The sequence below is a fragment of the Dendrobates tinctorius genome, unplaced genomic scaffold (genome assembly GCF_039654945.1).
Source record: "Dendrobates tinctorius isolate UK_male_01 unplaced genomic scaffold, ASM3965494v1 ptg000245l, whole genome shotgun sequence".
Lineage (NCBI taxonomy): Eukaryota > Metazoa > Chordata > Amphibia > Anura > Dendrobatidae > Dendrobates > Dendrobates tinctorius.
Window position 1 is genome coordinate 4,605,319 of NW_027361912.1, and position 72,089 is coordinate 4,677,407.

Genomic DNA, 72,089 nt, shown 5'->3' on the forward strand with positions numbered 1-72,089 from the left:
CCAGTGGATTGACTCACCCGACTATTGAAGGCAAATTCAGCCAACGGCAGTGCATCGCACCAGTCACTCTGTCTAGCAGAGGTTAGACACCTGAGGATCTGTTCCAGGGACTGGTTAGTGCGCTCCGTCTGCCCATTGCTCTCAGGATGGTATGCAGACGAAAAGGACAGAGACATACCTAATTTTTTGCAGAAAGCACGCCAAAACTTAGCCACAAACTGCACACCACGATCAGACACCACATTCAGGGGTACCCCATGCAACCGGATCACATGCTGCACAAACAACCTGGACAACGTCTCAGCTGACGGTAGTGCGGACAGGGGTACGAAATGAGCCTGCTTAGAAAACCTGTCCACCACTACCCATACCACTGTATTACCCTTAGATGGAGGGAGATTGGTAACAAAATCCATGGATAAGTGAGTCCATGGCCTTTCGGGCACTGCCAAGGGTATCAGCTCCCCTGCCGGCCGGCTATGAGAGCTTTTAGAACGAGCGCAGACCCCACAACCAGCAATGAATTTTTTTATGTCCGAACCAAGGGTAGGCCACCAAAAGATCCTAGCCACCGCCAGACGTGTGGCTGAAATACCAGGGTGAGCACTCAGCTTGGATTCATGGAACTCCTGCAAGAGTTTCAGGCGAAGTTGCTCTGGGACAAACAACTTCCCCTCCGGCTTGGCCGCCAAGGCCTGCGACTGGGCCCCCTGAATCTCCCGTTCCAATTCAGATGAGACCTCTGCTATCACAACCCCAGGGTGAAGAATGGAGGACGGTGGCTCAGGGGGCGACACCGGCTGAAAACTGCGTGATAAGGCGTCAGCCTTGACATTCTTAGACCCTGGACGAAATGTAATTGTAAACTGAAAACGGGAAAAAAAAAAAAGTGACCAACGGGCTTGTCTGGGCGTTAGTCTTTTAGCAGACTCAATGTACGACAAATTTTTGTGATCTGTGATCACCGTAACCGGGTGACTGGCCCCCTCCAAAAAGAGCCTCCATTCTTCAAACGCCAATTTGACCGCAAGAAGCTCTCTATTGCCTACGTCGTAATTTCTTTTCTCAGCAGAGAACTTCTTGGAAAAGAAAGCACATGGCCTGAGGTTGGTTAGAGTGGCAGGCCCTTGGGACAACACCGCCCCCACCCCCACCTCAGAGGCGTCCACTTCCACGACGAATGGTTTGGACGGATCTGGCTGCACTAACACAGGAGCAGACATAAAACATTTTTTCAGCGTCGCAAAGGCCTCTTTTGCAAGCGAGGACCAATTTCTCACATCCGCACCTTTGCATGTTAGATCCGTGAGAGGTTTGACCACTTACGAAAACCCCCGGATAAATTTGCGGTAATAATTGGCGAACCCCAAGAAGCGCTGAAGACCCTTAAGATCTCGGGGTTGCACCCAATCCGCAATGGCCTGCACCTTCTTGGGGTCCATGCGAAAACCCTCACCGGATACAATTAACCCCAAAAAGGACAACTCTTGTACACAGAATACACATTTTTCCAATTTGGCATACAAATGATTTTCCCTTAGTCTTTGGAGCACAGTTCGTACATGTTCCAAATGAGAATACTTGTCGGGGGAATATATCAAAATATCATCTAAGTAGATAACGACAAAACGACCAATGAGATCCGAGAATACCACGTTGATGAAATTCTGAAATATGGCAGGGGCGTTGGTAAGACCAAACGGCATGACTAAATTTTCAAATAGTCCCTCGGTCGTGAGGAACGCGGTTTTCCATTCATCCCCCTCTCGGACCCTTATCAAATTATATGCCCCCCGAAGGTCCAGTTTAGAAAACCACTTTGCCCCTGATAGTTGGTTACATAAATCGGGAATCAACGGAAGGGGGTACGTATTCCGTACAGTAATTTGATTAAGCTCCCGGAAGTCGAGACAGGGACGTAACCCGCCATCTTTTTTCTTTACAAAAAAGAAACCTGCCGCCACAGGTGAGACTGAAGGACGTATGTATCCTTTGCGCTGACTTTCAGTAATGTACTCCTTCATAGCTAAGCGCTCAGGACCAGACAAATTAAACAGACGGGCTTTGGGTAATTTAGCCCCCGGGACCACCTCAATAGCGCAGTCAAAGGGTCTATGTGGCGGTAACGTCTTGGCCTCGCTTTCAGAGAATACATCTTCGAAGTCCTTCAGGCATTCCGGAATACCTTCCAGCTCGACAGATGATACAGACACAGATTTAACAGGTTCAACCAGCAGTGCGGATTTATCATATAACTCAAAATCATTAAACCCCCATTGTACAATCTCCCCCGTTTTCCAGTTAATAACTGGGTTATGGTGTTGTAACCAGGGCATGCCCAACACCAACCCTGCAGGTAGATTGTCCAGCACAAAACAACTTATGTTTTCCACATGAGTAGCGCCCACTCCGAGCGAAAACACATCAGACATAAAGCGAATTCCCTCCTTAGTGAGGGGAGATGAGTCAATGGCCATCACCTTGATCGGAACCTTGAGCCTAACTGTCCCTATCTTGCAGTGTGTGACCAATTGGGAGTCAATAAGATTAATAGATGATCCGCAGTCCACGAAGGCTGTAGAGGAAAAAGAACTACCACCCACAAACAGTTCCACAGGCAGTACTACTTTAAAAAACGAGGAAAATGGTACCTGAGGGTCTGAGCAGCCTCCCCGTTGACTACCCAGACCTAGTCGTTTCCCGCCGACCGGGTTTGAAGACGGGCAATTCGGACACTCCCTTTTCCAATGTCCCGTTTTACCGCAGTAAAAGCATAACTGCTTGTCCTTCCGGCGTTTCCTCTCCGTATCCTTCAGGGAGAGGGCGCCTACATCCATGGGCTCAGGGGCAGTCTCTTTTCCACTGGGGAATAATGGAGTATCCACCTGCATCACCCCTCTGGCCCGCAGTCCATCCGGACGGCTTGGGTCATGGCATCCTCGAGAGAGTTAGGTGGGGGATGTAACGCCAAGGCATCCTGCAGCCGCTCGGACAAGCCTCTGTGAAAGAGTCCTCGGAGTGCGGCGTCGCTCCAAGAGACCTCTGCCGCCCAGCGGCGGAACTCAGAACAAAACCACTCAGCTGAGTGTTTCCCCTGACAGACACTCATCAACATGTCCTCTGCCAATCGCACTCGGTCAGGTTCATCATAAATGTGCCCGAGGGCCTCAAAGAATGCGTTCACTGACATACGTTCAGGAGCAGAGGAAGACAGAGAGAAAGCCCATGCTTGCGGAGCCCCCCGAAGTAGAGAAATAATGACCCCCACCCTCTGGAACTCATCCCCAGAGGAGCGGGGCCTTAGAGAAAAAAAAAGCTTGCATCCTTCTCTGAAAGACCTGAACTCCTTTTTATCCCCTGAGAAAAGGTCTGGTAATTTGACCGGAGATTCAGGGGACGCTAATGACACATCCCTACCCCCAGAACCAGAAGCCCCTGCATCGACAGCCCCCTGCACAGTAACCACCAACTGTTGCTGGGTCTGGGCCATCGTGCGTTGTTCCACATTGAGCTTATGGAACATTTGGGTCAGGTGCTTGACCTGATCAGCCAAGGCTTGTATGGGATCCATGAGGATAACACACACTTTTTTTTTTTTTCTTCAGAAAAAAAAAAACAAAACTGAAAGGGTCAGTTATAATGTCAGAGACACCGCACTACACTTGCTCGTAGAGCCAGTGCGCGTGTCCTGAGTACAGAAGCAGTGCTAAGAGTTACCTGGGGAGCAGGGCAGCAGAGGTGACAAAGCGTGCTTCAACTAATAGTGTCAGAGAAGCCAGAGAACTCAGATTATAGCAAAGCAGAAGTCATGCACAGTACAGACCACCGAGGTACAGGAGGGATAAACAGATGGGAGGTCAGACAAAGCCAAAGGTCATACACAAGATATCAGTACAGTACCAGGGAGGAGACAGAGCGGATAATCAGGGCCAAGCAGAGATCAAAACCAAACAGACATAGGAGGTACCAGGCAGAATCCAAAGCGATATCCAGGGAACAGACCGAGTCATACACAGAGAATCAAGCAACCAGAACACAGCACTAACACACTCAGGGGTCACCACACAATGCCAAGGGCAAGAGTATAACTGACAGGGATGGGAGCGTCCTGAGGCTATAAGAAGCCTCCCCCAGAACCAGGGAGAGGCCACAATCATAGCCCCAGGTGTGCAGGTAAGTCTGCATCGGGATCACAACCTTTAACCCCAGAAATGCCAGTCATCAGCACTGGTTCCAAACATTAACCCCACATGTGCGAGTCAAACCCGCACTGAGATCATGACAATACTCTTTTAAAAAGCCTGTGTGTGTACTCTGCACCGGTCTCCATGGGACTACTCAGAAAAAAGTCTATGTGGGGGTACTCTGCACATTTCTCTGTGGGGGGTACCCTGCCAAAAAACCTGTGTGTGTACTCTGCACCTGTCTCTGTGGGCGTACTCTGAGGAAAAGCCTGTGTGTATACTCTGCACTTGTCTCTCTGGGAGTACTCTGCCAAAAAAATTAGTGTGTGTGCTCTGCACTTGTCTTTGTGGGAGTACTGTGAAAAAAGCCTTTGTGGAGGTACTCTGCATTCATATCTGTGGGAGTTCTCTGCCAAAAAGCCTGTGTTTATACTCTGTACACATCTGTGGGAATACTTTGCCAAAAATCCTGTGTGTGCAGTCTGCCTTCTTATCTGTGGGAGTACTCTACCAAAAAGCTTCTATGTGGGTTTTCTGCATGCGTTTCTGTGGAAATACTCTGCCAAAAATGCTATGTGTATATGTGTACTCTGCACCCGTCTCTGTGGGAGTGCTCTGAAAAAAGCCTTGATGGAGGTACTCTGCAAAACTGACTCTGTGGGGGAGTACACAGCAAAACCGCCTCTGTGGGTGTACTCTGCAGAACCGCCTGGTTGTTTTTTTTGTTTGTTTGTTTATATCTTAATTTGGAGAGGCACCAAAACATTGGGAAGGGCAAACAGAACGAACAAACTGCAAAGAGAATAGCAATGGCTGGGTGCGGCTAGTATATTTTTCATTTCAGCGAAAGATACAAACAAGTCTTGTGGGATCCATATCTGGTTCATTTTAATGAATGTGAGCTTGCTCACGCTGGTTGTAGACCTGTGGATGCACCTGTCTTTGATCACACCTCCTGCCATGCTAATCACATGTTCCGACAGTACACTTTCTGCAGGGCAGGCCAGCACCTCCAAGACATGAAAGGCAAGCTCAGACCATGTGTCCAATTTGGGGACCCAGAAGTTAAATGAACTTATCACTCAGTATATGGAGACGTGTAGACGCATAGTCTTCCACCATGTTGTTGAAACTATCATGCTCCTGGATTCAATGCCTTGAGCTTATGTTCTGTGTTTGGCTTCTCTTTCTATCGAGCCACAGGAGATACACGCTTTCTGCAGCACCTCTGACATCTCTGGGTTATTTTTCAGGAAGCTCTGTACCAACAAATCCAGCACAAGTGCCAGGCAAGGGATGTGCGTCAAAAGGGCTAGGCCCAGAGCTGCTACAAGATTTCGCCCACTATTACGCACCAACAGACCATGCTTGGGGTATAGTGGCACCAACCACTCATTGGTCTGTTGTTTAATCCCTGTCCACAGCTCCTGTGCGGCGTGGGATTTTTCCCCCAAACACATGAGTTTCAGCCTGCTGTCGTTTCCCACTGACTGTGCTGACGCTGGTACTGCAGGTGTTATGCTGACCAGATGAGGTGTCAGTGAAGGAAGCGGACTAGGGGAAGGAGATAACATGGACTGAGAAACATCCCAAAAGCATCCAGTAATCCTCAGTGGTGGTAAGACATGCACCAAAATGCTTTCTGCATCAGGCCCTCCCACCACAACATTTATCCAGTGCGCAGATAGAAAGATATAATGTCCCTGCCGATGATTACTGATGTTTCTTTTGGAGTAATGGCTTCTTCCTGGCAGAGTGGCCTTTCAGCCATGTTGATACAGTACTCGTTTCACTATGGATATTGACACAATCTTACCAGCTTCCGTCATCATCTTCACAAGGTCTTTTGCTTTTGACCTTGGGTTGATATGCATATGTCAGACCAAAGCACATTCATCTCAGGGACACAGAACCCATCTGCTTCCTGAGCAATATGATGTCTGGACATTCGCATCTTGTTTGTACTTGCTTATAATTGTTTGTACAGATGAACAAGGCCCCTTTAGGTACCTTGAAATCGTACCCAAGGATGAGCCAGACTTGTGCAAGTCCACAATTCTCTTCCTGATATCTTGGCTGATTTCGTTAGACTTTCTAGTGATGTGTCGTTTGCGAACAATCTGATACAAAGAGCCGGCTCCCTGCTGTGAACGATGGGAGCCTGCAACGCAGTGAGAGCCACTAAAATCCCCGAATGGCTCTCACAGGGTGTAAAATCCCTGTGGTCAGCAGACATAACTCCACCCACCCAAACAAATCTCCACCCATTCAGCAATTTAATTGGTCCCTAGAAAGTTGGTGAGGTTTACGCGGTAGGTGGGCGGGGTTTTGGACACCTGAACACGGATGCAATAGGGATCATTTAGGATCCAAAAAGAGACAGCACTTTTTGGTGAGCGGAATTGTGAGAGCCAGATCACCAAAAAGAGCTGGACTGCCCATCACTAAGACTTTCCCATGATGCTACACAAAGGAGCAGTGTGTTTCAGGGGTGCATTAAAATACATCCACAGGTTTGTCTCTAATTAACTCAGATGTTGCCAAGAAAACTATCAGAAGCTTCCAAACACATGATCTCATCATATGGGCAGTCCAGAATTGCTTAAAGGCATAGTAATCTTAGTGTATGTAAACTTTTGATTTTGCAGTAAGTATAAAAATGCCTTAAACATTCTTTCTCTCTCTCTCTCGCTCATTATTCTGGCAATTGACAAATATTAATAATTATGGTAATCCTAATTGACCTAAAACGGGAAAGGTTTATTCTGATTTCATGTCAGATATTGAGAAAATATGCATATGTGTCTTTTTATATAGTGTATGTAAACTTCTGATTTCAACTGTAGATACAGGAGCAGGTTGTGCGTTATGGGAACGCCTAATATTGGTTTATGTGGTTTACATGCCTGATTTGTAGAGTGATCCACATAATCTGAATTGACTCAGAAGAGGCGCAGAGTGGTGCTGGTTCCCAGAGAATGCGGCAGTAGATTAGGGGAATATATTAACACATTTACACTATAGCACACACATGTATACATGGTTTAGGGAAAAAGGCATTTATGGGAGGGCTTCCTAATTCTCATGCAAAGGTAAGTTACCTCTAAAGCAGCCTAAAATCTGTAGTTCTGGATTTGTACAGTAGCACAGAAGCCAATATCATAGCAATACATCTACCTCTAGTAATGGAAACAGTTGAAAAGGTTTCTTAGATTTAGCCCAAAGAGGGACTATTGGGTGCCAAGAAATTGTGTAAGATAGATATACACATTACTGAGATTATAGCTAAAGGTGCAGGTTATGCATTAATGCTCAGTTCTATAACACAAGAGGTATACATACAAAGAAAAGTTCTTGTCTAAAAAAACTATTTAAAAAAATAGCACATCTGGAACAGGGATGACTGGCCTCAACAACTAGGCTTTGGGGTATCCCAATAGGAAAAAGGTACCATGTTCTGTGTGGTAATGGCAGGTGCGAGGGATGAAGTGATGAGACATGAGACAGATTGAACTTTAGGTAATAACTTTTATAGATAGATGCCCGTGGAGCTATCCTAAGCAACCAAACAAAATAACAAAAATTGTCCTCGCAGGGACCAAATACAAGCAAACACTAATTATGAGAACACGACTACTCTGGCAAAGGCCGGTCACTATAGGGCCTCGGCATGGCTGACTATGGGTCCTTAATTATGATGTGTCACTTATCCGTCCTGACGTCCCTCGGTGTCCTGTACGGTGGTGCTTCGGCATCGCAGCCGCTGGGCCCAGCCACTGAGGATCTGGTGTAGTCTTCGGGCGTGAGGGAGGGGTACAACAGGCCCTAGAAGAGTTCTTTGGCGGAGTGTCCACCAGCAGAGGCAGCGGGATACCGCCGGGGAGTGGGAGAGTGGAGGCCACAGCCCCTGGACAGGGGCGGGCAGCAGCGGCACTGAGTGGTGGTTGGTTGGCCACCGGCGAAGCCAGCAGCTGCACTAGGGGACCCGCGGCGGACGACGGCCCGGGCCCTGCCGTGGACTGGAGCGGGGCAGTGTGGCTGCAGGCGGCACTGGACAAGCTGCAGCCACGGTCGGGAGTGGAGCGACTACAGCCGCGGGCAGCAGCGGGCAGGCTACAGCTGCAAGCTGGTGTGAGGCGGCGACAGCCGCGGGTGGCTGTGGGTAGGCCGCAGCCGCGAGCTGGAGTGAGGCGGCGACGGCCGCTGGAGGCTGTGAGCAGGCCGAGGCTGCAGGCTAGATCAAGGCGTCAGCAGCTGCGGCTTGGTGTGAAGCGGCGGCCTTCTGTTGGTAAGCTCGGTGCCGTCTCCCTGCGGTCCACCGAGGGCCTCCCTCCTGTCTCTGTCCTTCTCTCTGCTTGCTGCTCGTCATTCTGGCTCCCTGGCACTCCCACGGTCTCCTGCAACTTCTCTCCCGTTCTGCTGACTCACTCTGACTGGTGCTCCCTCCCCCTTTTATAGAGGCTCCTCCCCTAACCGTCCTGGAAGTCTCAGCGGTCCGTACCTTAACTCTGCTCCCCGGAAACTGACCTTCTAGGAACCTAGATGACTGTCCCCCTGGTTCCGGCCCGGACACTCGGCGGGGGTCCCTCCTCCTACACTCCCCCATCCTGTATGCTCGCCAGTCCTCGGGCAAGGGCTTTGGTAGGCTCGGGTTGGCCATTTTAGACAATAGTTCTTGTTGCCATACGAACTGGTCCTGTTCGTAACGTTCGGGGGGTTTGCCAGCTGTTGACCGCTCGGAGCGTCTCAGTTCGACTGCGGTGGAGCTTTCTGGGGTGGTGGAAGGTGATGGGCAGGTTGATTCTGGCTGGCTAACTGGTCCTACTGAGATGTTATTTTTTGGAGGACCTGCTGGCACTGCGGGTAAGTTTTCCTCATCATCCAGGTCCCAGACTGTTGATAGTGGTTCGGGGGCCTGAGGAGTAGGCGCAGGTTGCATGGGGTCGATGGAGGTACAAGGCCGCAACATATTACGGTGCACAGTGCGAGTGGGGAGTGTCCCGTCTTTTTCAGATTGTATCTCGTACACAGGCCCGTCGGAGCTTATTCGGTGCAATATTCGGTAAGGGCTTTCTTCCCACCGAGGTTCTAACTTGTTCTGGGGACGCTGGTCTAGTACGAGTACGCGATCCCCAGTCTGGAGGTTAGTGGGCGGAGGTAGAGTCCCCCCTGGGTGTTCCAGGTCCCGGAGTTTTGTATGGACGATTTGATGGAGAGTTTGTAGCCAATGTCGATGGTTTCGGACCCATGATGACACCCCGGTCCAGGGTTGAGGTTCCTCCAGGTTCAGTTCTACCTCCGTGTTCTCTTTGCCTTCTCGACCAAAGAGCAGTTAGTAGGGGGTATAGCCGGTAACCCGGTGCTCCCGGTTGTTATAAACCCATACTAGTTCAGAGACATACTCAGACCAGCGGGTCTTCCGGTCACTCTCCAGGGTTCGTAACATTTGAATTAGTGTCCGATTGAATTGTTCGCAGGCTCCGTTGCCCTGCGGGTGGTATGGCGTGGTCCGGGATTTGCTGATACCATAGAGACGATGCAGTTCCTCCATGACTTTTCCCAGGAAGCACGCCCCCTGGTCTGAATGTATCCATTGAGGGCAGCCGTACACTTGGATAAAGTTTTTACAGATTGCATAGGCTGCCGACTCCGCAGTTTGATCTCGGGTGGGGGTTACCACGGCAAATTTGGTGAAATGATCCACCATGATGAGACAATGCTCATACCCTTGGGAGTGGGAACAATGGTCAAATAGTCCACTTTCAAGAGCTCGAGGGGTGCTGACGTCACTAACGTTTGTACCGGGGCCCGTTGTGCGGGTGGTTTAGCTAGCTCGCAGAGGCGGCAGGACCGACAAGTTTCTTCCACAACAGCATGCAAGCGCGGATGGTAAAATATCTGCTGCAACCATTATAAGGTCTTTTGAGCCCCGAAATGAGCCCCTTTTTCGCGAGCTTCACGAGCCAGTTCACGGAGTTGGGCCCCGGGCACGACTACCTGCCACGTTGTTGCCGACATCGCCCCTAATACTGTCTTACGGTATAACAATCAATTCTTGACAACTAGTTTCTCCCATTGGCGTAACATCAGCAACATATCCTGAGTCAAGGTCTGTCTTTGAGAGTCGCTTGGTAGCCTGCCGGTGGTCACACATCAGCGTAGGAGCCCGATTTCTTCATCTTCTTGCTGCTTCTGTATCCATCTGTCACATGATTGATCCAGCATACCCCTTGGGGGCCTTAGATGGAATGCCTCCTGTGTGGTAGCTGCGAGCACAATGGCGGTGAAGGCAAACGGCATCTCTTCTCCTTCTAATTCGTCGTCTCGATTTTTCCCTGGAGTGGTATGTCAGATCCTGGAGAGGGCGTCAGCGTGTACTTTTTCTGCCCCATCGCTGCTCCAGAGCCCCCAGTTTGGCATTTTCCAGGTGGGCCAGCGGGTTGTTGTTGGTCCATACCACCACTTCGGAGCCTGCCAAGTACTCTGCGATCCGCTCCATCATGGCCCATACTACCGTGAGGAGCTCGAGCTTAAAGGAGCTGTAATTTTCAGGGTTACTTTCGGAGTCATGAAGTGATCTGCTACCATAGGCGATTACTCTCTCCCGGCCATCTTGAACTTGTGACAATACAGCCCCTAACGTGTGGAGGCTCCCGTTGGTGTGCAGTATGAACGGTTGCAAGAAATCTGCATAAGCTAACACCGGGGCACCCGAGAGTGCAGCCTTAAGGTCTTGGAAGGCTTCCTCATGCGGTTTTTGCCACTGGATTTTCCGTCCATTCGCCCCAGCAGGAACCCCCTTTAGCAGGTCCTGCAGGGCTCGGGCTCGGCATGCAAAATTCTTTACGAAACAACGGTAGTATCCGGCCAACCCCAGCAAGGCCCGCATGTCTTTTACCGTCTCGGGGGTAGGCCATCCCTGCATGGCAGCAACCTTTTCCAGGGACAATCTAACACCCTCGGCAGAGACGATATGCCCCAGATATTCGATCTGAGTGCAAAACAGGTGGCATTTCTGGGGTTTTACCTTTAACCCGTACTTCTGCAGCCGGCCGAGCATCTGCCCCAACCGCCGCAGGTGGTCCTCAAACATGGCGACATAGATGATGATATCGTCCAGATATATCAGCGTGGCCTCGAAGTTGAGATCTCCCAGACACCGTTCCATCAGCCGCTGAAAGGTCCCCGGGGCGTTGGCTAGCATCCGATTGAACTCAAACAGTCCCATAGGAAGGATGAACGCCGCCTTGGCCCTGTCTTCCTCCGACATCAGCAGCTGCCAGTACCCACTGGCCAGATCTAAAGTCGAGAAGTACGTCGCCTTCCCCAAGGCAAACAGGGACTCTTCTCTGCGGGGCAGCAAGTACGAGTCTTTGATGGTGCAGCTGTTCAGTTTCCGATGGTCCACACAGAACCGTAGGGTGCCATCCTTTTTGTGAACCAACAGGATGGGAGCTGCCCAGGGGCTCTGGCTTTCTCGTATGACTCCCTTCTGCAGCATTTGGCCCAGTAAAGTTTTCACCTCCTGGTATAGCTGTGGAGGTTTCGTTGCTGATATCGTTCCCGGATGGGAGCCGTTCCTGCCGTGGGAATTCTATGCGTGATGGCTGTGGTGCATCCAAAATCATCTTCGAGGCTAGCGAATACCTCGTGGTACTGTCCCAGTAGTATCTCTATCTGGAGAAGTTGGGCTGGAGTCAGGCCGGAGAGTTCGGCCCACATACTTTCCAGGATGTTTCGACCCTTTTCCTGGGTCGAGGACTTGGCAGTCTACAGAGTTCGAATAGTCACTGCCCAAGGGTCCTCGGGTTGCACCTTGAATTGGACCGCAGGGCCTGGCAGCTCCTCTTCCAAGGGCCTCACCAGCTTGGCCATTTCAGCCCGGGGCTTTAAGACAATGTTTTCGTCTTCTAAGTTGACGCAGTGCAGCAGGACGGTCCCTCTCCGCATAGTGGTCAAGGAGCGGGCTACCATTATGCCAGGGTGCAGGCGTACCGAGTAGCATGGCTCCACCTGCATCTCTACGCCCACCAGAGGCACCGAGGCCCAGATAGGAAGGGCCACTTCTGTCTGCCCTGGGGGCAGCCCAAGCGGGGGAGCTACTGACACGATGACTTTGCCCAGTGCCTCGCCCTCCTGGCAGTCATAGAGAAGACGCGCCTCCTGCACCAACTGCTGGAAGACCTGCCCTTTGGGCATGCGGGAATCCCACTGGTGCAGGGTCTCTTGCGTGGGGTCATTGAGGAGTACATTGCCAAACTCCCGCAGTATATTCATACCCAGGATGACCGGATGTTTGCTATTGGTTTCCCCTTGGGTCAGAATCACAACCGGACGGCCTAGGGATTTGCCACACAGCGTCATCTGCATCCAAACCACGCCAGCGACAAGGACTGGTAGTTGATTGGCGTCTACCAGTCTTATCATGGACCCCCACTGGGGTCTCGCTGCCTTGGGAAAATGCTGCCGAAAGTAAGTTGTAGGCATGGTCGTTACTTGCGACTCCGTGTCCATAAGGCACCGTACGGCATGGCCCTCAACCTCTGCCCATACCACTGGACACTGTGCGACCAGATCTTCAGAATTTCCACCAACCCATGTGGCAGGCTGCAGCTGCAAGCTGGTGTGAGGCGGCGACGGCCGTGGGTGGCTGCGGGTAGGCCGCAGCTGCGAGCTGGAGTGAGGCGGCGACGGCCACTGAAGGCTGCGAGCAGGCCGCGGCTGCAGGCTGAAGCAAGGCGGCAGCGGCCGCGGGTTGGTGTGAAGCTGCAGCCTTCTGTCGGTAAGCTCGGCGCCGTCTCCCTGCGGTCCATCGAGGGCCTCCCTTCTGTCTCTGTCCTCCTCTCTGGTTGCTGCTCGTCGTTCTGGCTCCTGGGCACTCCCACAGTCTCCTGCTCCTTCTCTCCTGTTCTTCTGACTCACTCTGACTGGCGCTCCCTCCCCCTTTAATAGAGGCTCCTCCCCCAACCGTCCTGGATGTCTCAGCGGTCCGTCCCCTAACTCTGCTCCTCGGAAACCGACCTTCTAGGAACCTAGATGACGGTCCCCCTGGTTCTGGCCCGGACACTCGGCGGGGGTCCCTCCTCCTACACCTGTATTAGGTGGATTTATTCAAAGCATCCAAAATGTCAACATCTCGATCCAAAAAGAACCACTCCCTCTAAATCTATGTATATGAGCATGTACTACAGTATCAGTGTGTTAATATACTCACCTACCACTGGAGTAGCTACCAATAAAGTAATGGTGATCTCCCTTTATGACTAGATTTAGTCTCAAGTTCTCTATTTTTTACTGGAAGAGAAAAGCACAGCTGCAGTGCTATTTTTTTCCTTTAAAGTCAACTGGCTTTCTCAGAAAACCCGTTTTTCCTGCATATATAGGGCTAATCTGCAGATATATAGCGTTACAGTGCTGCCTGGCCGACTTACTGAAAGCATGACGACCAGGAAAAAATTTCGAAAAAATTTCAGTCAAGGGATGGTGCAGGAAGCAGATACAGTCCCCACTCACAGCGCCACTCACTATACTATAAGCTGTGGCTTAAGCGTGTCTGAGCAGCTCATTCTGCACTGATGCGCCGCAGAGACAGCTGTCAATCAAAGTGCTACAGCGTGCATACAGTATAGTTAGCGCTGACTGTAGCCACTTTGTGCACACTCCTGCAACTGCAAGACAGTGGCTCCTGGGAGGTAATAAGTTTATTTTCTCCCAGTATTCACACTTTCAATAAGCTGGCAGCATTGTAACACTACTTACATGCATATGAACCATGTACTGTATTTGCCAGTTAAATAGCATTTTTCCTTTAAAAAGATAGGGTTAGGCTTAGGGCTAGGTTAACCCTAACCTATTAGATACATTATTGTCAGTGGGGTCCATCAGGCACCATTTGAGTTCATCGTGGGATGAATTTTTTCCTTACTTCTTTCTATTTTTCTATTCCTTTAACAGAATGGGTCTTCAACTATTTAGAGAGATTACATCATTATAACAATCTGATGTAACACAGTTTATTTATTAACTTTGTTAACCCTGGTTTATTGTCCCCCCAGTACACTGGAATTTTATTTTATACTTAATCTGGACTAAATTAAAAAAAAAAAGTTCCCAAAGCTTCATTTTCTAAGGAAAATAAAAGGTTAATTGAAATTGAATATTGAACTGTGGAGACACGGGGATCAGTGGTTGCTCTCATCCGTTGGCCTGGCCTTTTTTAGAAGGACGGCATGGACCAGGGCTCATTCCACTGAACGCTCGTTCCCCTTTACTGTGGGGAGAACACTACTCAGACAACACAGGGTGAGGGTAAAACAGTGTGGCAATACTTTATTGAAACCTTGGGGTTCGTAATGGAGAGGCGTCTATCAGACACCCCCATTACTAACCCAGTAATCAAATCTAAAAGCACACACATAAAAATAGTTTACATGAAAAACATTCCCCCGACACGTTCCCTGGTTCACTAATTTATTAAAAAAAAAGGCATGCAGGTCCACCGTAGTCCACCAAATCTGAAGTAGTCCACAAATAGATACCTGAAAAACATAACAAGACAATATCCCTCGTTCACCAATTTATTCCAAAACAATGTCTCAACGCAGGTCCGACATAGGCCAGAATTCCTCAAATCCGACCCCGGTGTTTACAAGGTTTGTCAATAGTCTGCGCGTAGAAATCACTGCCCCTTTTATCTCAGGAGTTAATATTAAAAAGCTTACCTTTGGTTAAGGGCTCGCTCACACTTGGGTATAAAAAATCAGACCCAGCCTCAACCCGAAAAGTAGAACGAGTGAAATCCATATGGTATCCATGCAGTGCAATGCGAGTGTGCAATTTTTTTTTCTTGCATTGCATCCGTACCCTATCTATATGCAATGCAATATTAAACCTGCATCTGTGGCGCCCCTGAGGCTCAGTCGCCACAGAGGTACTGCACCTCCTCCTGAGGTATGGTACCCCACCATCCAGGTAACGTGGAAACTCCTGACCAAGCTCCAACACCTGCACCCCACACCACAAAGTAGTGTAGCAAAGCACCTTCGGCGGCTCCCTGATTGGACTATAGCAAAGCACCCATTGGTGGCTCCCTGCTTGGAACACGAAACGTGCTGGGAGGTGGGTGGAGTTAGTTTACATTACAAGGAGCGGGAAGAGTTTAGGAGTCAGTAGTCAGTTGGTTAGAGAGCTGGAGTGAAGAAGATCCCCGAAGAGAGGGATAGATGGATGGAAGTGCTGCAGCAGATCCCAGTGACCTGGGTCTGCTGGCACGGGAAAGGAAGAGAGAGAGCAACGTAGACTGAAAGCCTCATTCTCCATAGAAGGAAAGATTAGCACCGAACGTGAGGAGTAAAAGAGAACAGAGGATGTGGGTTAGAAGAGAACCCTTCCTAGAAGTTCTAAGCGCAAGGCCGGGGCCCAGTCCCCGAGGTTGTATGGATACTAATGGTCCTGCAGCAGACATCGGAGGAATAGAAGTAGTGATCACTTTATTCCCACACAAGACTTGGGGGCACAACAGCAACTGGATAGTGAGCCGGGACTTAGTAGCACGGAGACCCCGAAGCAGGCTACAGCTCTCTGCCGTACAAGTAAAGTTCATAGGAACATCGGACAGAAGGAACTCCAGAGTAACTCAGTACTAGGAGTACTTCACTCAAAGGCGCTATAAGGAGACATTCAGAAAGACACATGTTGGCGGAGTGTTGGAAAGGAGTTGTCACGCCGTGCTCACCTGGGGCGGGACCTCAGTCCCGACGTCATCTCTTCCGGAGCTGCGGTCACTCCGGGGGTCCCGTAGGGTGCGCACGCGCAGCTCTCGTTCCCGGGCCTCCTCCTACATGTCACGTTTGCGCTTGCGCGCTCCTGTCAGTGCTGTATAGGGCTCGGTCCTCTCTATGGTAATGGAGGACCTGACCCGGAACCTGTAGTGGTCATGTGCTTTCTGGCTAGGTCCTGACCCGGAACCAGTAGTAGTCATGTGCTATATCAGACGACCTCCCCCTAGGGGAGGTGCCTGATTATTGTTGTGCTTCCTGGCTTGGTCTGCCGTGTCCCTGCCTGGCTGTGCGCTGTACTCAGGTCCTCTGCCTTGCACTCTGTTGTGCCTCTTGGCACACGCTCTGAATCTGCACTCTGCTTTGTACTTGGTTGTGCCTCCTGGCACACGCTCTGACCCTGTGTTCTGTCTCATACTCGGTTGTGCCTCCTGGCACATGCTCTGACACTGTACTCTGTCTCATACTCGGTCGTGCCTCCTGGCACACACTCTGATTCCGTGCTCTGTCTTATACTCAGTGGTGCCTCCGGGCACACACTCTGATCCTGTACTCAGTCTCTTACTCTGTTACACCTCCTGGCACACCTGCTGCCTGACTCAGTGCTCTGACGTGCTCCTTGCACGTTTCCTGCTTCACTCACACCCGGACGAACGAAGTCTCTGTATACCACGTGTTCCCGTGTCCACACTTTACACGTTCCTGCAGACACTCTCACCCACTCGTGTCTCCTGTGAGCCGGCCGCCTGGTGCCAGCAGTCGTGGTGCCTCACCCCCTGGGGCTTGCCCCTGACACTCCCTGTATAGGGGGTGGTCTTCACTAGGTCAGCTCGCCCTGGGAGGGTTGGTGTCACGACCCAGAGGGTCCACTCCAGGAGTCGTCACAGTATAATCAGGCCATTGACCCCGCTGGTGCCACAACCTCCATCCAAAAGGAACTGGTGTTCCTACGGGAGAGTCAGACCAGGATTATGGTCTTTTTGAAATCCATGGAGTCTCGTTTGTCGGCCATACAATCCGTTTCTGCCCAGTCCTCGGCCCCGCACCCGATGCCGCACCTCGGCAAGCCACCCCGATATAGCGGGGACCCTAAGTTTTGTCGAGGATTTCTGAACCAATGCCGGTTACATTTTGAGCTTTTGCCGCAGCACTATCCCACTGAGCGCGCCCAAATTGCCTTTATTGTTTCACACTTAGAGGGGGAGGCATTAGCATGGGTGAACCCCCTCTGGGAGCGCAATGACCCACTCGTCTCTCGGCTTTCCACCTTTTTGGACACCTTCCGCAAGGTGTTCGACGAGCCGGGTCGGCTGGCCTCTATCACCGAGTCCCTCTTTAACCTCCATCAGGGTACGCTACCGGTAGGACAGTATGCCATCCGTTTTCGTACCTTGGCCTCCGAACTCGGTTGGAACAACGAGGCTCTCGTAGGGATCTTTTGGCGTGGCCTGTCCAGTCGGATCAAAGACGTACTGGCAGGTCGGGATACTCCCACCTCTTTAGAGGATCTGATCTCACTGGCGACACGCATCGACCTGCGGTTTCAGGAACGTGCCTGTGAATTAGCCAGAGAGAGGAGCTCCTCTCACCTCCTCCGTTCCTGCTCCAAGAAGCCGGGAAACTTCTCCGCCTAGGGTTGATAGGAGAGGCCTCCCTAGGTGTACGTGATTCCTCTCCTCCCCTGCTCATGTCCGTATTATTGAATCTCGGTGCCAAGCGTTATTCTGAGGAGGCTTTCCTGGATTCTGGCGCGGAGGGGAATTTTATCACACTCGAGGCGGTTAAAAAATACCGGATTCCTGTCAGATCCCTGGAGACTCCTCGGTCGATTGTTTCGGTCAATGGTACGTCCGTGCTGGAGTCCGTTACCCAGGCCACCGAAGAGATCGAGCTGCAGATCGGAGCCCTGCACCTGGAGAAGATCTCCTTCCTCGTCTTGTCCACCATGTCTCACGCACTTCTTCTAGGCCTCCCTTGGCTACGGACTCATGAGCCAACCCTGGACTGGCGGTCGGGCGAGATACTCCGGTGGGGACCGTTCTGTCAGGAGAAGTGCCTGTTGCCCGTCCGTCTGATGAACTCTGCCGGTCCATCCCCGGCACCTACAGGTCTGCCGTCGGCTTACTGGTCCTTTGCAGATGTTTTCGACAAGAAGGAGGCCGAGACTCTGCCCCCCCATCGGCCATATGACTGTCCGATTGACCTCATTCCTGGTTCTACGCCACCCAGGGGTAGGATATACCCGCTATCCCCTGCTGAGACCCAAGCTATGTCTGACTATATCCAGGAGAACCTTGCTAGAGGTTTCATCCGTAAGTCCTCCTCGCCCGCGGGAGCAGGATTTTTCTTTGTAAAAAAGAAGGACGGCTCCCTCCGTCCTTGCATAGACTACCGAGGCCTGAACAATATCACGGTCAAGAACAAGTACCCATTGCCATTGATCCCGGAGCTCTTTGACCGACTTAGAGGAGCTCGAATTTTCACCAAACTGGATCTTCGTGGGGCCTACAACTTGATCCGCATTCGTTCCGGGGATGAGTGGAAGACCGCCTTTAACACCAGAGACGGTCACTACGAGTACTTGGTCATGCCCTTCGGCCTCTGCAATGCCCCAGCGGTTTTCCAGGAGTTCGTGAATGACGTCTTCCGGGATATGCTGTACTCCTGCGTGGTAGTCTATCTGGAAGACATCCTCGTTTTTTCTCCAGACCTCTCCGCCCACAGAAAGAACGTGCGTCAAGTCCTCCAGCGCCTGAGGGAGAACCGCCTTTATGCCAAGCTCGAGAAATGTGCCTTCGAGCAAACGTCCCTGCCATTCTTGGGGTACATTATCTCAGAATCAGGTCTATGCATGGATCCGGCAAAAGTGTCCGCCGTCCTCGATTGGCCACAGCCCCATGGGGTGAAGGCAATCCAACGCTTCCTTGGTTTTGCGAACTACTACCGACAGTTCGTTCCTCATTTTTCCTCGTTGATTCGCCCCATCTCGTCCCTTATCTGCAAGGGAGCTAACCCAAAGGCTTGGCCCTCTGAGGCTGAAGAGGCCTTCCAGTCGTTGAAACAAGCCTTCGCCGCTGCTCCGGCGCTTCACCGACCTGAGGTTAGTAGACCTTTCACTCTCGAGGTAGACGCATCCTCTACTGTGGCTGGCGCAGTCCTTCTGCAGAAATCCTCTTCTGGACGTTTTGTCACCTGTGGCTTCTTTTCTAAAGTATTTTCCTCCACTGAGCAGAACTACTCCATTGGCGACAAAGAGCTATTGGCCATTAAGTTGGCCTTGGAGGAGTGGAGGTACTTACTGGAGGGTGCCATACATCCATTCAAGATCTTCACAGACCATAAGAACCTGGCGTACATCCAGTCCGCACAGAGGCTCAATCCTCGGCAAGCCAGGTGGTCCCTATTCTTCGCCCGCTTTGACTTTGAGCTACATTTTCGGCCCGGCGATAAGAACGTTAGAGCGGATGCGTTGTCAAGATCATTCCTGTCGTCTGATGCAGAGGAAGATCCCTCTCATATCATTGATTTATCCAAAGTAATTACTGTGGCTCCTGTCAAGTTAACCACGTTACCTCCGGGAAGAACCTTTGTGGCTGAGAATAACCGAAAACGAGTGCTAAATTGGGGACATTCGTCCAAGATTGCCGGCCACGTTGGTGTCAAAAAGACTTTGGACTTAATCTCTCGCCATTATTGGTGGCCTTCACTCTCCCAGGATGTTAAAGACTTTGCAGCATCTTGCCCGTCCTGTGCCCAGAACAAGATACCCAGACAACCACCCTCCGGTCTTCTGTTCCCGCTTCCCATTCCGTCGGCTCCATGGCAGCACATAGCCATGGATTTCATTACTGATCTGCCTTGTTCTTCCGGTTGTACTGTGGTCTTGGTGGTTGTAGACCGATTTTCAAAGATGGCTCACTTCATTCCTCTTCCCGGACTACCCTCTGCTCCTGACTTGGCGAAGATCTTCATTTCCCATATCTTCAGGATTCACGGCTTCCCCCAGCACATCGTGTCGGATAGAGGAGTCCAATTCACCTCCCGGTTCTGGAGAGCTCTATGCGGACTCATGAAAGTGTCATTGGATTTCTCTTCCGCCTATCACCCCCAAACCAATGGGCAGGTGGAACGTACCAACCAGATCCTTACATCCTATCTCCGGCATTTTTCTAATGCTCATCAGAATGACTGGGTCGGTCTACTTCCTTGGGCTGAGTTCGCCTACAATAATCACTCCAGTGAATCGTCTACCAAGTCTCCTTTCTTCATCGTCTTTGGACAGCATCTCAATGTGCCTCTACCGGTACTTCCTGTCTCGGGGGTACCTGCTGCCGATTCTCAGTCTGTGGAGTTCTCCAGGGTATGGCAGGAGACCAAAACCGCTCTCGAGAAAGCACGGGACAGAATGAAATTACACGCTGACAAGAGGCGCCTGGACGTTCCTCCATTTCTCCCTGGTGACAAGGTGTGGCTCTCCACCAAATACGTCCGCCTTAAGGTACCATCTTACAAACTGGGTCCCCGTTACATTGGTCCTTTTGAGGTCCTCAGGCGGATTAATGATGTTGCTTACAAATTGAAGCTGCCTCCTTCACTCCGTATTCCCAATTCCTTCCATGTGTCTCTCCTAAAACCTGTGGTTCTTAACCGATTTCATCCTTCTCCAGGCCACACACCCCAGCCTGTTGGCTTGGGGGATGAGTTTGAGGTGAATGACATTTTGGCCATGAAGAAGGTAAGAGGGAGAACCATGTTCCTGGTCGATTGGAAGGGTTTTGGCCCCGAGGAGAGGTCATGGGAACCCAGGGAGAATATCCACGCACCCCAGATTTTGTCTAAGTTCCTCTCCAGTTTTAGAAAGAGGGGGCATAAAGGGGGGGGTACTGTCACGCCGTGCTCACCTGGGGGCGGAACCTCAGTCCCGACGTCATCTCTTCCGGAGCTGCGGTCACTCCGGGGGTCCCGTAGGGTGCGCACGCGCAGCTCTCGTTCCCGGGCCTCCTCCTACATGTCACGTTTGCGCTTGCGCGCTCCTGTCAGTGCTGTATAGGGCTCGGTCCTCTCTATGGTAATGGAGGACCTGACCCGGAACCTGTAGTGGTCATGTGCTTTCTGGCTAGGTCCTGACCCGGAACCAGTAGTAGTCATGTGCTATATCAGACGACCTCCCCCTAGGGGAGGTGCCTGATTATTGTTGTGCTTCCTGGCTTGGTCTGCCGTGTCCCTGCCTGGCTGTGCGCTGTACTCAGGTCCTCTGCCTTGCACTCTGTTGTGCCTCTTGGCACACGCTCTGAATCTGCACTCTGCTTTGTACTTGGTTGTGCCTCCTGGCACACGCTCTGACCCTGTGTTCTGTCTCATACTCGGTTGTGCCTCCTGGCACATGCTCTGACACTGTACTCTGTCTCATACTCGGTCGTGCCTCCTGGCACACACTCTGATTCCGTGCTCTGTCTTATACTCAGTGGTGCCTCCGGGCACACACTCTGATCCTGTACTCAGTCTCTTACTCTGTTACACCTCCTGGCACACCTGCTGCCTGACTCAGTGCTCTGACGTGCTCCTTGCACGTTTCCTGCTTCACTCACACCCGGACGAACGAAGTCTCTGTATACCACGTGTTCCCGTGTCCACACTTTACACGTTCCTGCAGACACTCTCACCCACTCGTGTCTCCTGTGAGCCGGCCGCCTGGTGCCAGCAGTCATGGTGCCTCACCCCCTGGGGCTTGCCCCTGACACTCCCTGTATAGGGGGTGGTCTTCACTAGGTCAGCTCGCCCTGGGAGGGTTGGTGTCACGACCCAGAGGGTCCACTCCAGGAGTCATCACAGGAGTATTCCATTTGGCCTGGAGGTTGACTGAGTCCCTGACCCGGAGGACACGGCGCGGAGGCAGGCACCTGTTTGTACACAGACTGTGAGTAAAGCTTTGGAACTACATGCCCTGGTGTCCTCCACTTATTCCTGCACCAACCTGCCCAGCACTGCTGCATCCCTTGCGCCAGACACTACACCATCTACGTGTCACTTCACTTACACTGCCCTGTGACTACAGCCCTGCCTGTGGAGGGCTATAACATCACTGCTGCACCACACCATCTGTCCCAGAGGATCCGTCTGCAGCGTCTGCTTACATCTCCATTGCCGAACACCACAGGTGGCGTCACGAATCACTTATAAACTTTCACCACCACAAGCACACTGAAACAGCCCCCTTTTATAATGTGCGCCCAGGGCCATGGGCCGGGTCACAGCTGCCATGACATCTCCCATTGAAGCTCATCGGGCCCGGTACCGAGTACCCCACAGCCCTGGGTGTGAGGGCGTCCAACATCTATATCCAGGATTGTGGGAAGACGGAGCGTGGATTAATGTATGAGCTGGAGGAATAGGATGTGATGGTGGTAAGAGGGTTTTGGGAGGGGAACAAACCATTAGATGAGGCCCACAATATGGCCCACCTCTGCCATAATATTGCAACTCATGAGGCTGATGGCTGTCCCAACGGTGATAAAAGAGGCCAACAGTGCGCCCATGACTGAAAGGGGCAGGTACACTTCTCCCACCAAATGATGGGACACTCTGATGTGCTGACTGGTCATCTGGTGTATTGTGTGGGAACTGGTGGTGGTGCTGCTGGATTACCTGCTTCCAGTCACTGCAGCTGAGGCAGAGGCATGCGAATGTGGTTCTGGTCAGAAAGCTACCACTTTTCCAGGAATTTTTAAACCACTTAAGGGTCATTCGGTACAGTAGAAGCAGGCACCACAATTTTGAGGACAGACCTAGCTCGCAGCTTGACTGTCCTGGGAATGTCCCACTTAAAACTTGCCCGGCTGCAGCCAAATTCCACATCTCCATCTTCTGTATCCATGTACAAGGGGAGTGATGTAGTGGTAAATGGGGTCACCTTGAAGGTGTGCCCAAAGGCAGCGTAGATGCACTGCTCTGGACTTTGGAATTCTTCTTGTGGCTGGTCACCTTCTCCCGGTGGTGTAGTTCCTTTTTGTGAACACTTTTGACCTGGCTTCTGAGTTTGGGCTCCCTCTGGTGGTTGCTGATGGTAATGGAGCTGATCTGGGTGACAGAAGTCAATCACCTGAGGATGATGATTGGAGGTCAGGTGTTACAGACTGGAGAGATTTAAGTGAGCAACCTTCTGTTAGTTGTTACCGGCGATTTGCTTTGCTTCCTGAGCATTTTGGAAGTCTGCTTGCCTCCTGCTCTATCCTGCATCTTCCAGATAAGTTTTTGTCTTCTTGAATCCTTTTTGCATTTTGATTCATTTTGCTTTTCTCTGATTTTTGCTTTGCTGGTGTGAGTTTAGCCTGGTTCCCTGCTGGGACCTGTTTCATATGCCACAGCTTATGTCAGTCTTTCCCCTGTTATATCAGTATCTTTGTTTTGCGTCCAGTTTACTCCAGAGTTATAATTTAGTTGAGGAGAGGTCGTGTGGCCTTAGTATTTTTGCATATCAGACGTGTTGGATTTTTCTTAGGGTTTTTTGCGTGATTGCAGACAGTATCCTTTCTTGTCCTGTTCTATCTAGACAGTTTGGGCCCCATCATTTGCTTACTACATTTTCTGACTGTGTTTTGTGCCTCATCTTGTCTCACCGGCAATATATGTTTGGGGGCTATCTATTCCTTTGGGGTTCTACTCCGGGGCAGTTTAGCTTTCTCATTTCTCTCTTTAGGCTAAGTTAATTCTTTGGCTGTGCCGAGGCGTCTAGGGTATCGTAGGTACGTCTCACGGCTAATTCTAGTTGTGTCGTCAGTTTAGGGGTTTGCAATCTGCAGAGCTACCAACCTCTCTGTTTATCTGGTTACCTAGCCTATTCACCTGCTATCCTCCTCGGTTACCTAATCATAACAGTTCCTGCCTCCTCTTGCTCCTTCCCAGCCAGAGCCAACACCTCGAATTCCAAGCATGTGTCCCTTCTTGTGCTTAGTGATCTGAAGGGGAGAAAATGAATCACTATAAAAAGATTGTTAGCACGTTGCAACAAATCAATAAGTACATAGCAACTAAAAGAGCTTAAGGACGCTGATAAATATCTGGGTCTGGAAATTGAAGATGATTTTTGACTACTGTCTCTTGTTTTTTGCACAGACAAAGTTTGTGGTCCACTGGGTAAAAATGGGAAATCACTGGACATGTCCCCTTTATTTATTTATCTAAGTTATAAGTGCAACTTTGAACTGTCTTGTTGTTTTGCTTTTTATGTCTATTTTATTTGGCCGATTTATATGTTTGGCAGAATGTTTTCAATGCACAATACCATGAATAAAAGCCGTACTTATTGAGTGCTTCTTAAACTTCTGGTGCTTGGTCCTCATAATTTGGGAACAGTCTGGCTCTTTTGCGTTCTGTGCATTAAAAAATCAGAGACTATATGGATTGTCCGTGTGGAGTCCGTTTTTATTCTTACACCAATAGACTTGCATTGGCGAGTCTCATTTGATACACATGGCCAAATATTGATCGATCTCGATGTCCAATGTATCCCAGAGATAAGACATGTTTGTCAGCGTCTTTCTCATAGAGAACACAGGAGAACTCAGCTGAGCAAGCACTCCCATGTATGGGAGATCTGGACGAATTTGCTGCCATAATTCAGATGACATCCATGTAATGTGTATAGCAGCCTTCGTTTTCATCTTGGAACTCTGCCAGGCAGGTCGTTTTTGTCCAATCTCTTCTTATGGTGGAGTCATGAACACTGACCTTAACAGATGCAAGTGAGGCATGTAGCTATTTGATGTTGTTGTGGGGTCTTTTGTGACCTCTTGAATGAGTTATTGCTGCACATCTGGGGTAATTTTGGTTGGCTTGACACTCCTGGGATGATTCACCATTGTTCCATGTTTTCGCCATGTGTGGATAATGGCACCCACTGTGGTTTACTATAGTCTGAAAGCTTTAGAAATGGCTTTATAACCTTAACCAGACTAATAGATCTAAATTATTTTGTTTGGATCATGTCAGGATGTCTAGCTTTTGAGGAAATTTTTGTCTACTGAACTTTGCAAAGCAGGTCCTATTTAAGTGATTTCTTGATTGAGAACAGGTGTGGCAGTAATCAGGTCTTGGTGTGGCTAGGGAAATTAATCTATGCTTCCCAAAGATATGATAAACCACAGGACTTGATAAGTACAGGCAGGCATGACAGTAATACTGGAAAACATGGCAGGTGTAGACAGGTATGGCTGGCATGCAGACTGACACGGCAGGTGCAGGCAGGTACAGTCATATGTTAAAGTTTGGGCACCCCTATTAATGTTAACCTTTTTGCTTTATAACAATTTTGGTTTTTGCAACAGCTATTTCAGGTTCATATATCTAATAACTGATGGACTCAGTTATATTTCTGGATTCAAATGAGGTTTATTGTACTAACAGAAAATGTGCAATCTGCATTTAAACAAAATTTGACCGGTGCAAAAGTATAGGCACCTCAACATAAAAGTGACATTAATATTTCTTAGATCCTCCTTTTGCAAAAATAACAGCCTCTAGTCACTTCCTGTAGCTATTAATGAGTTCCTGGATCCTGGATGAAGGAATTTGTGACCATTCCTGTTTACAAAACAATTGCAGTTCAGTTAAGTTTGATGGTCACCGAGCATGGACAGCCCGCTTCAAATCACCCCACAGATGTTCAATGATATTCAGGTCTGGGGACTGGGATGGCCATTCCAGAACATTGTAATTGTTCCTCTGCATGAATGCCTGAGTAGATTTGGAGCGGTGTTTTGGATCATTGTCTTGCTGAAATATCCATCCCCTGCGTAACTTCAACTTCGTCACTGATTCTTGCACATTATTGTCAAGAATCTGCTGATACTGAGTTGAATCCATGCGACCCTCAACTTTAACAAGATTCCCGGTGCCGGCATTGGCCACACAGCCCCAAAGCATGATGGAACCTCCACCAAATTTTACTGTGGGTAGCAAGTGTTTTTCTTGGAATGCTGTGTTTTTTAGCCTCCATGCATAACGCCTTTTTGTATGACCAAACAACTCAATCTTTGTTTCATCAGTCCACAGGACCTTCTTCCAAAATGTAGCTGGCTTGTCCAAATGTGCTTTTGCATACCTCAGGCGACTCTGTTTGTGGCGTGCTTGCAGAAACGGCTTCTTTCGCATCACTCTCCCATACAGCTTCTCCTTGCGCAAAGTGCGCTGTATTGTTGACCGATGCACAGTGACACCATCTGCAGCAAGATGATGCTGCAGGTCTTTGGAGGTGGTCTGTGGATTGTCCTTGACTGTTCTCACCATTCTTCTTCTCTGCCTTTCTGATATTTTTCTTGGCCTGCCACTTCTGGGCTTAACAAGAACTGTACCTGTGTTCTTCCATTTCCTTACTATGTTCCTCACAGTGGAAACTGACAGGTTACATCTCTGAGACAACTTTTTGTATCCTTCCCCTGAAAAGATATGCTGAATAATCTTTGTTTTCAGATCATTTGAGAGTAGTTTTGAGGAGCCCATGATGCCACTCTTCATAGGAGAATCAAATAGGAGAACTACTTGCAAATGGCCACCTTAAATACCTTTTCTCATGATTTGATACACCTGGCTATGAAGTTCAAAGCTCAATGAGGTTACAAAACCAATTTAGTGCTTCAGGAAGTCAGTAAAAAGTAGTTAGGAGTGTTCAAATCAAGAAAATGATAAGGGTGCCCATACTTTTGCACCGGTCAAATTTTGTTTAAATGCAGATTGCACATTTTCTGTTAGTACAATAAACCTCATTTGAATCCAGAAATATAACTGAGTCCATCAGTTATTAGATATATGAAACTGAAATAGCTGTTGCAAAAATCAAAATTGTAATAAAGAAAAAAGGTTAACATTAATAGGGGTGCCCAAACTTTAACATATGACTGTATATCTGGTATACATACTGGCACGCCTGATATACAGGCAAGCAGGTGCTAGCAAGTACGGCTGAAATACATTCAGGCAGGTGCTGGCGGGCACGGCTGGAATACAGGGACACAAGGCAAGTACTGGCAGATAGGTACAGGACAGGTAAACTGACTGATGGGTACTGGGACCTGACAACTAGCAAGCGTGCAGACAACTGACTTAGCACATTGCACAGGCAGCTCCATTCAGGTGGAGGTGCTTTAAATAATAATAAGTCTCCCACAGGGCTGTGGAGTTGGAGTCATGGAGTCGGTTTCCATTTTGGTAGAGTCGGAGTCGGAGTCTGTATAAAATGGACCAACTCTGACTCCTAAAATACATAATAAATTAGGTCCAGTAGTTCAGTGCAGGATGTGCTGTAAATGTTTTCAGAATAATTTGGGAAAGATATGAAATGTCTTATAAATGTCTGTTCTGTTCCTGATCTAAGAATGGTATAGAATGGTAATTCTATAAAATTGGAACTGCATTGCTGCCATAGAAAATGCATAGAAAATGAGTAAGTGCTATTTTATGTACATATGGAATTTTGGAAAATTGGAACTGCAATAATGCTATAGGAAAATTTACAGTAAAAATAAGGTACTTAGCGCATAATTTGACCAATGTATATGAGCCCAACTGCCACCATCAAGGCGCACCATATAGTCGGTTCCCTGTCCTGATAAGACACCTGTCGGACTAAAAACCCTACAATTTATGAGGTAGGAAGGAACCAGCTGAAGGGAAAGGGTGTAGAAGTTGCACTTTATGTACATGCTCAGTAGTGAGGCAATGCTGTGGAGTCGGAGTCTTGGAGTAGGAGTTGAAAGTTAGGGAAATTGAGGAGTTAGAGTAAGTGGTTTGGTTTACTGACTCCACAGTCCTGGACTCTCCCAACCATTGGCTGGAGATGCTTTAGGATGGCGCACGCTGTCCCCTCAAGAAGGAGGAAGAGCGCACTCACAGCATACTGCCCAGGATCTGCGAGCCATGCACAGACAATAGGCAACAGCTGGAGTAGGAAGAAGAGTGGGATGGACGCCGTGGTGGTGAGAGAGTTGGCGTCCTTGCCGGGGAAGGGGGAAGCATGCAGGGACGCCGATGCTATAATCTGTTAAAGCACAAAAAAGTGGCCACTGATATTTTGTTCAATGGCTGCTTGTTTAGTTATTCCCCATTATTGGGAATCACCCCAACTTTGGATAAATGGTCTCAGGAGATGACCCGTCTACATAAAATAGAAGACTGAACTGCCGAATTTAATGACCCAACTGACAAATTTTTCATGGAGTCTCTTTTTGGATTCCCCTGAGGTTCATTTAAGGGCCCGTTACACATAGCGATATCGCTAGCAATATCGCTACAACATCACTGGTTTAGTGACGTTCTAGCGATATTGCTAGCGATGTCGCTATGTCTGATACTTACCTCCGACCGGCTCCCCCGCTGGTTATCGCTGATCGCACGAGAATGTCCTGGGCCATTTCTCGTCGGCCACTTCCTGTTGGGCTTCCTGTGGCGCCGACGAGCGACGTGTGGAGGCGGGCGGGAGGACGTCAGGATCGTCTGACAGGTAAGTAGCGACTGCCGAGCGCTGCTATGTTGCTGGTGAGATCTGCCTGTGTGGCAGCTCACTAGCGACTACTTAGCGATGCACCAGCGATCCTGACCGGGTCATATCGTGGTCGGGATCGCTGGTGCATCGCTAATTGTAACAGTACCCTTACTCTTTACTGATACCCCAGCAGGTGGCACCTAGAGAGATAAAGATACCCCCCCACACACACTTTTTCTATATTTTCTTCTCTCCTTGCTTCTTTGGTAGCTTTCTCTGTTTTATAATGTTTCAAGATATGGAACATACCTTTTCTTTCTCCCTTTCTACTACTTTAAGGCTTTGAATTGTGATCTTGGATTAAAACTGAATTATATATAATGGGGATGCTGAATATTACAATGTCGGACCTATTGGGTGTAAACTCATACAGTAATACCTTATATGTGATTTGTGAGATTGAATATAGCTTACGTCATTGTAGGTTCTTCCTTATATTCTGCTTTAACGAAATCTGTATAATATGAAAATCTTTATTAAAAATTGATTAAACATAAAGTCTACATATTCGGCAATATAGGAGTGTACCTAGAAGATCCAGTAACCCAGAATGAACTTTTCAGTGGGATCCCTGCCCCTATTGCACCTCTGATTGGCTTGTCACAAAAGAGATTACTGTGATAATCTTTCAAAAGACAACCTATGGTCAGAAAATGGTGGGATGCCACCTCTACTGCTGTTTTTATTTTTGTCTGGAGTCCTGGGTCCTTCTGCCCTTCCGAATCCAATTGCAGCTATTGTAGCTACAGCAATTGGCCATGGGGGCCAACCAGGTTCCTAAGACTTACACAGTAAATTACTTGTACAAAAGTCATGTATGCCTTTGAGTCGTACAGAGGAATATTGGTCTTATTGGATAATTCTAAGCAATTTTTTTTAAAACTGTAAATTTTTATTAAAGTTTCAGAAAAGATAAGGCTGTATTCACCAGTACAAAACAACACTTTTTACAAACACATATCACGTAAAATAATCATCCCATTATTACTCCAAGTGATTAGAATAAGTATTAATGGGGCCTCTTATCTATACATATATAGCTGATATAATTGTATATGTGCTGAGGTCACAGTGACAATGTTCCATAGCTGACTACAGTGAGGTCACAATTACCGGACAGTTCTAGATGCCGTGTAATGCCTAATTCCTTTGAGGGTTGTTGAAGGCGTTAGAGAGAGAGGATTGTGGCGTTTTGTGAGTGCAAATATGGCAAACAAAAAGCGATATAAGCGTATTATTATGTTTGATTCAGAGAGCAGCAGTGATGATGAGGATTTCCATCAGGTGAGCCGTCACTTCTCTGCATTATTCTTACATATTACTAATCTATGGTGTATGATGATTTATGTGACGACTTGTTAGATTGCATAACATTGCTGATTCTTAGCTCCTTAATAGCTGATAATGAAGAGTAGTATTCCTGTTTGGGTGTTAGGTTAATAAGCTGCGACCTTAGAAAATCATGAAAGAGTTTATATCCATCTTACTAGACCGTCACTAACAATTATATTACTAAATACTGTATATTATTACTCTTCTATAAGAATAAACTGCGTCTCGTAAAAGCCAGAGCTGGCTCCGTGTGATATTTTCATACCCTTACTGATGTTTCTGATGATCAATGTTACATTTGGGGTCTTATATTTCATCTCTTTTTCTAGTCCCATCACAGAAAAAAAAGACCAAGACTTCCAAACTATCAGCTGGAAGGTGGATTAAAAACTGGAATAACACCTATAGACCCAGGTACTGATTCCTAATGCATTCTGGTCCCTGCTGATAAGTGCCCTAACAATATTGGGTTTACAAGAACAACTTTGCTTGAGATTTTAGGGTTTGCAGCCTCTATATATTTTTATTTTTGCTGTGTCTCACTCATTGGGACTTGATTACACTGGGCCCCTTCATCAGAAACCTTGTCAAGTCCTAGTAGACCGTTTTAATCATCACTTACTACTGTAAACCATAATAACGGTCTAATATATTCATTTTTCTTTCTTCCTCAGAACTAATAACATCTTTTCCGTCATGTAGCAATGACATCTTCAGGTAGGATGAATCACATCTCCTCCAACTCTGAGCTCAGGTCCCATCGGGAGACATTATGGGGGACAATCACTGTCCTTCATCCCGGATTCTTATAAGACCATGGTGGTTCCTGGGCTCTGAATTATTTCATCTGATCCATTTATATCAATAATTTCCTCCATAATCTCATTCAGTTTTAATATTAGAATTTTCCTCACTGATTCTTATTTATGTATTTGTTTTCACAGTTCCACCGATGTCATTGTTATTTCTGACGATGACGATTATTCTTGTGGGGAGAAAATATCTCGCAAAAGTAAGGACTAATTAGCCGTGTTTTCTAGACACAACCTGGATTTCTGATATTTGACACAGTCCATTAATCCATTTTCTGTTCTATGTTATTCACAGGACTCAGGACTTCTGACATCGAGGCTGATGATGCCCCTGAGCAGCGCGGACCTCCAGACAGTGATGATGACAACTGTATCATAATAGAACCATCATCTCCTGTCACTGGTGAGTGTCCAAATCTATGGATTATATCACAATCTATACAGATTACATACATTTCCCCTAAAGATTATCTAACAATAGTAAGGTGCACCTTGACCTGATAGCCAACAAGTGAACACAGGACTTTAAAGTAGAATTGCACATTAATTTCTGGTGCCTTTTTAGTCAAGGACTGCAGATTTTGCTAATCTTTATAAGAATATTATATAGCTGCCTTAATGTAAAACTTACCAAAGATGGAAAGATTTTCACTGCTTCATGTTTCCTTCCAGATACAGAATCATCTGAATGCCTGGAGGGATCCACCTCCAAGGAGCAGTAAGTTATGATATACTATAAGCTTAGAAGTGGTGCCCCCTACTGGTGGACATCTTCAGCCATCAGCTCAGTTCACAAAATTCAGCACTTCCACATCTCCTTGTTTTACACCCCAATCCATGTCAGGGTGTAGTAAATCCTTTCTCTTTGCCCTGTATAACTCCTGGCACCCAATGAAACCTTCCAGCTCCGCTAACATATCAATGATATTGGATTCTTGCATTGACACTTATGGGAGATTTATCTCAGTGCTGATATTTCCACCTGCCAGGACTCATAGCTTATTGCTGGCTGCCCCTATTGTATATGTGCCACTACCTTCTACCATTGGGGTGACTCGATCCTTAATCGGGAAATTCCTTCTAAATTGTAAGGGAAAGGAATGAATCTGTAAATGTAATGTATGTCCTGAGATATGACCAAAGGCATCATCTATGATCTTCTGTTCTTCCAGGCCTATTTGTACCATCCAAGGCTGCTTCCTAGAGGACATCACATCCCTGGCATCTCCATACGTGCAGGACTTTCAGAGCACCAAACACGAGTTGGTTACGAGGCTGTTAAAGCTCTACAACAGCACCGTGTTTGAGAACGAGGTAAAATATTACAATCCCCCGGGTTGTACATCCTCATTTATACTCTGCTATCCGTAACTCCTCATGTAAACGTCTGTGTAATAAATCATCAGTAACCTTTGCTATTCCTCCATGTAAATCCACCATTATACTGGTGCAGAAGAGGTAGCTGTCACCTCAGGAGTCTTTAGGACCAGTAGTTATACCTCCCTTTTGTAGTGTCCTAGAAGGGACAGCATTTTCTGCTGATTTTGATTGAATTACAGACTTAATGTATTTTATTTTCTTCATTCCTCATCTTTAGCTTCCTGACTCCAAAATACAATTCACATGGAGCAAAAGACTCAGGGCAACATGTGCTTACTGCACAAACATCTATAAGGACGGGGAACAGTATTCCACCATCGAACTCTCGGACAAAGTGTGTGACTCCTCAGGTAAGTCTCACATGACAATCATTTGGTAAAATGTGACATTTTGATAGAATTACTGGGTTGTTAAAGAGAACCTGTCATGTGAAAAAATGCTATTAACCTGCCGATATTGGGTTAATCTGCAGATTGACGGCATTCTGAACCTGCCCGGCACTGGCACTTAGCCCTCCTTTGCTGGGAGGAAATGAACTTTATTTTACTCGACAACTTTCGTCATAGGGATGGAACGGTCAAGGGTTCAGTCACCGCTCTGGGTATAGCGCTGCAACTGTAATCGTGCCCCCCGGCACCGACTGATAGCCAGGTCTAATTTTAAGCTGCTATCAGTCCGTGACAAGGGGTTGTTTACAGACGCCACTTCCTTTACACAGAGCAGTGACTGTACCAGTGTTGGCGGCGCCGCTGTGACTGGAAGCCGAACGCTGCCAGAGGGAATAAAGTTTATTTCCTCCAGGTCTAAGTGCCAGCGTCGGGAAGGTTCAGAGCGCCATAAACCTGCAGATTAACCCCATATCTGCAGATTAATAGTTAATTTTTTCACATGACAGCTTCCATTTAAGGCAGGATTGAAGTTACTGCAATATTCATAGCTTCCAAACAAGAGAAACACACACATGCATGGCTATACTACAGTATATGCTGTTCACCGGAAGTGATCATTAAAAACCTTGAGGGACCCCTGTTTCCTTAATAGTGAAGGATCCAGAGATAAAAAGTGGATAAAATACACATAAATAGTAACTGCCAGGGCTGCAACTAGAAATTACTGGGACGATGAATCAGAAGAGTCAGCCTGGATGATGGTGAACCTCCAGGTCCTATACCTCCAAAGCTCCAGGGCAAATGTTTATCGAGCCTTTCATATAATATGCCCTAGCAGGTTGGCACGTGTGATGTAAAATATCTTCTTAATTTATAGTCATTATATATTTTCTGTCTTTAGAGCACCTTAGAGATGCACTGGCACATGAATTGTGCCATGCCGCCTGCTGGCACATTGAGGGAGTTCAAAACGATGGACATGGACAACTCTGGAGATCCTACACGGAAAAGGTCATCCATGTTCACCCCGAATTGCCACCTGTGAGCATGTATCATGCATATGACATTAATTACCCTTACAACTACATGTGTGCAAGGTGTGGATACAAGTAAGGATATATTTTATTTTTACAAAATTATAAAGAAACTACATTAATGCAATCTATTTTCTGCTACCAGGAGATCACTGAAGACTTGAGATCTAATTTTTCATGAATAATCCATTCCCCTTCTCCAGTAACTGATATTTCAACACTTTCTTGGCTACTAATCCATGTTCTGTCTCCTTAGAGTCGGCCGTTTCAGGAAAATCAGTGAACAGAGAAAATGTTGCCGTAAATGTGGAGGAAAACTTCTCATCCAAAACACCGATTAAGTTGAGGACCATCCATCTCCTTAGATCATACTCCATCCACACCTCATGGGGACCCATATTCCAGATATAAAACCAGAATCTGGAAAAATCCAACATAACCTGGACAAACAAAATCCAGGTGCCACTATCAAACAAAAGCAATTTATTGCTTCCATTACCAAATGTAAGTGTATATGTTCATTGCAGCAGTGTACACAACATTTATACATTAGTCAGTGTCCGGTACATGTAAGGAAACACATATCCTACAGAAACAATGTCTTACATACTCACAGCATTAGAAAGGATGGCAGATTAAGATTATTATAAACCAAACCAGTATTAAATGAAATAAGGACTGAGAAGAGGAAATAGACAATTTTCTTATTTTATTCTGGAATGATTTATTTCACATTGAAGTCCTAACATAATCATATCTATAAAGTAATAATTTCCTCAATATACAGTACAAAGTAAGTGTATTACTAAAAAGTTATTCCGATTATCCACATTCACAGAACACCATCTTATAAAGATTATGCTCCAGGCCTGCGTGTGTTTCTGAAAGTTATAGATGTGGAGGAAATGTGCTTTCTCTGGGCAGAGGATATGCATAAAACACATATGAATGTGTCACCTGTCCTGGCTCCAGTGCCAGGCAATGCTTCCTCCTACTATGGCTGGCTCCCTCCGTGCTAGTCAAAAAAAGATCCACTGGAAAGTAGCAGTAAGTTATATAAAGTTCTATATTTTTAACAAGGACTTTTATATTAAGTATCAAGACCATAGCTATGAAATTTGCTCAGCCATTAGCCTAATTCATACTGCACTCGTACTGCACCGGCACTTATTCAGTGTGTTCTGAGAAGGGTCGGTGTTAGGAGTAGGCAGACTAGGCATTTGCCCAGGGCCCCGGCTGCTGATAAAGGCCCACTACACGGCCGCTATGGGGCCCTTGAGTCAGCGCTGCCCTCCACCTCCCCGCATTCCACTAATTCAGCATCATGCTGATAACATGATACTGTATGATGGTTCTGTCTTCATCATTGTTCCTCAGCCGGTGTAAAGAGGCCGAGAAACAAGAGTCAAACAACTTCAATATTGTTGCTCATGCTCGTCTAGCGGCATTAACTCAGCGCATGTAACTACAACTGAAATGTCTGTGTGATGGTGCAATATATGAGCATTTGGGGCCCCACTTTAAAGTTTTACCCAAGGAGACACTTTGTCTAAAACTGGCCTTGGTTCTAAGACATTATACCACGCTTACTATATGCTCTTCCATTATTTGCAGACCTTGTGTAACATCCATGGCTGCTTCCTAAAAGATATTACATCGTCCACATCTTACATTGTGGATTTCCAGAAGACTAAACACATTCTGGTAAATTGACTGTTCAAGCTATGGAACGGCACCACGTTTGAGAAGAACTTTAAGAAGGTAAAAAAAGCAATCCCTCTAGTTGTACATCCTCATCAATATACTGTAACTCTTCATTTAAGCTTTCATATAAATAAATTATCCATAACCTTTACTATTCCCACATGTAAATGCACATTTATAGAGGTGCAGAGGTACCAGTCACCTTGGGACCTGGTGCCTAAGGGAGTCTTTTGGACCAATACCCACTTTTTTGAGTTTCCTTGAAGGGACTGCGTTTTCCGCTCTGTTTTAGAACAGCAGATATCATTCACTTTGATTGTTCATTCCTAATCTTTATGTTCCTTGTTCTGTACAAAGAACTTGAAGTAAAAGACTGAGGGCAACCTGTGCCCATTGTCTCCATATCTGTCAGAATGAGGGTCGATATTCCAGGATTGAGATGTCTGAGACATTCTGTGACTCCACAGGTAAGTTTTACATCACAATCATTTAGCAAAAATATGACATTTTGATAGAAGTCACAGGTTGTTATGGCTGGATTGAAGTTACGGCAACTTTCAGAGCTTCCAGACAAGAGAAACATACACATGCATGTCTTTATATTCGTAACTCAACACAATTGTTGAAAAGTTTTCAAAAATCTCCTTTTCATAAATGTGGGGGATCAGCGGTGAATAATCTACATATAAATAGTAACTGCCAGGGGTGCATCTAGAAATTACTGGATCACTAAAAAGTGTCAGCCTGGGTGATGGAGATACTTTAGGTCTTATAGTTGGTGCAATCTGCAATGCTCTGTGGCATTTGTCCATTGAGTCTTTCCTACATTATGGCTTAGCAGGTTGGCACTTGTGTTATCTATGTGTGTTAAGTATCTTTACTTTTTCTAGTAATTCTATATTTTTTTCTCTTACATTAGTGCACAAAATGATCCTGCTTACGGCCTGAATGTTTTTCTGAAGGCTATGTACATGGTGGACAACGTGACTTCTTCAAGCTGAGATTACAAATAAAACTCCTGCTAATGGAGAGTTCTTATCTACCAAAGTCCTCATAAAGCCCAGAAGAGCAACTCATGATACCAAACATTGGCCTACTTCAGAAGAGGAGATGAGATTGCTGAGAAAATGTTAAAAGATAAAAAAGAAAGTCAACAAAAAATCAAAAAAAGCAAAGAAAGTTATTCAAACCCTATACCCTATACATAAACCCTTCTACCCATATGAAATATATATATTCTCTTTCCTCACCCCTACTCCAAATAAAAACAAAAATGTAAAAGATACTGCATGTATTCCTGATCTTTTTCCTTCTCCTGCGTCCAGTGACCATCCTTAGCAACTTCAGATGGTGAGCTGCAGAATCTGCCTGACACCATGTCTGGCAATGCCTGGCAAGTGCGGAAAGTTGAAGGACATCTATTGGACAATCTGACAGCAAAGTCACGAATAATTACAAAGGAAATTTGTTTTTGTTTTTTTTAACTAGATTAAAGATGTATTTTGGCAAGAAGACATTATTTTCTATTCACAGCTTCTGTGTTATGAATGTGTCACCGAGTAGAAAAAGGCAAAACAAGCTAAGCCACAGAAAACCAGAGGTTGGTAACTATGCAGATTGCAGATCCCTAATCCTACCACACAACTAGCAGCAGCCGTGGAGCGTACCTACGATGTTCCTAGATGCTTCGTCACAGCCGTAGGACTACATAAGCCTGAAGCATGAAAAGGCGTTAAACTAACTGCCCCAGAGCAGACCCCAAAGGAAAGACAGCCCCCACACATGTATTGATGGTGAAACAAGATGAAAGCCCAAACACAGGCAGGAAAATAGGCTGAGCAAATGACGGGGCCCAAACTAACCAGAAAGGACAGGAAAGGAAAGACACTGTCTACAACCTGCAAAAAATCCTACAAAAATAATGTCCAACACTTCTGATAGCAAAATTAACCCTGAAGTCACTAGACTTCTCCCACTATATCAGCACTCTGAAATATTCTGAGACAGAGCAAAAAAAGAGGCCAAACTAGTAAGGGACAAAAAGCAAATTGGCAAATACAGATAAATAAGGGTGGAAATTCAGCGCAGCCCCCAGCCGGGGCTGGCTGACCACACAAAAAACTGAATAGACCAACAAAATCAAGTGTGAACATTAGCAGAAAAAACTTAGCTTTTGATGACTGGAACAGAGCTGAAAACCAAGAGCTGACAAGCCAGAAGGAATCACCAGCAACAGGATAGGGCGTCTGCTGTCTTAAATCCAGTCTGAGATTCCTGAGGTCCAATCGTCATCCTCATTATCAGGTGGAAGATCTTCACTGATTAAATCAGCCTCACTACCTCCTGTTACCACCAGAGGGAGTCTAGACGGAGAACTCACAACTGGTGAACCACAGAATGAACTCAACACTTCTGGATCAATGGGCGCTCTATATAGAATTAACAGCACAGTCGTGCGCTTGCTTGACCACCGTTCATTACAAAAGGAGGACAGAAGTCCACCATTTTGACAAACGGTGAAAGAGTTCCTGGGTCCAGCTGAGTAGGAGCCTTGCCGGTGGTACGTGAGGGAGTCTTAAACATCCCTATACACTCATAGTAATGTAAGTAAGTATGTAAATGTGTGGCTCATCAATGGAGTGCAAGACAATGGTTTGCGGTTGACCACCACTGTTGCCGTGCGCGCTGGGTTACATTCGCCATTTTTGCTATGTTCATTGTGATGGATCTAGGCTGCTGTGCACACACACAGCAGCCCCGCCCTACCCCAGGCTTTATTTAATTTGTGCATCTGTGTCTCAGCCTGCATCGCCCTTCATCTGTGTTTGCTGGTCTGGCAATGTGTGGAGGTCAAACCTGAGATGTCTATGTTCAAACCTGGTTGGCCTTTATCTACACTTGCTTCATCTGGCTGCACGGGAGTGATGCAGATATGCCTCAGGTACGGATTGCATTTGATATGGTCTTGCTTTTAAAATATCTAGGAGGCCGTAATGGCACAGTGAACAATAAAAATGTAGAGTAGGACCCCCCACATGAGATTTCCTTGGCGTGGCGGGGTGGCTCAATTTATTGATCAATATTTTGCCAAATGTCTCATTTTGAATACAGTTAGATGTTAATATGTGCATATGCACCTCATGTCATGCGTTCTAACCACAAGCAGCGCTGGCTTCTCTCTTTTTTTAGTGCAAGACAATGGACATGGTCAATTTTGAATTTCCTACACTAAAAATTTCAGATTAGCTACAGATTAGCGGATCTGACAAAATTCGAATTGCCAAATCACACTTTTGATTCTCCGTGAATTAAATGTTCCCTATTCTGCTCTGTGGTCTTACTAGACCTAAAAGCATAATAAATATAAGATGTAAAAATATCACAAAAACTCATACGCCCCTCTGTTCCTTGCCTGAAATCCAGTTGTCCACGTCTCTGCCCCGACGCATCTCCAACACGGTGTTCACTCTAGGCCAGAGCTTCTGGCTGCAAGCAGTCCCCAAAGTTAACTTCACATGTGCAATGATTTCAGGAGCCTACATGCAGCTGGAAATCCCTGTCTAGAGTCAATACAGGCAGAGGACTGGACAGCGGTTAGGGAGTGACATGGGCGGACGGAAACATGAGCAGCCAGCAAAATGTTTAAGAGTTAAAAAGAAACACACATCACTGCTCACCTTTCCAGCTGCCTCGGCTATCCACTGTACGATCCTCTGTGTCTCCATCTTGCTTCATCTGCAGTGCTGCCTTAACTCCCTGCCCAGTGTTTTTTTAACCTTTTTCCGGCCCTCTGCTGTTCAACGATATGATGTGGATGGTCGCCATTTTGTTGAATTTGCACAGAACAAATTACCAAAAATCTGTATTTTCTAGAATGCAGATTTTAGTAAAATTTTAGTATAATTCAATTTCACTGTATTTTTAGAGCATTGTATATGACAAACTGCTCACTGCAGTTTCTCACCATCCACCAGGAGTGAATATATTAGTTTGGAGGACTGAGGATTGTATTATACTATATGGAGGACTATGTGGAGTATATAATACTATATGGAGGACTATGAGCAGTGTATTATACTATATGGAGGACTATGGTTAGTAATAATACTATATGGAGGACTGAGGAGTGTATTATACTAAATGGAGGACTGAGGAGTGTATTTTACTATAAGGAGGACTATAGGAAGTGTATTATAGTATAAGGAGGACTATAGAGAGTGTATTATACTATATGGAGGACTATAGGGCACATTATATTATATGGAGAACTATGAGTTGTGCATTATACAATATGGAGGACTGTTGATGCACATTATACTATATGGAGGACTATGGAGTGTATGATACTAAACAAGTAAAATACTGCATATTCATCAATTTATTGGATTGTTTATGCCGGAACAAAAATTATTGTTTTCAGAAGCACTTCGCCTGGTGAAAACTGTAGATGTGCTGCTGATAACATGATACTGTATGGGGACAGATTGATCTATTATGATTGTTCCGTCCCATCATTACTCCTCAGCTGGTGGAAAGAGGCCAGGAAAAGTGTTGAACGACTTCAATATTGTCGATCACACTTGTTTAGCAACCTGAACTCAGCAGACGTAAATAGAACCGAAATGCTTTTGTGTGATGTGCAATATGTTAACATTTTGAGACCCAATTTTAAACTTTTTCATAGAGCCCCACTTTGCCTGAAACCGGCCCTGCCTATATACTACACCACACAGGAGAGCTGACAGATCCTCTATATACTGCACCACAGAGGAGAGCTAACAGATCCTCTAAATACTACACCACACAGGACAGATCATCTATATACTACACCACACAGGACAAATCCTCTATATACTACACCACACACGAGAGCTGACAGATCCTCTATATACTACATCACACAGGAGAGCTGACAGATCCTCTATATACTACACCACACAGGAGGGCTGACAGATCCTCTATATACTACATCACACAGGAGAGACGACAGATCCTCTATATACTACACCACACAGGAGAGCTGACAGATCCTCTATATACACTACACCACACAGGAGGGCTGACAGATCCTCTATATACTACATCACTCAGGAGAGCTGACAGATCCTCTATATACTACACCACACAGGAGGGCTGACAGATCCTCTATATACTACACCACACAGGAGGGCTGACAGATCCTCTATATACTACATCACAGAGGAGAGCCGACAGATCCTCTATATACTACACCACACAGGAGAGCTGACAGATCCTCTATATACTACACCACACAGGAGGGCTGACAGATCCTCTATATACTACATCACACAGGAGAGCCGACAGATCCTCTATATACTACACCACACAGGAGAGCTGACAGATCCTCTATATACACTACACCACACAGGAGAGCTGACAGATCCTCTATATACTACACCCCAGAGGAGAGCTGACAGATCCTCTATATACTACATCACACATGACAGATCATCTATATACTACACCACACAGGACAGATCCTCTATATACTACACACAGTAGAGCTGACAGATCCTCTATATACTACACCACACAGGAGAGCTGACAGATCCTCTATATACACTACACCACACAGGAGAGCTGACAAATCCTCTATATACTACACCCCACAGGAGAGCTGACAGATCCTCTATATACTACATCACACAGGACAGATCATCTATATACTACACCACACAGGACAAATCCTCTATATACTACACCACACACGAGAGCTGACAGATCCTCTATATACACTACACAACACAGGAGAGCTGACAGATCCTCTATATACTACACCCCACAGGAGAGCTGACAGATCCTCTATATACTACATCACACAGGAGAGCCGACAGATCCTCTATATACTACATCACACAGGAGAGCCGACAGATCCTCTATATACTGCACCACACAGGAGAGCTGACAGATCCTCTATATACTACACCACACAGGAGGGCTGACAGCTCCTCTATTTACTATACCACACAGGAGAGCTGAAAGATCCTCTATATACTACATCACACAGGAGAGCCGACAGATCCTCTATATACTACACCCCACAGGAGAGCTAACAGATCCTCTAAATACTACACCACACAGGACAGATCCTCTATATACTACGCCACACATGAAAGCTGACAGATCCTCTATATACACTACACCACACAGGAGAGCTGACAGATCCTCTATATATTACACCCCACAGGAGAGCTGACAGATCCTCTATATACTACATCACACAGGAGAGCCGACAGATCCTCTATATACTACACCACACAGGAGAACTGACAGATCCTCTATATACACTACACAACACAGGAGAGCTGACAGATCCTCTATATACTACACCCCACAGGAGAGCTGACAGATCCTCTATATACTACATCACACTAGAGAGCCGACAGATCCTCTATATACTACACCACACAGGAGAGCTGACAGATCCTCTATATACTACATCACACAGGAGAGCCGACAGATCCTCTATATACTACACCCCACAGGAGAGCTGACGGATCCTCTATATACTACACACCACAGGAGAGCTGACAGATCCTCTATATACTACACCACTCAGGAGAGCCGAAAGATCCTCTATATACTACACCACAGAGGAGAGCTGACAGATCCTCTATATACTACATCACACAAGAGAGCCGACAGATCCTCTATATACTACACCACACAGGAGAGCTGACAGATCCTCTATATACTACACCCCACAGGAGAGCTGACAGATCCTCTATATACTACACTACAGAGGAGAGCTGACAGCTCCTCTATATACTACACCACACAGGAGAGTCGACAGATAATCTATATACTACACCACAGAGGAGAGCTGACAGATCCTCTATATACTACACCACAGAGGAGAGCTGACAGATCCTCTATATACTACACCACACAGGAGAGCCGACAGATCTTCTATATACTACACCACACGGGAGAGCTAACAGATCCTCTATATGCTACACCCCACAGGAGAGCTGACAGATCCTCTATATACCACACTACAGAGGAGAGCTGACAGATCCTCTATATACTACACCACAGAGGAGAGCTGACAGATCCTCTATATACAACACCGCAGAGGAGAGCTGACAGCTCCTCTATATACTACTCCACACAGGAGAGCCGACAGATCTTCTATATACTACACCACACGGGAGAGCTGACAGATCCTCTGTATACTACTCCACAGAGGAGAGCTGACAGATCCTCTATATACTACACCCCACAGGAGAGCTGACAGATCCTCTATATACTACACCACACAGGAGAGCTGACAGATCCTCTATATACTACATCACACAGTAGAGCTGACAGATCCTCTATATACTACACCACACAGGAGAGCTGACAGATCCTCTACTTACTACAGCACAGAGGAGAGCTGACAGATCCTCTATATACTACATCACAAAGGAGAGCTAACAGATCCTCTATATACTACACTACACAGGAGAGCTAACAGATCCTCTATATACTACATCACACAGGAGAGCTAACAGATCCTCTATATACTACACCCCACAGGAGAGCTGACAGATCCTCATGGTAACACAAAACCCAGATATACCTGACCGAAAGAATAAACCACGACACCGATGTTGGATAGAGAAAAGGCCATGACATTTATTAAGAGTAACATTTTAAATCTTTAAGAAATAACCAGAAATGAATAAATAGCAACCGTTATATCCTAACTATAAGACCAAATCCACCCAGGCTGGCCAATTTTCTCACTAAGGCTGCTTTTACACTTACCGTGTTTTTGCGGGCCAATTTTGCGCCCCAATAGATTTCTGCAAAAAATCCACTGTGCGCAGTGTGCTGTACAGCAGTGAGGGCCATTTTCGCGGCCATGATAAAAGATCGAGCTAGCTCGATCTTTTTCATGGTGTACGGACACGGCCCCCATTGAAAATCAATGGGGCCGCAAAAACAAACGAAAGTATGTTTTTGCGGCGCACCGTGACTTCCAGTTTTGCGGAACGCCAGGTTTTTTTTTCCAAAACAATTTCCATAGTATTGGAAACATGAAAAGCGGCGATGCACAAGCTATTTTGTGGCCCGTTATTGCGGCAGACCGTAAAAATTGCGGCGATACGTCCTGCAAAAACGGGCCGCAATAATGGGCCGCAAAAAAAGCGGTAAGTGTAAAAGTAGCCTAATAAACATCATGACAATAAAATAAAATAAAGTTGAAAAAAGAGGGAGAGTGGGCGGGATATTTATAGACCATAATCATCGCCCTCTTTGTTAAGTTAAACAATCAGATTTAAATAAAAAGACCGCCAAAAAATGGTTTTAACTGGAACAATAACCTGCTCATGAATTCACAGTTGGCTGGGAGTTGAACTTTTGACCTCAAATAGAACCATGCCATGCACCATAATACAATACACAAAAAGGGGATGAGAGGTTTTGTGTTATCATGAAACCCCCTTTATATTTGTTAGGGGGGGCTTCCATTATTACACATAACGTAATTTATGGACATTTATGGTATGATTTATTTTCCTGTGTGGATTGGATGGTTTGTTACCGACATCTGCTGAGAATTTCATATTAATAGCACTTTTAGAAATAGATTTATTTAGGAAATTGGTGACATGTTAAATATATATATCACCCACTGTATATTGAGAGCTGTCAGTTTTCTATTACATGAGGTCTTGTTTTCTGCAGGAGGAGTTGATGTTTTTACTGGTACTATTTTCTTGGACATCACATTTTTCAATCGCTTCCAACTCTTATTTTTGTTTTTTGGTGGTTTTGGTTATGCCATTCACCATGTGGTAAAAGTAATGACAGCTTTAGTCTTCAGGTCAGTATGATTACACATTATATCAGATTTATATCATTTTTTTTTTCAATAATTGCTTTTCCATTACTATGTTCTGAGATGTATGAGTTTTTTATTTCTCTGCTGATGGAACTGTATGGCAGCTTGTATTTTGCAGGAATAGATGAAGTTTTCAATGAAAAAAGAGGATATGATTTGAATTTTTAGATTCTTAAATACTTTTGACATAATTTTGTAGTCCCCATAGGGGACTTGAAACCGTTTATGTTAGAGATGAGCAGATCTTTTGAATTTCAAATTTAAGTACTTAGCCGATCTTCCCCAAAAGATTTGAATTGCAGCAAATAAATTCACTCGAATTTCTATACTTGAATGCTTGTAAAATACACTTGGTAGACACAGAGAGAGAGAAAGAGAGGACCCCGCTAACCTTAATAGCTTAAATTCTCCAAGAGAGAGAGAGGACCCCACTGATCTTAATAGCTTAAATTATCCAAGAGAGAGGGAGGACCCCACTGACTTTACTAGTTTAAATTCTACAAAAAGAGAGAGGACCCCACTGACCTTAGTAGCTTAAATATTCCAAGAGAGAGGGAGGACCCCACTGATCTTAATAGCCTAAATTCTCCAAGTGATAGAGAGAGAGAGAGACAGAGGACCCCACTCACCTTAATAGTTTAAATTCTCCAAGAGAGACAGCTCCCCACTCACCTTAATAGTTTAAATTCTCTGAAAGAGAGAGAGAGAGAGGACCCCACCGACCTTAATAGCTTAAATTCTCCAATAGAGAGAGATGACCCCACTGACCTAAATAGCTTAAATTCTCCAAGAAAGAGAGAGAGGACCACACTGACTTTAATAGCTTTAATTCTCCAATAGAGAGAGAGGACCCCACTGATCTTAATAGCTTAAATTCTCCAGGAGATAGAGAACGAGAGAGAGGACCCCACTGACCTTAATAGCTTAAATTCTCCAGAAGAGAGGACCCCACTGACCTTAATAGCTTAAATTCTCCAGAAGAGAGAGAGGACCCCCTGAATTTAATAGCTTGTCCTATATTGAGAAGGTAATAAAAATTTATTTCCATTATTGTGTAGGGAAGGTGACCTGACGGACGGACGGACTAGTCAGAGTGAAGAAAGATAGGTTTGCACAGTTTAGGTAGGTGTCAGTAATATAGTGGGAAACAGCTAGGAAAGTGTAGGTGACTTGCAGTACCTTGGGATGACCATTAGATGGCAGGGTGGAGTGTGAGCAAAGGACGTGACATCAGCTTAGGGCTTTAGAAACCGTTGGTCATGGGGGGCGGAGTGACAGTTAGAGTGACAGTTTCAAGGAACCGGGAGAGTTATAAATACTGAGGGAGGGTTCCAGAAGCTTCCAGTCCCCAGGGGGAGCCGCAGTGACAGGAGGACTGCGACGGTCTGTGCGCTGTGAGGTGAATCCAGACCAGGGGGACTGAGGAGAGAGAACATCAGGGGGGTGGTCCTGACAGGAAAGGACCGCAGAAGGGACGAGGCTCTGGGTGAAGGACACTGTACGTGTAACGACGAAACTGGCCAGTAAAGTGCTGATGGTGTACGGGCCTAAGGCGGCCACAGTGACTGAGCTGTCAGGATTGTCACAGTGTGAGAAGGGACGGTACGTATAAATACGTCCCTAGTGTAACGTACGGTGTTAAAGCGGCCCTGGACACGGAGGGCTGTGGGAGAGAGAGAGAGATATCGCGGTGTGCTGCGAGGGCCGTCAGTCGGACGGTGAACAATAAACTTGGACCTGTTGCACCCAGAATCTGCCTCATCGTGTCTCTGTTTATATCTCTGCGCGGTAAGAAGAGGGACCACCCCCAGCTCGGCCCCCCCCACCAACCCTACAATTGCAAGAGATCACTTTTCCAAGTTGGTTCAGTGGAGATCCAACTGCTGAGACTCCCAAGAATAATGAAAACTGGGCTGCAAAGTGCTTCATTGGACAGAAGAGGTAACCCCGCATATTACTGCCTCATTTTTTGTTTATGGGACTGCCATAAAAAGTCAAGTGCTATCCCTAGCAGTGCCATAGAGGAGGAATAGAGTGGTGGCACACATGCAGCACCACCGCTCCATTATTATGGTACATTTTAGAGCTCTGTTCTCAGGATCCCGATCTATCTGCAAGTTATCACCTCTCTTATGGCTAAGAGATCATTTAAAATAATGGGAAATGTCTCCCTTTTTTTCTATCTTTACTGCCCTCATTCTGTATCTAAATGTGCTCTTCTGAAGCCAAATGCCTCAGTTGCCTTCCCGGGGTTCTAAGGCCTGTTTCACACTTCAGTTTTCTGGCGTCAGTCAAAATCCGTCGTTTTCAGGGAAAAAAAGGATCCTACGGATTTGCCTGGCGGATCCGTCTTTTTCCCCATAGACTTATATTAGCGACAGATAAGTGTCCGTCGGCCAGAAAAAAACGTCCATAGGAACGTTTTTTGTCTCGGTCGAAAAGCCTGACAGCGACGGATCCGTCGCCGTCCGTCGTCTGCTAGAATGGACGCCTATGGGAATATGACGGAACCCTTCGCTTGATTCCGTTTTTTCAAACTGAGCATGCCCAGAGCAATTTCTCTTCAATGTGCAGCATCTGAAACAACGGATACTGGAAGCCTGTGCTAGCATTTCTTCTGCGATGTTGCTATCAGTGTGTCAAAAGTGGGAGAAGAGGGTTGCATTGACAATTCAACACAATGGGCAGCACTTTGAACACATTTTATAAGTGGTTATAAACTTGTAAATAACTCATGAAAGAATAAAGTTACATTAAAACCAAGCACACCATTGTTTTTCTTGTGAAATTCTAAATAAATTTGATGTGTCACATGACCCTCTTCCCATTGGAAAAAATAAAGTTGTATCCGAAATGGCCAACTTCGAAATGGCCGCCATGGTCACCACCAATCTTGAAAAGTTTTCCTTCCCCCTCCCATACACTAATGTGCCACAAACAGGAAGTTGATACCACCAACCATTCCCATTTTATTTAGGTGGATCCATATAGATGGCCCACCCTGTGTGTAATTTTGTGAGATGCACCTGCACCTAACTTTTTTAATTTTTTGGGGGAAATTTGAATTGTATACTTATTTTAAATGAATTGAATGTACCTTATTAAGGTCTAGGGTCTCTACAGGCAACAGAGCATAATAAACATAAGATGTAAAAAAGAATATTAAAAAACCTTATACTCACCTTACCGTAACCCTATCCGGCCCCTCTGCTTCTCAACATTACCCGTTCGGTCGTAGTCATGTCTTTTTACCACTGTAACTAGCACTGAATCCTTGGGCCGCTTCTTGCTAGGATGGATCTTCTGTCTTTTATGATGCCCGGTCGTATGCACAAGCCTCAAATGGTACACGACGAGATGATTTCACGACCGTGACCTTGAACGGGCATGTGCAGAAGCATAAAAAAAAATAAAAAAAAAATCTGAACTGAGAAAGTAAGTTAATGTGTATGTACAATGTAAGTGCATATTAACACATGACCATTAACCAGAGAAAACAAAAAGCAAAAAATCACAAATATCCTGAACTAAAAAGTAAAAAATATACTGCAAATAATGCATAAAGGTAGTAATAATAATAAGGGTATTTAGTAAACATAATTTTGATCAAAATAATGCACAAGCCATCCCGCCACGTCACGGCAACCCTTGTGGGACAGTCCCTACTCTAGCATTTAAAACCTTTTCACTTGCCAAGTGACGTGAATGTGAGTAAGGATCGAGCGGTGAACCACTAGTAACAGCTTAGGCCAGACTGGATGGCTTTCCCAGCTCAGAAAATGCTTTATGCATTATTTGCAGTATATTTTTTACTTTTTAGTTCAGGATGTGCAGAAGCATGCAATCTCATCAGATCTGGAAGTCCTGTCCTAGCATGAAGCTCACGGCTGTGATAAAAGCATGCGATGAAGACCTGATAAGTGATGGCGAAGACATTGGCCGCCATGTTGCTAAATCTGCACTGAAGCAATTTACAAAAAATCCACATGATGGGCAATATATAATATTCAATTGTAATTCAATTTCACTTTAGTATATTTGCTTAACTCTAGACTTTATGTCTATTAAACAGGGCCCTCATCCGACTTTTTAGGTCACCATTTGTTCTTCTGACTATTCTATCAACACACTAACTCAAAAAAAATCTCTTAGATCCCAACAAATCTTTGAAATCCAATTGACTTAAAATAGGATCCATCTCAAAAATCGAGCCCTTAAAAAGTCAGGTCGACATAAGGAAGGGCTGCTGAGAAAAAGATGTTGGTTCTCCACTCAGGATGAGCAAATCCAAACTGTAAAGTTCAGAGTTTGTAAAGGACACTAGGTGTCCGGTACTAACCTCAGCAGCACAGCCAATCGACAAGCTTTTAGGCAATGGGCACTTCCGGAGCCAGCACAGCCAGCCCAAGTATGGGCGTGGCTGTGAATGGCCAGCCCACTACATGACCTGGCCTGTATAATTGTAGGATTACAGCTGGCAGCACCATTCTGCTCTGATAAACGTATGGACAGTATGCCACTCGAGTGAGGGACAGTGTTAGGCTCTATGTGCGGGGGTACTCTGCATGTGTCTATGTGGACATACTTGTCATAGACACCGCACTACACTTGCTCATAGAGCCAGTGCGCGTGTCCTGAGTACAGAAGCAGTGCTAAGAGTTACCTGGGGAGCAGGGCAGCAGAGGTGACAAAGTGTGCTTCAACTAATAGTGTCAGAGAAGCCAGAGAACTCAGATTATAGCAAAGCAGAAGTCATGCACGGTACAGACCAGCGAGGTACAGGAGGGATAAACAGACAGGAGGTCAGACAAAGCCAAAGGTCATACACAAGATATCAGTACAGTACCAGGGAGGAGACAGAGCGGATAATCAGGGCCAAGCAGAGATCAAAACCAAACAGACATAGGAGGTACCAGGCAGAATCCAAAGCGATATCCAGAGAACAGACCGAGTCATACACAGAGAATCAAGCAACCAGAACACAGCACTAACACACTCAGGGGTCACCACACAATGCCAAGGGCAAGAGTATAACTGACAGGGATGGGAGCGTCCTGAGGCTATAATAAGCCTCCCCCAGAACCAGGGAGAGGCCACAATCATAGCCCCAGGTGTGCAGGTAAGCCTGCATCGGGATCACAACCTTTAACCCCAGAAATGCCAGTCATCAGCACTGGTTCCAAACATTAACCCCACGTGTGCGAGTCAAACCCGCACTGAGATCATGACAGTACCCCCCCCTCAACGGGGGGCCTCTGGACCCCCAGGCTTGCCCGGGTACTTAGCATGGAAAGCCCGTACCAGGCGATCAGCATGCATCAACCGGGACAGTACCCAGGACCTGTCCTCCGGTCCATACCCCTTCCAATGAACCAGGTACTGTACCGACCGCCGTACCAACCTGGAATCTACGATATGACCGACCTCGTACTCCACCTGCCCCTCGACCAAAACAGGAGAAGCAGCAGACTCGGAGTCTCCCCGGACTGCTTCAAAAGGTTTCAGTAGAGATTTGTGGAAGACGTTAGGGATCTTGAAAGAGGGTGGAAGGCACAGCCTATACGCCACTGGATTGATTTTTTCCACAATCTTGTACGGGCCAATGAATTTGGGTCCTAACTTGGCTGACGGAATCTTTAACTTAATGTTTCGCGTGGAGAGCCAAACTTTCTCTCCCACCCGAAACATGGGACCAGGTGTTCGTTTCCTGTCCACGAAAAACTTATACCTGCCTTGAGACCTGGATATACGCCGCAGGACTTCTGCCCATGTATCTTTTAACCGCTGAACAGAGTCCTCAGCCCCGGGGCACCCCGAATCCAGACGAGAAAACTCACCAAAATGAGGACTGAACCCATAGTTAATCAAGAAAGGGGACCTACCAGTGGATTGACTCACCCGACTATTGAAGGCAAATTCAGCCAACGGCAGTGCATCGCACCAGTCACTCTGTCTAGCAGAGGTTAGACACCTGAGGATCTGTTCCAGGGACTGGTTAGTGCGCTCCGTCTGCCCATTGCTCTCAGGATGGTATGCAGACGAAAAGGACAGAGACATACCTAATTTTTTGCAGAAAGCACGCCAAAACTTAGCCACAAACTGCACACCACGATCAGACACCACATTCAGGGGTACCCCATGCAACCGGATCACATGCTGCACAAACAACCTGGACAACGTCTCAGCTGACGGTAGTGCGGACAGGGGTACGAAATGAGCCTGCTTAGAAAACCTGTCCACCACTACCCATACCACTGTATTACCCTTAGATGGAGGGAGATTGGTAACAAAATCCATGGATAAGTGAGTCCATGGCTTTTCGGGCACTGCCAACGGTATCAGCTCCCCTGCCGGCCGGCTATGAGAGCTTTTAGAACGAGTGCAGACCCCACAACCAGCAATGAATTTTTTTATGTCCGAACCAAGGGTAGGCCACCAAAAGATCCTAGCCACCGCCAGACGTGTGGCTGAAATACCAGGGTGAGCACTCAGCTTGGATTCATGGAACTCCTGCAAGAGTTTCAGGCGAAGTTGCTCTGGGACAAACAACTTCCCCTCCGGCTTGGCCGCCAAGGCCTGCGACTGGGCCCCCTGAATCTCCCGTTCCAATTCAAATGAGACCTCTGCTATCACAACCCCAGGGTGAAGAATGGAGGACGGTGGCTCAGGGGGCGACACCGGCTGAAAACTGCGTGATAAGGCGTCAGCCTTGACATTCTTAGACCCTGGACGAAATGTAATTGTAAACTGAAAACGGGAAAAAAAAAAGTGACCAACGGGCTTGTCTGGGCGTTAGTCTTTTAGCAGACTCAATGTACGACAAATTTTTGTGATCTGTGATCACCGTAACCGGGTGACTGGCCCCCTCCAAAAAGTGCCTCCATTCTTCAAACGCCAATTTGACCGCAAGAAGCTCTCTATTGCCTACGTCGTAATTTCTTTTCGCAGCAGAGAACTTCTTGGAAAAGAAAGCACATGGCCTGAGGTTGGTTAGAGTGGCAGGCCCTTGGGACAACACCGCCCCCACCCCCACCTCAGAGGCGTCCACTTCCACGACGAATGGTTTGGACGGATCTGGCTGCACTAACACAGGAGCAGACATAAAACATTTTTTCAGCGTCGCAAAGGCCTCTTTTGCAAGCGAGGACCAATTTCTCACATCCGCACCTTTGCATGTTAGATCCGTGAGAGGTTTGACCACTTGCGAAAACCCCCCGGATAAATTTGCGGTAATAATTGGCGAACCCCAAGAAGCGCTGAAGACCCTTAAGATCTCGGGGTTGCACCCAATCTGCAATGGCCTGCACCTTCTTGGGGTCCATGCGAAAACCCTCACCGGATACAATTAACCCCAAAAAGGACAACTCTTGTACACAGAATACACATTTTTCCAATTTGGCATACAAATGATTTTCCCTCAGTCTTTGGAGCACAGTTCGTACATGTTCCAAATGAGAATACTTGTCGGGGGAATATATCAAAATATCATCTAAGTAGATAACGACAAAACGACCAATGAGATCCGAGAATACCACGTTGATGAAATTCTGAAATATGGCAGGGGCGTTGGTAAGACCAAACGGCATGACTAAATTTTCAAATAGTCCCTCGGTCGTGAGGAACGCGGTTTTCCATTCATCCCCCTCTCGGACCCTTATCAAATTATATGCCCCCCGAAGGTCCAGTTTAGAAAACCACTTTGCCCCTGATAGTTGGTTACATAAATCGGGAATCAACGGAAGGGGGTACGTATTCCGTACAGTAATTTGATTAAGCTCCCGGAAGTCGAGACAGGGACGTAACCCGCCATCTTTTTTCTTTACAAAAAAGAAACCTGCCGCCACAGGTGAGACTGAAGGACGTATGTGTCCTTTGCGCAGACTTTCAGTAATGTACTCCTTCATAGCTAAGCACTCAGGACCAGACAAATTAAACAGACGGGCTTTGGGTAATTTAGCCCCCGGGACCAGCTCAATAGCGCAGTCAAAGGGTCTATGTGGCGGTAACGTCTCGGCCTCGCTTTCAGAGAATACATCTTCGAAGTCCTTCAGGCATTCCGGAATACCTTCCAGCTCGACAGATGATACAGACACAGATTTAACAGGTTGAACCAGCAGTGCGGATTTATCATATAACTCAAAATCATTAAACCCCCATTGTACAATCTCCCCCGTTTTCCAGTTAATAACTGGGTTATGGTGTTGTAACCAGGGCATGCCCAACACCAACCCTGCAGGTAGATTGTGCAGCACAAAACAACTTATGTTTTCCACATGAGTAGCGCCCACTCTGAGCGAAAACACATCAGACATAAAGCGAATTCCCTCCTTAGTGAGGGGAGATGAGTCAATGGCCATCACCTTGATCGGAACCTTGAGCCTAACTGTCCCTATCTTGCAGTGTGTGACCAATTGGGAGTCAATAAGATTAATAGATGATCCGCAGTCCACGAAGGCTGTAGAGGAAAAAGAACTACCACCCACAAACAGTTCCACAGGCAGTACTACTTTAGAAAACGAGGAAAATGGTACCTGAGGGTCTGAGCAGCCTCCCCGTTGACTACCCAGACCTAGTCGTTTCCCGCCGACCGGGTTTGAAGACGGGCAATTCGGACACTCCCTTTTCCAATGTCCCGTTTTACCGCAGTAAAAGCATAACTGCTTGTCCTTCCGGCGTTTCCTCTCCGTATCCTTCAGGGAGAGGGCGCCTACATCCATGGGCTCAGGGGCAGTCTCTTTTCCACTGGGGAATAATGGAGTATCCACCTGCATCACCCCTCTGGCCCGCAGTCCATCCGGACGGCTTGGGTCATGGCATCCTCGAGAGAGTTAGGTGGGGGATGTAACGCCAAGGCATCCTGCAGCCGCTCGGACAAGCCTCTGTGAAAGAGTCCTCGGAGTGCGGCGTCGCTCCAAGAGACCTCTGCCGCCCAGCGGCGGAACTCAGAACAAAACCACTCAGCTGAGTGTTTCCCCTGACAGACACTCATCAACATGTCCTCTGCCAATCGCACTCGGTCAGGTTCATCATAAATGTGCCCGAGGGCCTCAAAGAATGCGTTCACTGACTTACGTTCAGGAGCAGAGGAAGACAGAGAGAAAGCCCATGCTTGTGGAGCCCCCCGAAGTAGAGAAATAATGACCCCCACCCTCTGGAACTCATCCCCAGAGGAGCGGGGCCTTAGAGAAAAAAAAAGCTTGCATCCTTCTCTGAAAGACCTGAACTCCTTTTTATCCCCTGAGAAAAGGTCTGGTAATTTGACCGGAGATTCAGGGGACGCTAATGACACATCCCTACCCCCAGAACCAGAAGCCCCTGCATCGACAGCCCCCTGCACAGTAACCACCAACTGTTGCTGGGTCTGGGCCATCGTGCGTTGTTCCACATTGAGCTTATGGAACATTTGGGTCAGGTGCTTGACCTGATCAGCCAAGGCTTGTATGGGATCCATGAGGATAACACACACTTTTTTTTTTTTTCTTCAGAAAAAAAAAAAAAAAAACTGAAAGGGTCAGTTATAATGTCAGAGACACCGCACTACACTTGCTCATAGAGCCAGTGCGCGTGTCCTGAGTACAGAAGCAGTGCTAAGAGTTACCTGGGGAGCAGGGCAGCAGAGGTGACAAAGCGTGCTTCAACTAATAGTGTCAGAGAAGCCAGAGAACTCAGATTATAGCAAAGCAGAAGTCATGCACAGTACAGACCAGCGAGGTACAGGAGGGATAAACAGATGGGAGGTCAGACAAAGCCAAAGGTCATACACAAGATATCAGTACAGTACCAGGGAGGAGACAGAGCGGATAATCAGGGCCAAGCAGAGATCAAAACCAAACAGACATAGGAGGTACCAGGCAGAATCCAAAGCGATATCCAGGGAACAGACCGAGTCATACACAGAGAATCAAGCAACCAGAACACAGCACTAACACACTCAGGGGTCACCACACAATGCCAAGGGCAAGAGTATAACTGACAGGGATGGGAGCGTCCTGAGGCTATAAGAAGCCTCCCCCAGAACCAGGGAGAGGCCACAATCATAGCCCCAGGTGTGCAGGTAAGTCTGCATCGGGATCACAACCTTTAACCCCAGAAATGCCAGTCATCAGCACTGGTTCCAAACATTAACCCCACATGTGCGAGTCAAACCCGCACTGAGATCATGACAATACTCTTTTAAAAAGCCTGTGTGTGTACTCTGCACCGGTCTCCATGGGACTACTCAGAAAAAAGTCTATGTGGGGGTACTCTGCACATTTCTCTGTGGGGGGTACCCTGCCAAAAAACCTGTGTGTGTACTCTGCACCTGTCTCTGTGGGCGTACTCTGAGGAAAAGCCTGTGTGTATACTCTGCACTTGTCTCTCTGGGAGTACTCTGCCAAAAAAATTAGTTTGTGTGCTCTGCACTTGTCTTTGTGGGAGTACTGTGAAAAAAGCCTTTGTGGAGGTACTCTGCATTCATATCTGTGGGAGTTCTCTGCAAAAAAGCCTGTGTTTATACTCTGTACACATCTGTGGGAATACTTTGCCAAAAATCCTGTGTGTGCAGTCTGCCTTCTTATCTGTGGGAGTACTCTACCAAAAAGCTTCTATGTGGGTTTTCTGCATGCGTTTCTGTGGAAATACTCTGCCAAAAATGCTATGTGTATATGTGTACTCTGCACCCGTCTCTGTGGGAGTGCTCTGAAAAAAGCCTTGATGGAGGTACTCTGCAAAACTGACTCTGTGGGGGAGTACACAGCAAAACCGCCTCTGTGGGTGTACTCTGCAGAACCGCCTGGTTGTTTTTTTGTTTGTTTGTTTATATCTTAATTTGGAGAGGAACCAAAACATTGGGAAGGGCAAACAGAACGAACAAACTGCAAAGAGAATAGCAATGGCTGGGTGCGGCTAGTATATTTTTCATTTCAGCGAAAGATACAAACAAGTCTTGTGGGATCCATATCTGGTTCATTTTAATGAATGTGAGCTTGCTCACGCTGGTTGTAGACCTGTGGATGCACCTGTCTTTGATCACACCTCCTGCCATGCTAATCACATGTTCCGACAGTACACTTTCTGCAGGGCAGGCCAGCACCTCCAAGACATGAAAGGCAAGCTCAGACCATGTGTCCAATTTGGGGACCCAGAAGTTAAATGAACTTATCACTCAGTATATGGAGACGTGTAGACGCATAGTCTTCCACCATGTTGTTGAAACTATCATGCTCCTGGATTCAATCCCTTGAGCTTATGTTCTGTGTTTGGCTTCTCTTTCTATCGAGCCACAGGAGATACACCTTTTCTCTGGGTGTTTAGGTTCAGTTTTCTGGCTGCAGTCTGTCTAGCTTCACACAGGTGTATTCATTTGTCCACCTATCACCTGTTGGGTGCAGCTTTATATTCTGTCCTCCCGCGAACGTTTCCTGTATGTAGCAACTCACTCAGGAGCAATAGGTTATACACTAAAACTTTGCAACTGACCATGCTGTTTTCCGTACAGACTAGATATCCTTACACCGCATTCTCTAGTGGTGCCTGCGGGTGCAGTGATAGCCCTAACCACAGAACTAGGAGATGGCAACTCGGACCTAATCTGCCTAAACCTCCATTGAGTTGCTTCAAGTTCATCCTAAAGAACCAGGGGGCAGAGCAGAGTGTGAATAAACAGTTGTGTACCTGGCCACTGTTGGTGCAGAAATGTCCTGATGATGGTGTGAATGGTACCTTTTTCTCCTCCTCATCCTCCTGTGCCACCACCTCATCCATCATCACCTGAAGCATTTTTTCAAGGAGGTATAGATGTGGGATAGTAAAACTGATAATGCAGTCATCAGCGCTGACCATGTTCTTGGAATACTTGAAGCAGTGCAACACAGCACACACATCCCGCATGGAGATCCACTCGTTGGTCATGAAATGTGTTGTTCCACAGTGTGACTCACATGTGCTTGCTGCAGCTGAAACTCCACTATCACCTACTGCTGCTCTCACAGTCTCTCGAGCAAATGCAAGGTGGAGTTCTACCCTGTGGGTACGTCGCATATGAGACATTGAGCAAGAAGGCAGATGTCACTCTGCAGCGTAGACAGCTAAGCAGCAGCATCAGGGTGAGGATGCCGAAAGCGGCCAACGCTTTCTGCAGCACCTCTGACATCTCTGGGTTATTTTTCAGGAAGCTCTGTACCAACAAATCCAGCACAAGTGCCAGGCAAGGGATGTGCGTCAAAAGGGCTAGGCCCAGAGCTGCTACAAGATTTCGCCCACTATTACGCACCAACAGACCATGCTTGGGGTATAGTGGCACCAACCACTCATTGGTCTGTTGTTTAATCCCTGTCCACAGCTCCTGTGCGGCGTGGGATTTTTCCCCCAAACACATGAGTTTCAGCCTGCTGTCGTTTTCCACTGACTGTGCTGACGCTGGTACTGCAGGTGTTATGCTGACCAGATGAGGTGTCAGTGAAGGAAGCGGACTAGGGGAAGGAGATAACATGGACTGAGAAACATCCCAAAAGCATCCAGTAATCCTCAGTGGTGGTAAGACATGCACCAAAATGCTTTCTGCATCAGGCCCTCCCACCACAACATTTATCCAGTGCGCAGATAGAAAGATATAATGTCCCTGCCGATGATTACTGATGTTTCTTTTGGAGTAATGGCTTCTTCCTGGCAGAGTGGCCTTTCAGCCATGTTGATACAGTACTCGTTTCACTATGGATATTGACACAATCTTACCAGCTTCCGTCATCATCTTCACAAGGTCTTTTGCTTTTGACCTTGGGTTGATATGCATATGTCAGACCAAAGCACATTCATCTCAGGGACACAGAACCCATCTGCTTCCTGAGCAATATGATGTCTGGACATTCTCATCTTGTTTGTACTTGCTTATAATTGTTTGTACAGATGAACAAGGCCCCTTTAGGTACCTTGAAATCGTACCCAAGGATGAGCCAGACTTGTGCAAGTCCACAATTCTCTTCCTGATATCTTGGCTGATTTCGTTAGACTTTCTAGTGATGTGTCGTTTGCGAACAATCTGATACAAAGAGCCGGCTCCCTGCTGTGAACGATGGGAGCCTGCAACGCAGTGAGAGCCACTAAAATCCCCGAATGGCTCTCACAGGGTGTAAAATCCCTGTGGTCAGCAGACATAACTCCACCCACCCAAACAAATCTCCACCCATTCAGCAATTTAATTGGTCCCTAGAAAGTTGGTGAGGTTTACGCGGTAGGTGGGCGGGGTTTTGGACACCTGAACACGGATGCAATAGGGATCATTTAGGATCCAAAAAGAGACAGCACTTTTTGGTGAGCGGAATTGTGAGAGCCAGATCACCAAAAAGAGCTGGACTGCCCATCACTAAGACTTTCCCATGATGCTACACAAAGGAGCAGTGTGTTTCAGGGGTGCATTAAAATACATCCACAGGTTTGTCTCTAATTAACTCAGATGTTGCCAAGAAAACTATCAGAAGCTTCCAAACACATGATCTCATCATATGGGCAGTCCAGAATTGCTTAAAGGCATAGTAATCTTAGTGTATGTAAACTTTTGATTTTGCAGTAAGTATAAAAATGCCTTAAACATTCTTTCTCTCTCTCTCTCGCTCATTATTCTGGCAATTGACAAATATTAATAATTATGGTAATCCTAATTGACCTAAAACGGGAAAGGTTTATTCTGATTTCATGTCAGATATTGAGAAAATATGCATATGTGTCTTTTTATATAGTGTATGTAAACTTCTGATTTCAACTGTAGATACAGGAGCAGGTTGTGCGTTATGGGAACGCCTAATATTGGTTTATGTGGTTTACATGCCTGATTTGTAGAGTGATCCACATAATCTGAATTGACTCAGAAGAGGCGCAGAGTGGTGCTGGTTCCCAGAGAATGCGGCAGTAGATTAGGGGAATATATTAACACATTTACACTATAGCACACACATGTATACATGGTTTAGGGAAAAAGGCATTTATGGGAGGGCTTCCTAATTCTCATGCAAAGGTAAGTTACCTCTAAAGCAGCCTAAAATCTGTAGTTCTGGATTTGTACAGTAGCACAGAAGCCAATATCATAGCAATACATCTACCTCTAGTAATGGAAACAGTTGAAAAGGTTTCTTAGATTTAGCCCAAAGAGGGACTATTGGGTGCCAAGAAATTGTGTAAGATAGATATACACATTACTGAGATTATAGCTAAAGGTGCAGGTTATGCATTAATGCTCAGTTCTATAACACAAGAGGTATACATTCAAAGAAAAGTTCTTGTCTAAAAAAAACTATTTAAAAAAATAGCACATCTGGAACAGTGATGACTGGCCTCAACAACTAGGCTTTGGGGTATCCCAATAGGAAAAAGGTACCATGTTCTGTGTGGTAATGGCAGGTACGAGGGATGAAGTGATGAGACATGAGACAGATTGAACTTTAGGTAATAACTTTTATAGATAGATGCCCGTGGAGCTATCCTAAGCAACCAAACAAAATAACAAAAATTGTCCTCGCAGGGACCAAATACAAGCAAACACTAATTATGAGAACACGACTACTCTGGCAAAGGCCGGTCACTATAGGGCCTCGGCATGGCTGACTATGGGTCCTTAATTATGATGTGTCACTTATCCGTCCTGACGTCCCTCGGTGTCCTGTACGGTGGTGCTTCGGCATCGCAGCCGCTGGGCCCAGCCACTGAGGATCTGGTGTAGTCTTCGGGCGTGAGGGAGGGGTACAACAGGCCCTAGAAGAGTTCTTTGGCGGAGTGTCCACCAGCAGAGGCAGCGGGATACCGCCGGGGAGTGGGAGAGTGGAGGCCACAGCCCCTGGACAGGGGCGGGCAGCAGCGGCACTGAGTGGTGGTTGGTTGGCCACCGGCGAAGCCAGCAGCTGCACTAGGGGACCCGCGGCGGACGACGGCCCGGGCCCTGCCGTGGACTGGAGCGGGGCAGTGTGGCTGCAGGCGGCACTGGACAAGCTGCAGCCACGGTCGGGAGTGGAGCGACTACAGCCGCGGGCAGCAGCGGGCAGGCTACAGCTGCAAGCTGGTGTGAGGCGGCGACAGCCGCGGGTGGCTGTGGGTAGGCCGCAGCCGCGAGCTGGAGTGAGGCGGCGACGGCCGCTGGAGGCTGTGAGCAGGCCGAGGCTGCAGGCTAGATCAAGGCGTCAGCAGCTGCGGCTTGGTGTGAAGCGGCGGCCTTCTGTTGGTAAGCTCGGTGCCGTCTCCCTGCGGTCCACCGAGGGCCTCCCTCCTGTCTCTGTCCTTCTCTCTGCTTGCTGCTCGTCATTCTGGCTCCCTGGCACTCCCACGGTCTCCTGCAACTTCTCTCCCGTTCTGCTGACTCACTCTGACTGGTGCTCCCTCCCCCTTTTATAGAGGCTCCTCCCCTAACCGTCCTGGAAGTCTCAGCGGTCCGTACCTTAACTCTGCTCCCCGGAAACTGACCTTCTAGGAACCTAGATGACTGTCCCCCTGGTTCCGGCCCGGACACTCGGCGGGGGTCCCTCCTCCTACACTCCCCCATCCTGTATGCTCGCCAGTCCTCGGGCAAGGGCTTTGGTAGGCTCGGGTTGGCCATTTTAGACAATAGTTCTTGTTGCCATACGAACTGGTCCTGTTCGTAACGTTCGGGGGGTTTGCCAGCTGTTGACCGCTCGGAGCGTCTCAGTTCGACTGCGGTGGAGCTTTCTGGGGTGGTGGAAGGTGATGGGCAGGTTGATTCTGGCTGGCTAACTGGTCCTACTGAGATGTTATTTTTTGGAGGACCTGCTGGCACTGCGGGTAAGTTTTCCTCATCATCCAGGTCCCAGACTGTTGATAGTGGTTCGGGGGCCTGAGGAGTAGGCGCAGGTTGCATGGGGTCGATGGAGGTACAAGGCCGCAACATATTACGGTGCACAGTGCGAGTGGGGAGTGTCCCGTCTTTTTCAGATTGTATCTCGTACACAGGCCCGTCGGAGCTTATTCGGTGCAATATTCGGTAAGGGCTTTCTTCCCACCGAGGTTCTAACTTGTTCTGGGGACGCTGGTCTAGTACGAGTACGCGATCCCCAGTCTGGAGGTTAGTGGGCGGAGGTAGAGTCCCCCCTGGGTGTTCCAGGTCCCGGAGTTTTGTATGGACGATTTGATGGAGAGTTTGTAGCCAATGTCGATGGTTTCGGACCCATGATGACACCCCGGTCCAGGGTTGAGGTTCCTCCAGGTTCAGTTCTACCTCCGTGTTCTCTTTGCCTTCTCGACCAAAGAGCAGTTAGTAGGGGGTATAGCCGGTAACCCGGTGCTCCCGGTTGTTATAAACCCATACTAGTTCAGAGACATACTCAGACCAGCGGGTCTTCCGGTCACTCTCCAGGGTTCGTAACATTTGAATTAGTGTCCGATTGAATTGTTCGCAGGCTCCGTTGCCCTGCGGGTGGTATGGCGTGGTCCGGGATTTGCTGATACCATAGAGACGATGCAGTTCCTCCATGACTTTTCCCAGGAAGCACGCCCCCTGGTCTGAATGTATCCATTGAGGGCAGCCGTACACTTGGATAAAGTTTTTACAGATTGCATAGGCTGCCGACTCCGCAGTTTGATCTCGGGTGGGGGTTACCACGGCAAATTTGGTGAAATGATCCACCATGATGAGACAATGCTCATACCCTTGGGAGTGGGAACAATGGTCAAATAGTCCACTTTCAAGAGCTCGAGGGGTGCTGACGTCACTAACGTTTGTACCGGGGCCCGTTGTGCGGGTGGTTTAGCTAGCTCGCAGAGGCGGCAGGACCGACAAGTTTCTTCCACAACAGCATGCAAGCGCGGATGGTAAAATATCTGCTGCAACCATTATAAGGTCTTTTGAGCCCCGAAATGAGCCCCTTTTTCGCGAGCTTCACGAGCCAGTTCACGGAGTTGGGCCCCGGGCACGACTACCTGCCACGTTGTTGCCGACATCGCCCCTAATACTGTCTTACGGTATAACAATCAATTCTTGACAACTAGTTTCTCCCATTGGCGTAACATCAGCAACATATCCTGAGTCAAGGTCTGTCTTTGAGAGTCGCTTGGTAGCCTGCCGGTGGTCACACATCAGCGTAGGAGCCCGATTTCTTCATCTTCTTGCTGCTTCTGTATCCATCTGTCACATGATTGATCCAGCATACCCCTTGGGGGCCTTAGATGGAATGCCTCCTGTGTGGTAGCTGCGAGCACGATGGCGGTGAAGGCAAACAGCATCTCTTCTCCTTCTAATTCGTCGTCTCGATTTTTCCCTGGAGTGGTATGTCGGATCCTGGAGAGGGCGTCAGCGTGTACTTTTTCTGCCCCATCGCTGCTCCAGAGCCCCCAGTTTGGCATTTTCCAGGTGGGCCAGCGGGTTGTTGTTGGTCCATACCACCACTTCGGAGCCCGCCAAGTACTCTGCGATCCGCTCCATCATGGCCCATACTACCGTGAGGAGCTCGAGCTTAAAGGAGCTGTAATTGTCAGGGTTACTTTCGGAGTCATGAAGTGATCTGCTACCATAGGCGATTACTCTCTCCCGGCCATCTTGAACTTGTGACAATACAGCCCCTAACGTGTGGAGGCTCCCGTTGGTGTGCAGTATGAACGGTTGCAAGAAATCTGCATAAGCTAACACCGGGGCACCCGAGAGTGCAGCCTTAAGGTCTTGGAAGGCTTCCTCATGCGGTTTTTGCCACTGGATTTTCCGTCCATTCGCCCCAGCAGGAACCCCCTTTAGCAGGTCCTGCAGGGCTCGGGCTCGGCATGCAAAATTCTTTACGAAACAACGGTAGTATCCGGCCAACCCCAGCAAGGCCCGCATGTCTTTTACCGTCTCGGGGGTAGGCCATCCCTGCATGGCAGCAACCTTTTCCAGGGACAATCTAACACCCTCGGCAGAGACGATATGCCCCAGATATTCGATCTGAGTGCAAAACAGGTGGCATTTCTGAGGTTTTACCTTTAACCCGTACTTCTGCAGCCGGCCGAGCATCTGCCCCAACCGCCGCAGGTGGTCCTCAAACATGGCGACATAGATGATGATATCGTCCAGATATATCAGCGTGGCCTCGAAGTTGAGATCTCCCAGACACCGTTCCATCAGCCGCTGAAAGGTCCCCGGGGCGTTGGCTAGCATCCGATTGAACTCAAACAGTCCCATAGAAAGGATGAACGCCGCCTTGGCCCTGTCTTCCTCCGACATCAGCAGCTGCCAGTACCCACTGGCCAGATCTAAAGTCGAGAAGTACGTCGCCTTCCCCAAGGCAAACAGGGACTCTTCTCTGCGGGGCAGCAAGTACGAGTCTTTGATGGTGCAGCTGTTCAGTTTCCGATGGTCCACACAGAACCGTAGGGTGCCATCCTTTTTGTGAACCAACAGGATGGGAGCTGCCCAGGGGCTCTGGCTTTCTCGTATGACTCCCTTCTGCAGCATTTGGCCCAGTAAAGTTTTCACCTCCTGGTATAGCTGTGGAGGTTTCGTTGCTGATATCATTCCCGGATGGGAGCCGTTCCTGCCGTGGGAATTCTATGCGTGATGGCTGTGGTGCATCCAAAATCATCCTCGAGGCTAGCGAATACCTCGTGGTACTGTCCCAGTAGTATCTCTATCTGGAGAAGTTGGGCTGGAGTCAGGCCGGAGAGTTCGGCCCACATACTTTCCAGGATGTTTCGACCCTTTTCCTGGGTCGAGGACTTGGCAGTCTACAGAGTTCGAATAGTCACTGCCCAAGGGTCCTCGGGTTGCACCTTGAATTGGACCGCAGGGCCTGGCAGCTCCTCTTCCAAGGGCCTCACCAGCTTGGCCATTTCAGCCCGGGGCTTTAAGACAATGTTTTCGTCTTCTAAGTTGACGCAGTGCAGCAGGACGGTCCCTCTCCGCATAGTGGTCAAGGAGCGGGCTACCATTATGCCAGGGTGCAGGCGTACCGAGTAGCATGGCTCCACCTGCATCTCTACGCCCACCAGAGGCACCGAGGCCCAGATAGGAAGGGCCACTTCTGTCTGCCCTGGGGGCAGCCCAAGCGGGGGAGCTACTGACACGATGACTTTGCCCAGTGCCTCGCCCTCCTGGCAGTCATAGAGAAGACGCGCCTCCTGCACCAACTGCTGGAAGACCTGCCCTTTGGGCATGCGGGAATCCCACTGGTGCAGGGTCTCTTGCGTGGGGTCATTGAGGAGTACATTGCCAAACTCCCGCAGTATATTCATACCCAGGATGACCGGATGTTTGCTATTGGTTTCCCCTTGGGTCAGAATCACAACCGGACGGCCTAGGGATTTGCCACACAGCGTCATCTGCATCCAAACCACGCCAGCGACAGGGACTGGTAGTTGATTGGCGTCTACCAGTCTTATCATGGACCCCCACTGGGGTCTCGCTGCCTTGGGAAAATGCTGCCGAAAGTAAGTTGTAGGCATGGTCGTTACTTGCGACTCCGTGTCCATAAGGCACCGTACGGCATGGCCCTCAACCTCTGCCCATACCACTGGACACTGTGCGACCAGATCTTCAGAATTTCCACCAACCCATGTGGCAGGCTGCAGCTGCAAGCTGGTGTGAGGCGGCGACGGCCGTGGGTGGCTGCGGGTAGGCCGCAGCTGCGAGCTGGAGTGAGGCGGCGACGGCCACTGAAGGCTGCGAGCAGGCCGCGGCTGCAGGCTGAAGCAAGGCGGCAGCGGCCGCGGGTTGGTGTGAAGCTGCAGCCTTCTGTCGGTAAGCTCGGCGCCGTCTCCCTGCGGTCCATCGAGGGCCTCCCTTCTGTCTCTGTCCTCCTCTCTGGTTGCTGCTCGTCGTTCTGGCTCCTGGGCACTCCCACAGTCTCCTGCTCCTTCTCTCCTGTTCTTCTGACTCACTCTGACTGGCGCTCCCTCCCCCTTTAATAGAGGCTCCTCCCCCAACCGTCCTGGATGTCTCAGCGGTCCGTCCCCTAACTCTGCTCCTCGGAAACCGACCTTCTAGGAACCTAGATGACGGTCCCCCTGGTTCTGGCCCGGACACTCGGCGGGGGTCCCTCCTCCTACACCTGTATTAGGTGGATTTATTCAAAGCATCCAAAATGTCAACATCTCGATCCAAAAAGAACCACTCCCTCTAAATCTATGTATATGAGCATGTACTACAGTATCAGTGTGTTAATATACTCACCTACCACTGGAGTAGCTACCAATAAAGTAATGGTGATCTCCCTTTATGACTAGATTTAGTCTCAAGTTCTCTATTTTTTACTGGAAGAGAAAAGCACAGCTGCAGTGCTATTTTTTTTCCTTTAAAGTCAACTGGCTTTCTCAGAAAACCCGTTTTGCCTGCATATATAGGGCTAATCTGCAGATATATAGCGTTACAGTGCTGCCTGGCCGACTTACTGAAAGCATGACGACCAGGAAAAAATTTCGAAAAAATTTCAGTCAAGGGATGGTGCAGGAAGCAGATACAGTCCCCACTCACAGCGCCACTCACTATACTATAAGCTGTGGCTTAAGCGTGTCTGAGCAGCTCATTCTGCACTGATGCGCCGCAGAGACAGCTGTCAATCAAAGTGCTACAGCGTGCATACAGTATAGTTAGCGCTGACTGTAGCCACTTTGTGCACACTCCTGCAACTGCAAGACAGTGGCTCCTGGGAGGTAATAAGTTTATTTTCTCCCAGTATTCACACTTTCAATAAGCTGGCAGCATTGTAACACTACTTACATGCATATGAACCATGTACTGTATTTGCCAGTTAAATAGCATTTTTCCTTTAAAAAGATAGGGTTAGGCTTAGGGCTAGGTTAACCCTAACCTATTAGATACATTATTGTCAGTGGGGTCCATCAGGCACCATTTGAGTTCATCGTGGGATGAATTTTTTCCTTACTTCTTTCTATTTTTCTATTCCTTTAACAGAATGGGTCTTCAACTATTTAGAGAGATTACATCATTATAACAATCTGATGTAACACAGTTTATTTATTAACTTTGTTAACCCTGGTTTATTGTCCCCCCAGTACACTGGAATTTTATTTTATACTTAATCTGGACTAAATTAAAAAAAAAAAGTTCCCAAAGCTTCATTTTCTAAGGAAAATAAAAGGTTAATTGAAATTGAATATTGAACTGTGGAGACACGGGGATCAGTGGTTGCTCTCATCCGTTGGCCTGGCCTTTTTTAGAAGGACGGCATGGACCAGGGCTCATTCCACTGAACGCTCGTTCCCCTTTACTGTGGGGAGAACACTACTCAGACAACACAGGGTGAGGGTAAAACAGTGTGGCAATACTTTATTGAAACCTTGGGGTTCGTAATGGAGAGGCGTCTATCAGACACCCCCATTACTAACCCAGTAATCAAATCTAAAAGCACACACATAAAAATAGTTTACATGAAAAACATTCCCCCGACACGTTCCCTGGTTCACTAATTTATTAAAAAAAAAGGCATGCAGGTCCACCGTAGTCCACCAAATCTGAAGTAGTCCACAAATAGATACCTGAAAAACATAACAAGACAATATGCCTCGTTCACCAATTTATTCCAAAACAATGTCTCAACGCAGGTCCGACATAGGCCAGAATTCCTCAAATCCGACCCCGGTGTTTACAAGGTTTGTCAATAGTCTGCGCGTAGAAATCACTGCCCCTTTTATCTCGGGAGTTAATATTAAAAAGCTTACCTTTGGTTAAGGGCTCGCTCACACTTGGGTATAAAAAATCAGACCCAGCCTCAACCCGAAAAGTAGAACGAGTGAAATCCATATGGTATCCATGCAGTGCAATGCGAGTGTGCAATTTTTTTTTCTTGCATTGCATCCGTACCCTATCTATATGCAATGCAATATTAAACCTGCATCTGTGGCGCCCCTGAGGCTCAGTCGCCACAGAGGTACTGCACCTCCTCCTGAGGTATGGTACCCCACCATCCAGGTAACGTGGAAACTCCTGACCAAGCTCCAACACCTGCACCCCACACCACAAAGTAGTGTAGCAAAGCACCTTCGGCGGCTCCCTGATTGGACTATAGCAAAGCACCCATTGGTGGCTCCCTGCTTGGAACACGAAACGTGCTGGGAGGTGGGTGGAGTTAGTTTACATTACAAGGAGCGGGAAGAGTTTAGGAGTCAGTAGTCAGTTGGTTAGAGAGCTGGAGTGAAGAAGATCCCCGAAGAGAGGGATAGATGGATGGAAGTGCTGCAGCAGATCCCAGTGACCTGGGTCTGCTGGCACGGGAAAGGAAGAGAGAGAGCAACGTAGACTGAAAGCCTCATTCTCCATAGAAGGAAAGATTAGCACTGAACGTGAGGAGTAAAAGAGAACAGAGGATGTGGGTTAGAAGAGAACCCTTCCTAGAAGTTCTAAGCGCAAGGCCGGGGCCCAGTCCCCGAGGTTGTATGGATACTAATGGTCCTGCAGCAGACATCGGAGGAATAGAAGTAGTGATCACTTTATTCCCACACAAGACTTGGGGGCACAACAGCAACTGGATAGTGAGCCGGGACTTAGTAGCACGGAGACCCCGAAGCAGGCTACAGCTCTCTGCCGTACAAGTAAAGTTCATAGGAACATCGGACAGAAGGAACTCCAGAGTAACTCAGTACTAGGAGTACTTCACTCAAAGGCGCTATAAGGAGACATTCAGAAAGACACATGTTGGCGGAGTGTTGGAAAGGAGTTGTCATGCCGTGCTCACCTGGGGCGGGACCTCAGTCCCGACGTCATCTCTTCCGGAGCTGCGGTCACTCCGGGGGTCCCGTAGGGTGCGCACGCGCAGCTCTCGTTCCCGGGCCTCCTCCTACATGTCACGTTTGCGCTTGCGCGCTCCTGTCAGTGCTGTATAGGGCTCGGTCCTCTCTATGGTAATGGAGGACCTGACCCGGAACCTGTAGTGGTCATGTGCTTTCTGGCTAGGTCCTGACCCGGAACCAGTAGTAGTCATGTGCTATATCAGACGACCTCCCCCTAGGGGAGGTGCCTGATTATTGTTGTGCTTCCTGGCTTGGTCTGCCGTGTCCCTGCCTGGCTGTGCGCTGTACTCAGGTCCTCTGCCTTGCACTCTGTTGTGCCTCTTGGCACACGCTCTGAATCTGCACTCTGCTTTGTACTTGGTTGTGCCTCCTGGCACACGCTCTGACCCTGTGTTCTGTCTCATACTCGGTTGTGCCTCCTGGCACATGCTCTGACACTGTACTCTGTCTCATACTCGGTCGTGCCTCCTGGCACACACTCTGATTCCGTGCTCTGTCTTATACTCAGTGGTGCCTCCGGGCACACACTCTGATCCTGTACTCAGTCTCTTACTCTGTTACACCTCCTGGCACACCTGCTGCCTGACTCAGTGCTCTGACGTGCTCCTTGCACGTTTCCTGCTTCACTCACACCCGGACGAACGAAGTCTCTGTATACCACGTGTTCCCGTGTCCACACTTTACACGTTCCTGCAGACACTCTCACCCACTCGTGTCTCCTGTGAGCCGGCCGCCTGGTGCCAGCAGTCGTGGTGCCTCACCCCCTGGGGCTTGCCCCTGACACTCCCTGTATAGGGGGTGGTCTTCACTAGGTCAGCTCGCCCTGGGAGGGTTGGTGTCACGACCCAGAGGGTCCACTCCAGGAGTCGTCACAGTATAATCAGGCCATGGACCCCGCTGGTGCCACCACCTCCATCCAAAAGGAACTGGTGTTCCTACGGGAGAGTCAGACCAGGATTATGGTCTTTTTGAAATCCATGGAGTCTCGTTTGTCGGCCATACAATCCGTTTCTGCCCAGTCCTCGGCCCCGCACCCGATGCCGCGCCTCGGCAAGCCACCCCGATATAGCGGGGACCCTAAGTTTTGTCGAGGATTTCTGAACCAATGCCGGTTACATTTTGAGCTTTTGCCGCAGCACTATCCCACTGAGCGCGCCCAAATTGCCTTTATTGTTTCACACTTAGAGGGGGAGGCATTAGCATGGGTGAACCCCCTCTGGGAGCGCAATGACCCACTCGTCTCTCGGCTTTCCACCTTTTTGGACACCTTCCGCAAGGTGTTCGACGAGCCGGGTCGGCTGGCCTCTATCACCGAGTCCCTCTTTAACCTCCATCAGGGTACGCTACCGGTAGGACAGTATGCCATCCGTTTTCGTACCTTGGCCTCCGAACTCGGTTGGAACAACGAGGCTCTCGTAGGGATCTTTTGGCGTGGCCTGTCCAGTCGGATCAAAGACGTACTGGCAGGTCGGGATACTCCCACCTCTTTAGAGGATCTGATCTCACTGGCGACACGCATCGACCTGCGGTTTCAGGAACGTGCCTGTGAATTAGCCAGAGAGAGGAGCTCCTCTCACCTCCTCCGTTCCTGCTCCAAGAAGCCGGGAAACTTCTCCGCCTAGGGTTGATAGGAGAGGCCTCCCTAGGTGTACGTGATTCCTCTCCTCCCCTGCTCGTGTCCGTATTATTGAATCTCGGTGCCAAGCGTTATTCTGAGGAGGCTTTCCTGGATTCTGGCGCGGAGGGGAATTTTATCACACTCGAGGCGGTTAAAAAATACCGGATTCCTGTCAGATCCCTGGAGACTCCTCGGTCGATTGTTTCGGTCAATGGTACGTCCGTGCTGGAGTCCGTTACCCAGGCCACCGAAGAGATCGAGCTGCAGATCGGAGCCCTGCACCTGGAGAAGATCTCCTTCCTCGTCTTGTCCACCATGTCTCACGCACTTCTTCTAGGCCTCCCTTGGCTACGGACTCATGAGCCAACCCTGGACTGGCGGTCGGGCGAGATACTCCGGTGGGGACCGTTCTGTCAGGAGAAGTGCCTGTTGCCCGTCCGTCTGATGAACTCTGCCGGTCCATCCCCGGCACCTACAGGTCTGCCGTCGGCTTACTGGTCCTTTGCAGATGTTTTCGACAAGAAGGAGGCCGAGACTCTGCCCCCCCATCGGCCATATGACTGTCCGATTGACCTCATTCCTGGTTCTACGCCACCCAGGGGTAGGATATACCCGCTATCCCCTGCTGAGACCCAAGCTATGTCTGACTATATCCAGGAGAACCTTGCTAGAGGTTTCATCCGTAAGTCCTCCTCGCCCGCGGGAGCGGGATTTTTCTTTGTAAAAAAGAAGGACGGCTCCCTCCGTCCTTGCATAGACTACCGAGGCCTGAACAATATCACGGTCAAGAACAAGTACCCATTGCCATTGATCCCGGAGCTCTTTGACCGACTTAGAGGAGCTCGAATTTTCACCAAACTGGATCTTCGTGGGGCCTACAACTTGATCCGCATTCGTTCCGGGGATGAGTGGAAGACCGCCTTTAACACCAGAGACGGTCACTACGAGTACTTGGTCATGCCCTTCGGCCTCTGCAATGCCCCAGCGGTTTTCCAGGAGTTCGTGAATGACGTCTTCCGGGATATGCTGTACTCCTGCGTGGTAGTCTATCTGGATGACATCCTCGTTTTTTCTCCAGACCTCTCCGCCCACAGAAAGAACGTGCGTCAAGTCCTCCAGCGCCTGAGGGAGAACCGCCTTTATGCCAAGCTCGAGAAATGTGCCTTCGAGCAAACGTCCCTGCCATTCTTGGGGTACATTATCTCAGAATCAGGTCTATGCATGGATCCGGCAAAAGTGTCCGCCGTCCTCGATTGGCCACAGCCCCATGGGGTGAAGGCAATCCAACGCTTCCTTGGTTTTGCGAACTACTACCGACAGTTCGTTCCTCATTTTTCCTCGTTGATTCGCCCCATCTCGTCCCTTATCTGCAAGGGAGCTAACCCAAAGGCTTGGCCCTCTGAGGCTGAAGAGGCCTTCCAGTCGTTGAAACAAGCCTTCGCCGCTGCTCCGGCGCTTCACCGACCTGAGGTTAGTAGACCTTTCACTCTCGAGGTAGACGCATCCTCTACTGTGGCTGGCGCAGTCCTTCTGCAGAAATCCTCTTCTGGACGTTTTGTCACCTGTGGCTTCTTTTCTAAAGTATTTTCCTCCACTGAGCAGAACTACTCCATTGGCGACAAAGAGCTATTGGCCATTAAGTTGGCCTTGGAGGAGTGGAGGTACTTACTGGAGGGTGCCATACATCCATTCAAGATCTTCACAGACCATAAGAACCTGGCGTACATCCAGTCCGCACAGAGGCTCAATCCTCGGCAAGCCAGGTGGTCCCTATTCTTCGCCCGCTTTGACTTTGAGCTACATTTTCGGCCCGGCGATAAGAACGTTAGAGCGGATGCGTTGTCAAGATCATTCCTGTCGTCTGATGCAGAGGAAGATCCCTCTCATATCATTGATTTATCCAAAGTAATTACTGTGGCTCCTGTCAAGTTAACCACGTTACCTCCGGGAAGAACCTTTGTGGCTGAGAATAACCGAAAACGAGTGCTAAATTGGGGACATTCGTCCAAGATTGCCGGCCACGTTGGTGTCAAAAAGACTTTGGACTTAATCTCTCGCCATTATTGGTGGCCTTCACTCTCCCAGGATGTTAAAGACTTTGTAGCATCTTGCCCGTCCTGTGCCCAGAACAAGATACCCAGACAACCACCCTCCGGTCTTCTGTTCCCGCTTCCCATTCCGTCGGCTCCATGGCAGCACATAGCCATGGATTTCATTACTGATCTGCCTTGTTCTTCCGGTTGTACTGTGGTCTTGGTGGTTGTAGACCGATTTTCAAAGATGGCTCACTTCATTCCTCTTCCCGGACTACCCTCTGCTCCTGACTTGGCGAAGATCTTCATTTCCCATATCTTCAGGATTCACGGCTTCCCCCAGCACATCGTGTCGGATAGAGGAGTCCAATTCACCTCCCGGTTCTGGAGAGCTCTATGCGGACTCATGAAAGTGTCATTGGATTTCTCTTCCGCCTATCACCCCCAAACCAATGGGCAGGTGGAACGTACCAACCAGATCCTTACATCCTATCTCCGGCATTTTTCTAATGCTCATCAGAATGACTGGGTCGGTCTACTTCCTTGGGCTGAGTTCGCCTACAATAATCACTCCAGTGAATCGTCTACCAAGTCTCCTTTCTTCATCGTCTTTGGACAGCATCTCAATGTGCCTCTACCGGTACTTCCTGTCTCGGGGGTACCTGCTGCCGATTCTCAGTCTGTGGAGTTCTCCAGGGTATGGCAGGAGACCAAAACCGCTCTCGAGAAAGCACGGGACAGAATGAAATTACACGCTGACAAGAGGCGCCTGGACGTTCCTCCATTTCTCCCTGGTGACAAGGTGTGGCTCTCCACCAAATACGTCCGCCTTAAGGTACCATCTTACAAACTGGGTCCCCGTTACATTGGTCCTTTTGAGGTCCTCAGGCGGATTAATGATGTTGCTTACAAATTGAAGCTGCCTCCTTCACTCCGTATTCCCAATTCCTTCCATGTGTCTCTCCTAAAACCTGTGGTTCTTAACCGATTTCATCCTTCTCCAGGCCACACACCCCAGCCTGTTGGCTTGGGGGATGAGTTTGAGGTGAATGACATTTTGGCCATGAAGAAGGTAAGAGGGAGAACCATGTTCCTGGTCGATTGGAAGGGTTTTGGCCCCGAGGAGAGGTCATGGGAACCCAGGGAGAATATCCACGCACCCCAGATTTTGTCTAAGTTCCTCTCCAGTTTTAGAAAGAGGGGGCATAAAGGGGGGGGTACTGTCACGCCGTGCTCACCTGGGGGCGGGACCTCAGTCCCGACGTCATCTCTTCCGGAGCTGCGGTCACTCCGGGGGTCCCGTAGGGTGCGCACGCGCAGCTCTCGTTCCCGGGCCTCCTCCTACATGTCACGTTTGCGCTTGCGCGCTCCTGTCAGTGCTGTATAGGGCTCGGTCCTCTCTATGGTAATGGAGGACCTGACCCGGAACCTGTAGTGGTCATGTGCTTTCTGGCTAGGTCCTGACCCGGAACCAGTAGTAGTCATGTGCTATATCAGACGACCTCCCCCTAGGGGAGGTGCCTGATTATTGTTGTGCTTCCTGGCTTGGTCTGCCGTGTCCCTGCCTGGCTGTGCGCTGTACTCAGGTCCTCTGCCTTGCACTCTGTTGTGCCTCTTGGCACACGCTCTGAATCTGCACTCTGCTTTGTACTTGGTTGTGCCTCCTGGCACACGCTCTGACCCTGTGTTCTGTCTCATACTCGGTTGTGCCTCCTGGCACATGCTCTGACACTGTACTCTGTCTCATA